This window comes from Spea bombifrons, chromosome 2 (genome assembly GCF_027358695.1).
Source record: "Spea bombifrons isolate aSpeBom1 chromosome 2, aSpeBom1.2.pri, whole genome shotgun sequence".
Classification (NCBI taxonomy): Eukaryota; Metazoa; Chordata; class Amphibia; order Anura; family Pelobatidae; genus Spea; species Spea bombifrons.
The window spans coordinates 108,359,137-108,431,225 of NC_071088.1; positions in this window are offsets into that span (position 1 = coordinate 108,359,137).

The following is a 72,089-nucleotide window of genomic DNA, read 5'->3' on the forward strand; positions in this document are numbered from 1 at the left end:
AGTGAAAGCAGTGCTTCACCCAAAACTATGGGTGAATCCCTGCAAGTTCCCATGAATGCAGATATACAAGGGGTGATGTATATACTATTTTATTTAATTACAATTGAATGAAAAATTTTTATTTACCTGTGCTGCAGTTTACTTAATGAGACAGCAGCAGCAGGTATGACTGAGGATTGACAAGCCCCCAGGGCACAACTATTACACAGCTGTATAATACACACAATGATAACCTGGTCTGCCTCATTGGCCCTTGTTCTCTGGTAACTCACATATGCACTGGCTCAAACTTACATACGTTAACACACATACACACTCACAGTTACACATACTTAAACTAAAACACATGTATACATACTCACTAATACACACTTACACATGCATACTAACTCACAGTCCCTCTCACACACATATTCATGCTCACACCCATTTACACATGCACATTAATGCTAACACACAAACATTTGTGCCTGCAAGGCACTGTTACATAAAAAGATTAAGCAGCTGCTTAGGGTATCCATTGGTCTAAAAGCCCCCATAAGAGTACGTGGGAGGGGTGAGACACTGATCACTCTAACATGCATATCTCTAGAATGTATCTTGTTCATTAACCTTCTTGTGGTTATAAGTATAATATTCTTTTATGTATAATTACCTATTTTCACCAAATGTATTTAATATAGACTCTTGTAAATCCTCCTAAAACATAGAGCCGCTCTTGATCACAACTAATACTGCATGTTTTGAATTTTTCAGTAACCAGAATTGTCACAGATTGCTGCTTTGATTATTTAATATAACTCATAAACTTTCAAACAATATTTCCACAGCTTAATGTGATTGTGTAGAGCCAGGCCATCACGTCATATACATCCAGCTTGTTGTTATGCTTTGAATGATGTGATGTCCTCTCAAAACTAATCAATAATCCACTAATTAGTTTAATAATTTCCTAATCACATTGTTCTTATTTTTTCAGTTACAAGAATACTTTTAAGAATTATTATTTTTGATATATAATAGGAGCTATATTTATGAAAATGATTCATTTTCATATTTGCCAAAAAGAAGGGAGGTGTGATGGGGAGTAGACAAAAGGGTATTGCCACTACAGCAGGTATATTCACTTTAAGTGTAAGAAGGCGCAGAGAACTACGGTGTGAATACAATACAGAGGGAATACCAAGTGAATACAAGCACAAAGCATCTGCGTGTATGTATAAGCAATATCATAATTGTGAGATATGCCATAAAAACATGTCTGCCAAGACTTTGGAAGGGAGGATAGGAAAAAGGTGGAGGAAAGGGTGGGAGATGGAAGGGGGAAAAAAGGGGGAAGAGAAGAATACAGAGAAGTGGAGGGATGAGTAGACAACTAGAGAGCTATGATCTCTTTCAGAGTGGGAGAGAGTGACAGGATTTATGCTGTACTATTGTCAATGTCTTGTTCAGTGTATAGTGGTGGGAGTTATGCCGTAAAGTAGATCATAACTCCCATCACTATATACTGAGCCGTGCATAACATGATATGAATGTAAATAGTGCCAGCAGATTTCATAGCCCTGTTACAATAAGTCAGTAAAATTAAAAATCACATATCACTCTGACACAAAAAGAAAAGAAGGCCCTGCTCTTGTGAGCTTACAATCTAGTTGACGGTGGTACAACCTAACTCCTATCACTATATACCACCGTCAATGTCTGTCTCAGGGTGATCATATTGGCCATGTTTTCCAGGATATCTATACGTTTTTCATATTGATGACCAGCACATCATCCATACTGCAGGGCAGCACTTTATCTGGTCTGTTCAGTAATAAGTGAAAATTATATGTGTCCTGGAAAACATGGCTGATGTGGTCACCCTATTCTAAATATATAATGATAGTAGTTATCCTGTACTACCGCTACTAGGTACTCTAGGTACGTCCCTGAGTGGAGTACAATCCAATTTGAGTACCAAAGCCCCAAGAGGCGGTCAATTGGATTCAAGGCAACTAGGTTCACCAGTTCCTCTACTGCCCTTGTCTCCTTCACCCGGTCAACCCACTACCTAGTAGATTGGACTTGTTCAGTCTTCCAATGTAGTGGGATCATGCATTTTGCTGCATTAAGGAGATCTATTGTAAGAGAGCACTTATAGGTAGACACCCCCGCATGGGTGTAGTGGAAAAGCATCGCACAAAGAGCCAGCGGAGTTGAAAAAAGTCCCCTCTCCATATCTACCAGGAAGTCTGGATTCTAGGCCAAAGACAGCATCGGCGCAGGGTATGTTGAAAGATTCCCCCCAACCCCTCTCAGCCACCAGATGAGAGGAGTGGCCCAGATAAAGGGGTGCGGGGAAACCACCTCCTCAACTGCAATAGGGACCTCCAGTGCTGAGGCCGGCTCCTGGCTAGTAGTCCTGCGCACATGAGTCTCCAAGTAATACATGCAACAGACGCCTGTGATCTCTGCCAGTTTGTGGGTAATCTTCCCCGTTGTCGTTTCCATTTTATGTATAGGTGTTGTTGTTGCTTCTTGTGTGCATTTGTCGCCATGTGAGTAAAAGAAACCTTTAGTGAGTATAAAAGAACGCTGGATGCTTCCAAACATCAAATGGGAAAGAAGGCTATCTGTTGGGATACTGTAACAATTTCTGCAGAGGGAGATCGTTCTCATGGAAATAATGATCCAAGGTCTGTCTCACTTCCATGACCACTAGAGAATCCGACAGGAGCACCACACTGAGCCTTCAAGTTGTTCGAAAAGGCCTGATGATGGGTGCACTCAGAACCAGGGAAACTAGGGAATGATTGGAACACTCTGCTGATGCGATGGCTGCACTGACAATGAGATCCAGGTGGTAGTGCTTCATAAAATTAGGAGCCTATCTGTGACTAAATCCCATGCAGTGGGGAATAGAACATGTAGCCCCTCTCCTCCTAACAGTCCACCAATCGTTTGCTACGCAGCGTGGAGCAAAATTTACGGAATGTGCGTGACCCCACTCAAAGTGTCAACCCTAGGGTCCAATGAGATGTTCAAGTCACCTCCAACACTAGCACTCCTTCATTAAACCCTGTCAAGGAACCCATGATGAAGGCAAAAGCCTTGTGTTTTTGCCTATTTGGCAGATAGACATTAGCAAATGTGTATGAGAAACCCGCTATGGATCCATCGAGAAAAATCTACCCTCTGAGTTAGAAAGCCAGTCCACCAGCAGAAAAGGAGTGTGTTTGGAGAGGAGAATTGCCACAACCTTGAATTTGCTTGAGGTATTGTTGCTATAGAATGCTAACGAGAAAAGGTGATTGCATAAATGAGGGGCGTCATTGCCCCTGAAATGCTTTTCCTGTACAAGCACAACTGAGGCTTTCCTACATTTGAAATCTCGTAAAGCTCTGGACCTTTTTTGGGTTGGTTTAAGCCTCTAGCATTGATTGAGGTTAGTACTAGATTAACCTGAGTATAACGGACATGAGAAAGGGCTCGACCCCCTGTTCGTAAACCCATTCCACCCACAACAGAACCGAATAAAGGAGGAACCATTGGAAATGATTAACACCAATCAATTTTAAAAAATGGAAGCCAGATACATAAGCGGAGGCCACCAAATGATATAAGAGAAATGCCCCGAGTGGCTCAGAAGCCCCATAACTGCACACTAAAACTAAAAAAAAACACATTAGGTACAGGCAGTCTTGCTTTTAAGCTTACAATCTAGAATACTACTGAACAAAGATAACATTAAGAAATAATCAATGTATTAAAATATAACTGAAAGTCTTACTTCTTTCCTCACACCAGACGCTGTCATATATGTATACTTTGACCATTAGATACAGAAGAAATTCAATGTCACTAGCATTTAGTTACACAGATACTTCTTGTTGGTGCATGGTAGAACAACATGCCAAGATAAGACCTTCATGTTTATATTGAAAAACATAGGGAAAAATGTTTGTTCAATGTTGTTGAAATGTTTGTTTAATAAAAATTATTGCTGGAAATCAAGTGGCAGTCATCTGTAAGTCACAAATGTACTATGGTAATAACTACTTTAATATCTAGGAGGTGAATGCTAGTTTTATTTTTATAGTTCAATAGTTTTTAAGTTTAGTGTCAGCTCAAATGAAACCAGAGGTATGCTCGAGGAAGACGATGCTAGAGATGCGGAAGACTTAGAGGCAGCAAATATTTTTGGATGAATGGAACTCCCAGTTTAAATTGTAGGGTTTACAAAGTAAAACAATTAGAGGGTAACTGTGATAGACAGGAGTAGGATTGACGATAGGGTAAGCCTCAGTTAAGGCTGTGTTAATCTTTCCCAAAAGAATGACGCACGCTGAGTCATCATGACAAAATATTTTTGAACATTTCATATGTATTAATAGTTAGAAAATAACTAAATGGATCACGTACTACAGAAAGTTTAAAGGTAAAACTTGCACCCACCCAAAACACCAATTAGAATGGCAGTCGGACCCACATTTTTTACATTTCAGTTAATAGAAAGGAAAATTGAATTTGCTTCAATGACCACTGTCAAATCCAAGCGGCATTAGTCAGTCAGTGGTAGTGGGTATCTGTTCATGTATAGCTGGGGGAGCTTGCAGTAGCTCAACCCCAACACTGCATAGGCCAGCAAGAGTGTAGGTATATGAGTCGGAGCAGACCCAAGGCAAAGCCACCAAGCTGGCTCAAATTCCTCCTCAGGTTTTGGTCATTGCATGTACTGTCAGAAAACTTTCCTAACACGTTGGGCAAGTCCAGCTCCACTTACACACATTGTGGTCCTGGCTTAAGTATGGCATGGAGGTTTGGGTCTGCCCAGGCTTGTTGAGTTGTGCGCCCAGTGCCTTTCAAAATAGATATAGTTATATTAGCCCAAGAGACTTAACTTTTAGTAGGTGAACATAGAAAAAGATGTAAAGTCACATTTATTTCAGATCCTCTGAGGTCTCCTTTTCAGATGGAATTCATCCCACACACACATCACATCCACATTATTTTATGGAACTTAAAAGGGTAGGGTAGATATTGATGAGATAGAGCATATTACTAACATCAGTAGTCACAAGATGATTTCCCAGTCCATGTATCTTGGGCTTGCCATGGGCCATTTGCACTATGGAGGGCTTTGGCTAACGGACACATTCCTCTATGGCATACTGCTCATACTTAATAGACAGAGAACCAGGATACATAATATCCCAAAGCTCAGCAGTAAGGATGGCAGATTCAGAAGAGAAGAGATAAGTCTGCCTAGACTAAATAAAGGTATGTTATGAATATTACAGTAGACAGAGCAGACACCACAAATCAGCTCAACTTTACGTGACTCAATCATATTGGTCTGAATACATCAGGTAGTTTTTTTTGTACTACTTCCTTATTTTTGTGGCATACCTAATAACCAAGCAGTAAACATGAAATGTATTATGTAGAGCTGAAGTTATACTTGACAGTGGTTCATTATTCATGCTGGAGGCTCATTTCCATATACCCATTTGCTCTGAGCACACTCCTGGCAAATTTGTATTCTCATCCACACCGGAGACAGCACTGAAAACATCTACTTATTGCAATGCAAATTTTCATCCAAACATACTAAGCAAACATTACCACGGGACTTTAAAAACACTACATTAATAAATTGGTATTTCAGGGGAAAAGTAATAACTGGGACACAAAAGATGGGTATTACGAACTGACAACTGAAGTTGTTGCTTCACAAGTTTTCAAAGCATTATAGGTCATCATTCAAGACATACCTGGGATGTATACAAAAATCAAAACTTATCATTATAATTCAAAAGAAAAAACCCTAGAGGCTTGAGTTTTATGGCCATTAATCACATACTACAAAACTGGACAGGTGAGGATCATAAAAGGAGCTTCCAAAACGCGAGATGTGCTGGATTTATGAATTTAAGACTCTTATACCAATTTGAATGCTGAATTCAAATCGTACAATTTCATGTAATAATCTAAACACTTGTGGGGGGAGGGCAGGCCCGGACTGGCCATCGGCCGGGCCGCTGCAGAGCCGGATTGACTTAGGGGCTGATGGAGCTGCAGCTCCAGGCCCCTACCTTAAAATAGGCCCAGTCAGGACGCATTAACGCAAGGCCCCTTAAGCACGCCGCAACTGCGACCGGGTCCGCCACTCTAAGTCCGGTCCTGACTGGGCCTATTTTAAGGTAGGGGCCTGGAGCTGCAGCTCCATCAGCCCCTAAGTCAATCCGGCCCTGCTGCGGGCCAGGTCGCAGTTGCTGGTAAGTAGGGTGAGGGAGGGGGGTGCAGTGAGAAGGGGCAGAGGGGGGTTAGATAGTGAGAAAGGGGGAGAGGGGATAGATAGTGAGAGGGGGTACATATTGAGAAGTGGGGAAGGGGGTACATAGTGAAAAGGGGGAACATAGTGAGAAGGGGCAGATAAGATGGGGAGAGGGGGTAGTGTGAATGCATTTGAGAATGAATGAATAAATGTGTGGATGAATTGTGTGAATGCATATGACAATTAATGAATTCATGTATGGGTGAATTGCTTGAATGATTTGTGAGACTGCATTAATGAATGTGTAAATAAATAAATAAAAACGGCGGGCTTAATGGGCTGCTCAGGCTTAAATGCCCGGGCCTATTTTTTGTCCCAGTCCGGGCCTGAGGGAGGGTGTCAATTTGATTTGCATGCAACAGTTGTGAAGTCTTTAGTAAATTATGTTTTTATGTAAACATATTTTTAATGTGAATAATGAGGTCATCTGAGAAACAGAGACCAAGTTATACTAAATGGGTATGTACATAACACATTAAATAGTTTAAGGATTTAATGAACCATTTTTTCTCCTTTATATCATAAGGACAGTAATAAGAGCAATACTATCTCAATTTATATAATATCTATCTATCTATCTATCTATCTATCTATCTATCTATCTATCTATCTATTATCTATCTATCTATCTATCTATCTATCTATCTATCTATCTATCTATCTATCTATCTATCATACCCCTCTCATAAGGATGGTTTAATTCCTCTTTAAATAAAGATTTAACAGGGTTATATTAACACTTGCATTTACAACATTTTAGGCTAGAAATTAAATTAGATTTGGAAGCGTTCCTCACGTTGGATACTTGATGTGTAGGTCTGTAGGAGCAGAGTCTCATCGCCTGGCTGTAAGAGTAAAGCCTCAACAGCTCATTTTCCATGTCAGGAGGCGCGTTGCTATGGCAACGTGTCTCTATCACATTGAAATCATGGAACCTCAATGTGGGGTTATCCACTTCATTAGTGTGCAGCTGCAAGTCGTGCAGTTTTTAAAACTGCGGGCTGACAGTGTCCACTAAGCCGAGAATCAGAGTATAGCACTGCTGATATATACAGGAATTATTCTTAAATAAGACATCCAGCTTGATACATTAGAAGTGTAACAATTCATGATTTTAATACATGGGAGTCATTTTTAAATTCATTTTTTTTACGCCTGTTAAAGTAATAATCACACGGTTTATTGGGTTCTTCATTTATGCTGACCAATTATGTCGTTTTATGTAAAAGTATTTAACAGGGATACTTAAGATACAATGTGTGCCTTATGAATAGTATTTGCAGATTATATGATGCTTAAAGAAAGGTTTTGAATTTATTTTAGTTAATTACACAAGTATACAGCAACAGTGGAGGTTTTAAACAGTTTTATGTATAATATATATTTTTAAAATACTATATATTTGGTCATTGTTTCATGTTGGAAATGTATTCAATTTCTTTTCATTTGGCAGGACTTGATTTTAATTTACTTATCTATGAGGAAGCCTCTTTTTTGGGGCAAAATGCATTTATAATATTTTCATTTTTTGGTGATGATTACTTGCTCCACATTTTTTCTAGTAACCTTGTTCTTATTAGAAGAGGAATTGCATAAATCATGGATTTCATTTAATAACAAGAAGATTTAAGACGTGGTGGTTGATGACTTGCTTTTTTCTTGGCTGCTGTTCTGGACATTGATATTATCCACCACAGCAAAACAGTACAAAACTCTTGTTTACTTCATTTCAATCAACTAGGAGACATTATGCATTCTTTTTTGGTTCCTGTCTTTCCCAATGAAAAACACAAATGTGTTTATAGGATGAATAATTGTGTTTGCATTTAATGGGCTACCTCTTGCCGCTTACAGTAAGGAACATTTTGTGACTCATTGGGTGGTAATGAGTTCAGTTTATGTTGTTAAGTGGGGTGTTTTTCTATTTTATCAGCTGAAGTGGTTTTTAGTAGCCAGTGAACAGTTGAGAAGATTTTGTTGTCCTCCCTTCACTCCCACAAATCTTCCTTAGAATTGTTTAAAGGATCATTAATCATCCTTTGCGCAACAAAGTGTTAAATGCAAGCTCATCTTTGTATTAGTTTTTTTCCAGAGAACAATGTAAAATAATTGACTTACATCCCCACATTATCCAATCACCAGCTCATTGTACTCATTGGATAGCATTCAATATGAGAGTTATCATGTGTCAGAGCCAACATTTGTTTTTGCACTAATATTAGATGAAAACCTTCTTAAAATTGTAGTTGTAAAAGCTTGTCATTTTAGTAGAAGATGTCTAGCATATTTACATATATGTATCAAGTTAAGTTATATTATTAAATATTTACCAAAACATTAATATGAAATATAAACCCTGAAATTATTGGAAGAGTAACTGTCCCCTGTTCAGTGTTGCCATGTTGTTTCCAACTACCCCAATCCCCATGGGGCGATGATGTGCTTTATGGGCATTGGCTCCCGGTTAACTCGATCATGTTTTGGTACACTTCAGCCTACAATATAGCAAAGGATCACCGGAGCTGCTTATAAATATGAACTCCACTCTGTAAGTAGCAACAATAAATATAAAAAAGCTCTCAATGAGAGAGACAGGGGAAACAGAGGAGTAGGTACTCACTGGGTACAAATGTATCACCCTCAATAATGAATTTGAAGAAAAGCAGAAGACCTTGATAAGGGCGTTTGTTCACGCCGAAACCAGTCGGTGTTTCCATTAATAAAGAGGAGAACTGTTTTTGACCATTATCCTGGCTGAGTCTTCTGCTTTTCTTCATATTTCTTATTGAGGGTGATACATTTGTATCCAGTGAGTACCTACTCCTCTGTTTCCCCTGTCTCTCTCATTGAGAGCTTTTTCAATTGGTACACTTCACCCAACATGGCTTATGATATTTCCCTGGCGTAAGACAATGGGTTACTGGTTATTAGAGCCCATTTGGGTATTTCATTTAAATATACTAATTGTTTTGACAAATTTTATTGTTCTGTTAGTGAGCCAGGAGGATATATGGAGAAGGTGGAGAGTAGACATAGAGGAAAAAACTAAAGCAAATTAAATTGATGGCAGAGAAGAACCAGTCAGCTCATCTAGTGTGGTCTGTATTGCTGTACACACCCAATCAGTCTTTGTTCTTGTCTTAACTTCAGGGTTGCCATATCTCATTCATGTTCATAATCCCTACTTTTATTAACTTCTACCACTTCTGCTGAGAGGTTGAAGTGTAATCCTCTCTGTAACATCAAACCTTTTTACATCTATGCCTTTGACCTTCTCGTTTTAGACTTTGACCTGTTATTCTATTATTTCTCCACTTTAAAAATAAACGTCCCTCTAAAAGGCTAGGGTAGGTATCCAACAAGTGAAACTAGTGGGTCTTTACAGCAGCTAAATTGCAATGTCTCTTTTATGATATTTTCGACTCTTTAGGACAGCTAAATGCCTACTAGACTTGTGCAATCAGATTTGTATGGATTGCTACTTTACCAGATGTTGGCATGAAAGCTAGGGCAGACCCGCAACAAAGTGGAAGAAAATGTTTCATCCAGAATTCTTGGGCTCTTTCACTCATACGCTCATTCTCGATCACTCTCTTTCTCACGCTCTCTACCTTCTCTGTTGACCACTTCCACTTTTGCATCTTCTTGTTCTTCATCTTCTATCTTTTATCTTCTATCTTCATCCACATCTCCATGAACATAACCTGGAGCAAACTTGAGCCAAAAAACAATGGGCCAAAAGCAAACCAAAAAAGTGTAGAAAAGTTGGCCGCCCAAAAGAAAATCAAAAAGGAAAGAGCACAACTGATATATATGCTCTAAAAATAGTTTTATTGACAGCAAATAGATTAAACATTGCAAAAGGTAAAGTGACTTACATCCAATATACTGTAGATGGCATATGTGTGTGGCAGAAGAGCGGAAACAGCCTAAGAAACCCTCGTTTCAACTAAAAAGTCTTCCTCAATATACTCTACCCGTAAATGTATTCGAGACATTTATAAAGTTTAAAAACCAAACCTGGAACACCTACGCGTAACATGTTGTCATGACTTCCGCATAACGTGATGTCATGACTTCACACTTCAGTGCTGTGGTACTAAACTCTATCTTGTACACATGCGCCTCATTATACCAAGATAACAAGGATATGCACACACTGTATCAAAGAGACATAAGCAACGCATGATTCATTTGCATGAATTGTAATGTAACAGCATATAAATAAATATAGTAACATCGCAAGACCATGTATAAAACACAAAAAGATCAAACAAATCGTTTTGGCCCTGTTTGCATATGTCTAATATTATATGCATCTGATGGAGCAAAAGGGTTAGATACAGCTTATGTTTTGGACTGAAAAAAACAGTTAGATTGCCTGTAGCTGAGGAAGGTGGCAGAAAATCCACACAATTGTGTTTTTAAAGAGGCACATAGCCTAAACCTCTCAGTCTAAAGATAGCCGGTATCCAGACTGGTTGTTCACTGAAGCTTGTCTGAAGTATAGTAACTATAGTTAATATATAAGTGTATGTTTAATTCAGACAAGATGTTTTTTTGTTTTGGTTCCAGAGCTGGTAATTATCTCTAACAACAATCACTTACGCACATTTAAAATAACAAAACCCTTTCTATGCTGATGTCTCTCAACTGTTCTACAGTCTTATCTGGACAACATCTGTCTCAATAACCCTAGAGTAGCTACTCCCCTATTTTTATTTTCCTGGTTTCATTTTAACATTTTTTTTCTTGCTTGTTTTTTTACTTTCAGAATACAGATAAAATCATAGTTCTAGTTCACCACTAGGCATTTGTAATTCTACATTACTTTCTTGTAGACAGTTGGTAAACTCTCTGATGTTGCTATGGCTAGATGTGTATTAATTAGCAGGACATTAAAAGAGACTTTGTAAGAATGCACTGTAAAAAAGTCACCATTTGCATCTACTACAATAAATCTAAACTACCTCTTTAATTTTGTGTGTTCCTTTCTATGGAATAATAGTGTGGATTACGGGCTACTTTAGTGTAATCTTGGAAACCAATACATACCGGTGTACAAAAGTCTCCACAACTTCAAAAGCCTGGCATCGAATTGAAAAGCTTGATCAGATTCTTAGGCATAGTGCCAAATTCAGGCATAAAAAGAAGTTTGGTCAATAAACTCTGTATCTTTCTACAGATCATTTAAAGTCTTTGTAGTCTTATTTAATAGCCGGTGATAATCCCAGCTCTGTTTTACAAGGTCTAAGCAAATATCAGCATGAACAGCAACCTTGTCAATGATTTTCTTTAATTACATATACTGTAGATATATATATATATATCTATATATATATATATATAGATATATATATATATTCATGTTTGATTATTTTTAACAATGTCACATAATCTGATTGTTACATTTTAAGTGGATTCGCGTGTTCTCACATCTCATACTAAACTAAGCTCATTATAGTTGTGAATGCTATACGTGCCCACTTGCATGCTATATATGGCCACTTTTATGCCTACACATGCTTTTTAAATTATATAGCAAGTGCTTGGAAAATGGGAACAAGTGTGTAGGCAGGAAGTGATTGGCAGCAGTTGACAGATTCTGCATCACTGTGCCACAACGCATGCAAGACTCATTGTATTAACACAGTGAGATCTGGTTCCAGCTACAAAACAGAACTGGTTGATAATAAACATATATTTCTAGAAAATAATTAGGTGTGTATGTGCAAAATGAAGTTGAATGTCTATTATTATTATTATTATTATTATTATTACTCCGTGATAGCTATGTGTTGCATTTGGTTGCTCAGAACTTTGTATTGCTAAATTGGCTGAAATTGTCACCTTCCAATCCAGATCCATAGTATCTGAGAATGTGGTTTGAGATCAGTGAAGATGGACACTAATTTGACGTGATCCCTGGACCTTCACAGTTTTTGAGATATTTGAAACAAACTATTTCAACATATTTGTTGAAAAAATGTAAATTGGCATTTCAGCCTATATCCTATTTTAAATACCTTTAAAGAGAAGTCAAAACACCTCTAGACCTGACTAAACTCTCATGCCCCCTAATCTTAATTTGCCCCACCCCTTCCTCATTTGGTCTCACCCCTCCTCTTTAGGCTCGACCCATTCCTCTCTGTATGTTAAGCGTGGATACAGAGTAGTTGCTTGTATACAGTATATTGTTCATAAAGGGCTGGTCCCTCCCTGTGTGCCAGTGTGGCGCCCCCCCGATGAGAGGCATCTGGGGTGGAAAAAAACCCTGGGAACCATGTAACAGCCTGTTCTGGGTAAGGGCAGCTTTGTATGCCACCCCTTATAAAGTGCCGCCCTAGGCCAAGATACCGCCCTCTGATATATTAACATATAAACGTGGATTTATAGGGATTAACTGCACTGTGTAATGCAAATTCATCACAGAAGAGACATGTACAAATTATTACCTGAAATCTTCATGGGATGCCTTAATAAAAATGCGATAAGTTATTTTAGAGTATACAAACCTCACTACGATGCAGTCAAGATTAGTATACAGGTTTTTACTGTAAAAAGTATATAGTATAGTATGTATATAGGGCAAGGAGAGCAATGACATCACTGGTCCTAGACTAAATGGCATGCCAGGCAAGAATAATCCTTGGCGCTCATCCTATTTTTTTCTGTTTTAGATAGAATCATGACTTAAACCCATCTTTGCCTCTGCGTCTTGCCTTGCTGTTTTATCTCAACATTGTAGAACACTATAGTACACTCATAGGCATCTAACATTCTGAACTTTTAGAAAGGAGGCATGTCAGAGGAGGAAAGAGGGACTCGATTTGGAAGAATAAAGAACTGCCCAGTGCCTCCATGCTTCAGGTAACCCGTGCAGTTGCCTGGGATGCCTGTTGCCAATACTGGCCCTGAACAGTGACACTAAGTCGAATGGGCACAAATCAGAAATATGAAGACTGGAGAGAACTGGCAAGATACACTCACACTCTCTCTCTCTTAAAATTGTGTTGGGAATTATTCATATTAAAGGTGCTGTTCCACATAGACGTTCTTTGCCCAACTTTCCTAGATTATTATATTGTTATGCACTATTATGGTATGCATCTTAAAAAAAACATATTCCTTTTTCAATATTGTCATGGAAACCTCTGTGCCATACAGGCTATGGCCCCTGGCCTTGGGAGGGGTGCTGTTTAATGTTTAGTACTTTTGTGCTCAATAAATGTTTCTGCTTTATTTGGCATATGTAGTTTCTATGTTTCCTTATAGTGTTTGGGTGCACCTCTATATCACTCTACTCTTATCCACAGAAAACATGGGGTCCTAGAAAAGGGGGCATCAAACTCGAACTACAGACATTCATCCTTCTCATACAACTCCATAGGATATCATATGAATTTTAGTTTAACTGGATATTAATGTTTACTCTAAGTGACAATACACAAACCTGATTCTATTGTCTTTAATAACAGCAGAAAATCCAAGTATATTTATTTATGATCTGTAGATGTAGGTCTGTAGGTCGCTATTTGGTTGGCCACAAACATTACATGGAAGTTTATGTTTTTCAAAAACAGTCAGTACAACCAGAATTCAAAAGAAAAATCCAGAGACCATTAAAAAGTCTATATTTAGTAGCTGAACAGACAGTCTTTACACTCGTCTGTTTAGGTCAAACTGCTATAGACTTGTTCTGTTTATATTGCTGAATCATTTGTAGCAAGAACAGGAGACATCACGTACAGGATTTCCTTGTAATAACCTTTAGAGACTTTTCTGAGGTCTTAGTAAACAGTATCTACATAACATGGACACATTATTCCATTTGGGAGCGGCAAAATATAAGTAGAATATTACAAAGGGGAACAATAACGTCTGCTGTTTCTGCGTAACTTGTGTTTGTAACAAAAGGAAAATGTGAGTCATGCATTATGAGATTCCCACAGTCTTCCCTAACTTTTGTATTTGAAAAGGTTCCAAGGGACACATCCCTTGTTGATGTTAATCTTGGGGTTATTCAGTAAAAGCTGAGTTTTCCCAAGAATAACTATAAGTAAGGGTGGCCTTAGAGGGGAAATTTTGACCACATGTTCTGTAAAATGCATTTAAAGCTGATCACCTCGTGGAACGAAAATACAAAAATGTCTATACAGGACTGATAACAAACAATCCATCATGGGTTAACACTGATCACGCTACCGCACTGATCACACCTGAAATCACAGGGAGAAGGATGTCTGATGGCTGCCTAATCTCTACTCCGTCCCAAGAGCCATTGCTGGCACTTATAATGGTACTTGATACATGCACCAGTTACATTTCAAGCATCTGAATGCCAGAACAGAAGTTTGAACATTCCCTTCCTGCGGTATCAGTGCTGATGTAGCATGTAGCATTAGACAGCATCGGACAGTGTATGATCAGGAAAGAAGAGGTGTGATCTACAGGGAGCTTGATCCGAATAATGAGAGATGCAACAAAGTTTCTGTCTCGGGAAAAAGGATTTCTTTTTCAAAATCTAAAAAATCATAAAAACAAAATTGAAAAATAAACAAATATAGGGACCCCTGGGGGTATCTAGTTACAAGACAAATCCTTATGTTCTGCAAAAATCCCAAGGGAACTCTTGTTATGTTGCTCTCCTCTCTGATAAGGGTTGAAAAAGTAAATATGGTACATAGATAAAAAATGTTTTTAAAAGTGTCAAAATGGACAGTTGGAAGGTATGTGGACATTTATTTGTTTTCTATTTAGTTTAATGCTATACTTAATTATCATGAATATTTCATGAGGATGAAGAAAGAAGAAGCTGGAAGCCGGCAAAATATATAGCTAGAAGCAAATTATCATTAGTTTCTTATTTCAGTACTGCTGAAATCCTTTGGAGGCATCACTAAGTCTACATCATTTGATTCAGTGGAGGAAGCTGCTCATACAGAAACATTTCATTCATTTGCTTTGATGTCTGTTGCTTGTTGCATCACGAGGTGCATGAACATAGATGCACAAGCATTGGTGTCAGATCCATCGTGCATAATGGCACACCAAGCTGCTATGTGCCATGAAGACAAAGGGGAAAAAAAAACTCTACCAAGTCTTGACTGCAGAACATGGAGTGCTGATGGAGTTCATAAAAAAAAGTAGTCATGTGACTTTTTTATTTTTTTTGCATGACTGTTCCATTTAACCTTCCCCTTACGTTTTATAAGTTCACTTTAGGCCTTTGGCAACATGTTTATAGAGTCAGCATCTTCAATGAGTTTACAGACACACACTGTCTGTCGACATTGTGCCAGCTATCGTCTCAGCCAGCGTTTTAATGATGCTGACTGGTTCAGGAAAATACTTTGTGACTAGTGCTGTATAATTAATTCTAAATTGGGAAAAATGTGATTTAGGAGCAGGGTACCAGTTTAAAGTGGATAATCCCACCCGAAAAATGTGCAAATCATTATATGATGGAAGGTTGCCATTGCCCCTCATATGCTTAGATTCATTGCACATTACTGAAAATCTTTTCCCATAATGCTTAGCTTGGGTTAAACCTCACCAGCATGTTGTCCTTGACTTTATCACTTATACTTTAATAAGTTCACTTATGGGAGTTTTAAACCATTAAATGCATCGCTACAGACATTTACAAGAAAAAGATCATTGCCTTTATTGAACAAGTGTACGACCCATAGCATTCTCTTAAACTGCACCCAACTGACCTTCTCTCACCACATTCTATCTGTAGAAGAATATGAGACTTTGTTAAGTAAAGCACTTAATAACAGAATACAATTCTTAACATTAAAATGTCCTCAACAGGTTCATCTAAATTTAAGTATGAGAAACAACCATAATCACAGTGTGCAAATTCTTACCATAACCATAGCAGCATTGATGATGATATTATATTTATTGATATAATTTGCAAAAACGGATCAGGAGCATTTCCAAAAGTTATTTATTTATTTGTTTTTATTTTATATAATGTCCATCCTAATTCATACTAGCTTTTTATAATGTTTTTCCCATTAAATAACCACAAATGTTCCTGTACTCCGTGTGTGGGTGAAACACATATTGAAAAGGCTTGCCACAGGAAAGATATTATGCAAACTGTCTCACCTGTTTACCTTAGCAACGGTTTCAGTTTACATGTGTGTGAGTGGGAAATAGAAACTGGTAGTTCGTATATCCTACCTAGAGAATCGCACACTCCCTAGAGAGGTTTCTGTTTGCGAAGATTTCTAATTGCATAGGCAAAGTCTTATGACATCACTCTTTAGAACAAATTTACAAATACTAATGATTTTTAAACACGTAAAAGGAATGCAGCATTTAGGGTGTGTTCTGAAACCTATTTTTATTTGTTGTATCATAATATGTCATGATTTTTCTTATTCTTAAAAAAAAAAACATGTTACCTATAAAAAAATGTAATCTATTGCTAACTGTTAAAAGTAGTAAAATGAACATTACAACCAGTTTCTGCTGGTCAGTGGCGTAAACCCTTTGTCCCTGTCTCCTTGTATGGATTAAAAATTGTTTAGAAAGGCTTCTTGCGACTGGAACGCACCAGTCCAGGTCGGAAGGGCCCTTTCTAAACTATTTTGAACAGGAGACAAACTACGCATTTGAGGGCTGAAGGGCTGAAAATATGCAAACCATCTGCATCTGACAGAATTTAGAAAACCAAATATAAGTGCTAAAGGAAGGTTACAATCCATAGTATTGCGTTTTTCTTTGTTTCGGTAGTCTGAGGTATCTTATGACTCCCCTCATCATGGATGTGATCCAAAATAACAGGGCTACAGTGGAACCCCAATATTCCTCTTGTGGGAAAGTGTGCCCCCTTAATTGTCCCTTTGGTCGAACCCTTAGGGAGAAAAAGGACACAGGGGCTGACTGGCCTGGAGGGAAAATTTAAATAAAAAACTTGGGACAGGGGGATAAATATTTATACCAGCGTGGTGCATAGATAGAGTCTGTGGAAACATTTTTGGATTTTTTTTTTTGCATCTACAATTAAACACGCATTAGCTAGAGATGGAGTTACATCCCAAGATTTAGAGTGAAAACTCTATGTGACTCATTATATAGACCACTTCTTCCTTACTCTTCCAATATATCCTGTACCTCAGATGTCATTTTAGGTGCTGACTGGCCACGGGAAGGGAAATGAAGATACTCTACGACCAATGTTTCTGGACCTCCAGAAACAAAATATTTGCTGAGGTAGAGTCACTAGACCCTGTGAAACTTGGGGTCATTAATGGTTGCATCCCTTGTAGTTGTCAATGGAAATTTCCTTCAAACAAAAGTCTTTGTTTTTAAATACCCCAGAGACAGGGACCAATTTATCACAGGTAATAAAATATTCTAGCCCGTATTCCGTGTGTCTAAAGCTAGTTCAGTAGCCCCACTGGGTATGTGTACAGTACTGAATATTCCAGGTCTGTTTTTTTTCACAAAGCAAATAACTAAATATGCTTTCCTTCTTTCCTCATTGCTTGCTTCTGCTGTGTAAAATAAATAAGGATGTGGAAGGAAAGCTAATAAAAAAAACGAATTACACATCAAGTAAAGGAAAATATAGTCCTGCATGTTTGCTAAAAAGTTTTTGTCTGACAGGAATATGGAAACATACTCATCCTGCTTAATTACAGACTTATAAATCCTCTCTAAGCTCATGTCGGATAAAGAGTTTTAGTGACAGTAGAGCATGTTTTTTTCCTTTGGTCTTTAAATATTCAGTAATGACAACAAGAAAAAGATTTGCAGCACACATGTTCGTACATACATTCAACTTTGTTATGTCTAGATTGGACTGAGAAAAGAAGACAACAACAACAACAGCAAGTTATTGTAATATGATGTCCTTGTCTTTCTTTACCCATTTCACACCTTGCTTGAATACTTTCTTGAGGTTGACGGCAAAATTGCTTAAATTAGACAACATGGTCCAATTCTCAACTCATAACCCCTTGCAAGCACTCATATTCACTTGAGTGAGTGGTCTCAACTTAACTCAAGTCATGTCAGCTGAGTTAATACCTTAAATCAACTGGTGAATGGACCAGGCTGAGAATAATAATCTACACCAAGCCATAAACTTGAACTTGAAGAGTATATCTCTACGGAAACAGAAGCGTCTGCAACAACCAGTAGTAATGGACCCAAAAATATAAGTGCTTTTAAGAAAACTTTTTAAGTTGAATTGTAACCATTATGTTGTCCTTGGTCAGTAGTGTAGTTCATTGTGGTCCTTCTAGACCAACAGAAGCTAATTGTTCCAGACATTTAACTGAATAGAAGGTATTCAACTTTTGTCAATGTTTTACATGTATTGTAAAATTATGAGTTAATATTTTTATTGATACAGATTGGTACTTACACTTTCCTCATGTATTTATAGCTATTGTACCCCACTCAAAATGTCTGTAGACCACTGTACTCATTATATGACTGACCTTTATGTACCTTCCTTTTATTATACTGTAACTGTAAAGCTCCAAGCACGAAATCAGGGTCTGCATTTGGGGCAACTAGAATTATCTGATCACTTTTTTGTTTCGAACGTCCCTCATTTCTCATCACTGACCTTAAAAGGACTGCTTGAACCAATTAGCTAATTTAAGTTAATAACGGGGAGGGATAATCATAAAGCTCAAAAGAAAGAGAAGTTAAAATAACTGCTCCCATGGTATGCACTAATGGTGGGGTTTGAATTATAGAACGCTTCAGGTTGTTGGAAAAAGTCAGAAAAAATTGCATACTTATTTTTTATTAAAAATAAAAAAACTAATAATAATAGATTTTCAGGATGGAACACAAAAATGAGGAGATGTCTTCACTTAAAGCAACAATCAAACATTTTTGCTTCTTTCAGCAGGAGACTGGTAAGTCCAACAAAAATCCAATATAAAAGCAATACTTTTTACATAGAAAAAGCCAAACAAGTTACAATTTATTTCATGTCAGATTAAATTTAGTTTTGTTGTTCTGAAAGCCTTTTCTAAATAGTAAATTGTTTTGAAGGGATGACAGTGTAAATGCGGCTTTGAAACCCATGCCACCTAAATACCTCCACTCAGAAGGCTACGCCATGGCTTTTAAATCTTTCGTGTCATGTTGTTTTTCTTGTTGACTTTTAAAGCACATATGTTTGCATATTTAAATTATTTGGGTAATGTGAAGTAGGATATACAGTGAGAAAGCACTGTGTGTTCCTCCGATTTACCTAATATGCCCCTTCCAGACACACAGAGCGTTACAGTGAGCAGGCTGTCTGCCTTTGGCTCTTAGCTGTATTTTGGCTTAAAAGGCCATTAACCTCAGACTTCAACTTGGCTTTCCTTAATTTGGTCCAGCAGGACTGCCAAGGCTACGAGACACAAATAACCACTGCTATTATTTTAATAATTTGCTGACAGGAAATAATGTGTAAATTGCAAAACTCTGTTATAAATGGTCATTCACCTAAAGAGGAACTTTGTTTCCTTCACATCCTTTGCACTTGAAGGTAAATTGTCACCGTTTTAACTTGTAACTAAATTCATTTATTTCAAATAAATCTGCAACTCCTACTTTTTATTTATTTCATTCCATGTAACTGGTTCGGGAATACGCAGATTACAATGGATAATGTGTGGCAAAAAGGGGCACAATTAGCATAAGTAATCATGGCCCTTTTCTGAAGCTACTTCTCGACTCATCACCCTTAGGTCATAGCTCATGAGTGCTAAGAGCGCATGTACATCTGGGAATTCTGGCCTCTGATCTCAAAGTGTTAGATTTAGGACTGGAAGATATGACCACAAGTAACCACCCTTTTTTCTCCCATTCTCCCTTGCTCATGAATGGCCTCCATCTCCCAATGAGGTTGGTGCCCCCTCTCCAAACACCCCCATGCCCCTCAGCTAGACTGACCACATTTGGAGGACCCATACATTCTACATGTTGCTGACCAGCAGTGTTTGGAATGCATAAACTAACAGAAGAGGAACTTATGCCCTATTATGTATTCCATACTGCAGGGTAGCAAAAAGGTCGCCCTAGACACAGACACCATGAGTGACCAACACGTTGCACTTCTGAGTTCTTTTCCTATTGAAATCAATAAAATATGAATTTGCAGAGTGAGTGAGAGACGAATGTTAAATTCCCTAGTGTATAGTTTTTGCTAACCTTAGGATCAACAATAACGTCTGAAGAGGGATGGGTCTACCAAATCTCTAATGTGTTTTTTCAAAAGGGCTTTACTTAGACTGTTAAATCAAAAATGATCTTTTTTAGCGTCACTGCAAATGCACAAAGGATAAAATACAAATTATATATTTTGCTTTGACTGTCACGCCATAAAGCTGATTTGAAAAACCCAGTAAGCTTATAATTACAGTATTATTTCATGTTGACAATTGAAATGAATGTAATGCATAACATGTATATGTAGGACACATCTGATTTATAGTTATTTCATTTGGAACTATGGAATCATTCCAGAGTTGAAATTTAATGCTATAATAAATAGATTTAAATTATTGAATATTTCTTTAATACATTTGCCAGCATAAAGTGTAATTTTTGTAGATGTCATGTACTTTTGTACTGTTGTTTAGGATTTTGGTACTTTAGAACAATTCATTGGACATCAAAAAAATGAAATTGCCCTATTTTTCTTTAACATCAAATGCATTCTTTCAAATACATGTAACTTATCTTTAACTTTGTAGCTACTTCATGTGATGTCATTTTATTGTATAAAGAATACATGTTTGGTAATGTTTTTTTAATGCTTATTACCCACCGGGTATGATCCTTAACCTGCCAAACAGGGCTGGGTGAAATGTTCCCATATCTGAAATACGGCGGCATGTAGTATTTTCTTTCCTGTGAAAATTCATACATAAAAAATATTCTTCTGTTGTTACTTACATCATGAGCATTGTAACGTTTATGTCATATGACCACATGCGACATCACAACGCACACAACACTTCATAGAGTGTTTTATGATGTCAGCAGGTATTTACTCCCATGAGAGTTACTGCAATAGTGGACGAAAACATGCCGTTTTTGCTTCAGTCCCTGCAAGAAAATGTTTCCGTTCTTCACTTGTCTTGTAGCCCATGTAGACCTTGGTCACAGAATAATCCCTTCACCTCCATAGATATTCCTTTATTGTAGTGTCAGTTGTGCATGTAAGTATAGTACTTTATTGGAAATAGTAAAATAACCCAAAAACCCCATGCACTTCAGTCTAATTTCCCAGCACTCTGAGTGCCTGGCAACTTACTGGGGTTGGTTTTGGCCAGGCTACATATGAGACTCTGTAGGAAACATAATTTAAAACTTTAATTGGAAAACATTCGGGAGACTTGTCTCTGTTGGTTGACAGAGGCTAGAAAGCAGGTCATGTGGGCGCTACTTAAAATGATAAGGTCTACCAAACTCATACAAAGATTTCATGTGGTGAACTGGTTATCATTGTGTATTTGAAGTTACTTATTGAGAAACTTTCCTTGTGGTTCAGTAGTTTCAGTTGCTGCAGCCGTGACTGGTATTGGCTCCCAGGAGACATAGGGTTGGCTTGCATTCACTGTGACTCCTGCCCCAGAATCTAGCTTGATAATTTGCTCTGTTGTGGGGGGTACTTAGACTTTGAATGGCAATGCCAACACATGACATCATGTTTTCTGGCAGCAGCACATACTGAGCAGCCCATTAGACAACATTCAACAGACTATGAAATAATATATTGGGTGCCATCAATGATACACAGAGAAGCCTGTGAATGGAAAGGGAGCCGGTATCTGTGTCAACACCAGCAATGCTTGGCCATTTATACAAAGGTTGCATATATTCCAGGCTGAGTGCATGTTGCTCAGCATCCTAGCCCCTGATGCAAGTACAAAAAAGGTCTTATCATTCCATGCATGTGTCCACCCATATTACATGGATGGAGATGTCAAAAACAGATTCCTCCTACATTAGTTAACAGGCAGCATTATGTAATAGAACTTTCCGCAAATGGCCAGAAACTGAGCAACCAGTCAAATGCTTACCATCACTGATGCTTGTGAGGCAGATCTGGTCCTTTAGTGTATGTCCTGCAACCGAACTGCAGGAATCAGGAGTATAAGAGCATGAGGCTGCATGTATCTAACAGGCAGATGCATACAGTCTATGGAATTTATCTGCTGCTGGCCTTAAAGTGCCAGGGTAGATTTCAATCCCCAGTCCATCCCTGGTTGTTGGGACTGCTTTCTAGAAACGTCTATACCTACTTTGTAAACACTGTTCTGTTTAACGTTCATTTCAATTATTTCCTATAGAAATGTAGATATATCAGCAAATATTGTACTGGTGAGATTTTTCAGTTTGACTTTTGCTTTAGGGTAATAAAAGTTTTGATCAGCTTCTATTTATAGAAATATATATATTTGCCATGGGTTTTATAGTTCTTGGAAAAAATGTCTGCCAAACCATAACTTTTTTTTTCTATATATAGCAATATAGACAAAAAGTCATACTGAATGCTGCAAAGCTGAAAGCAAAAACAGATGTAGGGAAATAGAGAACATATTGAATTGTGAGCATGCACTTTAATTTTGCCAATATACTGTGTGTATATATATATATATATATATATATATATATATATTACAATTGCGTTTTTAATGCTTATAAAAGCAAAATGCAGCTATACGTTTTACTTTACCTGTTTTAACTACATTTCTTTATATTTTACTCTTTAAAAGCCTGCACAGTGAGAAACGGACTGACAATGTATATGTCTTTCTCGCCAGCCTGGCATTTAAAGGGTTTACATTTACGAACAAGAAATACTGAATCTCTTCCCTTCAAATGTTTCAGATGCTGGATTTCATATCCCTATAAACATCACAGCTTCTTTAGAAACAGGAAAGAGACTGACTGTTTGAATTCCACATTATATCACTAAATGTGGATGTGAATTTTAAGTAGTTTCTGAGATGCAGAGTAAATAGCCTGCCAAATAAAGGCAGAACACGATATCATCACAAAAGTGAAAACAGCACTTGAAGGTCTCAAGTTTTATCATTGATGCGTATTACACTGAGCACTCATTACAAAAACCACACTTGGTTTCTCATTATTTGTATGCAACCTTTAGAAATAAAAATGCACCTGTTGTTGCTAAGTATGCCATTCTTTTTACATAAGTAATTGAATATATTTACAAAAGTCAGTGTTGGCAGTAACCACACAACAAGGGCTATGAATAAAAAGTGATTTTGGTAAAAAGTGGTCATAACACTGTGGAAAACACAATGATGGCCAAATTGGCATATCTGAGAACGTCCCTGGATACCCAGAGCTCTTTCTCTTCTTAGGGAGTGCCTAGATATATATACAGGGTTTGGGCTAGCCACAATCAGCCTTTAGTGAGTAAGAAGAAGGAGGGAAGTGGGCAAGGAGTTGGTATATCTAAGTGACACTCCCCAGCATGGAGAAAGAAGAAACTGCACTGGAGACCCAGCGCATATTGACTCACCATAGACTCCGGTCAAACCTGGAGAGTTCCCTTGTGTGCCCCTCCGCTATTACGGTAACAAGACCACCTTTAAAACTTTGCACCATCACCTTTGTAGACATAACCATTAATAATTCTACATAATAAGGTAAATAGAGAATCACTATCCACTTGATACTCTGCATGACATTTTTTATTTTTCTTCATTATATACTGTATATATAAAGCCTCATTATGGCTGCAACTAAAGTAGTCTGCATGATGAAATTATCGGGGTCCAAATCTTTAATTAAGGCAAACTACAGAGTGATGCGTTTTATCAAAACATGATTAAAGGGTAATCTTCAAGTTATTCCCATAACCCTGTACACTCAACCCAATGATTTGTTACCCTGCCCTAGGGTCTTTCTAATATTTCCCCATATTTGGAGAAATTGGATTTTATTTTTGTTTTGATACTTTTAAAATTCTGTTTGTGCATATTTTTTTCCGTATGCATACTTTTCTTGAAGGAATATGTCATTTCCCAAAAGGTGTTAACATGTCTGCTCTTTATGGTAAATATTGAGGTCTCTTTGAAGTTCTATGGTCTGCAGAGTGTTGCATGGATCTTTTCTATTTGATTGCATGGATGGGTCCTGGCAAGCTTCAAACCTAAGGTTAATTTGAACATAACCCTCAATGCGCACAACACATCTGAAAGACCTGCCTGCCCGATAACAGTCCACAAACACCAGGAGAGAAAAGAGATTTGTAGGTGGAACACTACTAAATTCATTGAGAGACGTTATGCAGCAAACATCACCTGCCCTGGAAATGTCTCTTTAACCTCAGCGATCCAAGGTTAACAAGTCCGCCAAAGCAGTTGAGAACGTATTCCCATGCAAAAGTAAAACTACAGTATTTGCAAGGTAAAATGAATTGAGTATGTATGGTTTCAGCAAATTATAATTTCTGCATGTTGTTAAAGAAATCACAGATGGTTCCATTTCCCTCCCAGAAATTACAGAACAGTATAAAAGAACTGATTACAGTTTATTTTTGCCTGCAACAGAAAATGCAGCTGTAAGATTTCTATGATATGGACTCAGCAGAAGAATATCAGTGCTAAGGAAGAAATAATTCATTAGTGGTCATGAACTTTGCAAACAAAGGCAACTTATTTTCCAGGAAAAAGTAATTCTAAAAGACTGTTTTAGACAGACGTAAAAACCCATATTTGTTTATATGTTGAAACATATCACGTCCTGTCTTACACCATATCATATCTAAATATATGTGTCTGTATATATCTATGTATTTGCTGTGTTAGTCCGTATGGTACAATGAGATTTTCAAGGTTATTCATTATATGAGCAAAACAAATGTCAGGAAAAACCACAAAGGCAAAACAGTAACACAGAATATCTGATGGAGACAAAGTGCTTAGAAATGGTTTGCTTTTGAACCACCGGGTTTTTTTGGCTATGCTACACCTTCGATTTTGGGAAATCATTTAAACTTTAATGATGGTGTCAATGAGGCCAAAAGTTACAGGTATATTGGAATAGAGGTAATCCATGTTAGGACTTATCCCCCTGCCGGCAAGAAGTAGCCTCCCAATCGACCATGCCGGCCAACCACGCTCTCTCCCATCTGGGAATGCGCGGTCACATGACATTCTCACCTTGGGCCAATCTGCGAGGGGGGGCACAGCCGCCTGGTCAGCAGCTGCAGCCTGCGGGACTAATGGGAGATCACAATCCCCCTCTAGTCGGCTCAACATTAGGGAGTGCGAGGTCTGACACTTTAGACCTCGCTTTACTGTTCCCTAATCACTATGCGCCGGCAAATTATACCGAGCACAGGGATATGACATCATTATAATCGAGGTCTGAAGTGACAGACCTTGCGCTCCCACCACAGGATGGTGTAAGGGCAGTGTATATGTGTATGTTTGTAAACTTGTGTGTGTGTATGGGCAGGTGTGTGTAAGAGCAGTGTGGGTATTTATAAGTTGGTGTGTAAGGGCAGTGTATGTGTATATGTGTGTGTAAAGGCAGGTGTGTGTAAGGGCAGTGTACGTGTATATGTGTGTGTAAGGGCAGTGTACGTGTATATGTGTGTGTAAGGGTAGTGTACGTGTATATGTATGTGTAAAGGCAGTGTATGTGTATATGTGTGTTTGGGTGTGTGTAAAGGCAGTCGTGTGTAAGGGCAGTGTATGTATACATGTGTGGTCATGGGCAGGTATGTGTAAAGCCAGTTTGTATGGACAGGCATGTGTAAGGGCAGTGTATGTGTATATGTGTGTTTATGGGCAGGAATGTGTAAGGGTCCTGGGAGGGAGAAATCTCTGCTGCTGTGGACTGCTCTTCCAATGATACTCAGCCAGCATTATGGTGGACACCTGGCTGAGAATCATGGGAATTGTAGTTCACAGCTAGTATCTGCAGCTTTACTGTTGCCTGCACTTCCCATGATACTCAGCCAGCATCCTGGAAGCAGTATGTCTGGCTGAGCCTCATGTGAACTGTAGTTAACAGCAGATGATGTGACAGGTGTTAGTTGTGGATTACAACTCCTGTGATGCCTAGTCATCGTGGACACCTGGCTGGCTGAGCATCATGGGAATTGTAGTTCACAGCCAACATCTGCAGCTTTATCTACTGTTAGATCTACTGTCAACCAGCATCATGGAGGCAGTATGTATGGCTTAGCCTCATGGGAATTCAGTTCAATGTGTTGGTTATTTTTAATATGCATGACTGTACTAACAAAAATGGAGCGTGTCTTAAGTGGTGATGCAAGTGCAACATTATAAAGTGCAATTGCTTGTATTGGTGAGTTCCGTGAGAGCGATTTAAAAAAAAGTGTATTGCCCTTGGAATATGCGCTGGAATATGACATCATATCTGGTGCTCAGCAGTGAAGCAGCTCCCACCGCGGCATAGGCAGAGACCTCGCGCTCCCACCGCAAGACTTCTGTAAGGTAAGTGAACTACAAAATAGGGAGAGGGTATATAGTGAAAAAAAGGGGAGAGGGGGTAGATAATGGGGAGAGGGGGTAGATAGTGAGAAAAGGGGTAGATAGTGAGAAAGGAGGGTAGTAAGAATATTTAAATAAATAAAGAGTGAGAATGAGTATGGATTAATGTGTGTATGAATTGTGTGAATGAGTGAGTGTATGCATTAACATGTGGATGAATTGTCTGAATGAGTGAGAGTATAAATAAATGTGTGGAGGAATCTTCTGAATGAGTGAGATAATCAATGAATTTGTGAGAATGCATTAAAGAATATGTGTAAATGATTTGTGTGAAAGAGTGAGAGAATACATTATTGTGTTAATGAATTATGTGAATGAAAGTGTGAATTAGTGAGTGATTAGAGTGATTAGAAGTGTTTGTGTGTATCAAAGATGGCACAAGCAGGGTGTTTAAGCCTTGGGGACCAAGATGGCACAGGCAGGGTGTTTATGGGACAAAGACGTCGTACTCTGGGCTGTTTGGGGAGACAGTTTGGGGACTCATGCCGGGCTGTGTGGAGACAAAGATGGCATGTCCTATGTGTATAATTTGGGTGCTGGTCAGGTTCTATGTGGGCAGTGTGGATGCCAGGGCTGGCCTTTGGGGTGCTGTTTGGGCAGTGCTGTTTCCATGTGTTATTTATTTAATCTATTCCTTCAGTGCTGAGTTTACATGTGATTTCCAGTTCATCTATACCTGCAGTGCTGGGTTTGTGTGTTCTGTTGATCTATACCTGTTATGCTATGTTTCCATACATTATTATTGTATACCTGCAAATACAGGGTTTTTATTTCTTATTCAGTTGATCTATACATGCACATGCTGTTTACATGTGTTGTTTATTTGATCTATACTTGAACTAAAGGGAGTAAGTAAATATTGTGATATATTGAAATATAAAGCTTTTTTCTGCTAGCATCCCGTGACAGAACTATTGAATTATATGGTTATGGGGCGATCTAGTGCATACTGGAAACAACTGGATCACACCTGCCTCTTTTGTTGATTTCTTTGTACTAACAGGAGTTGACAGGTATTGATATGCAATCATGATGGAGAGACATAATTTTCATGACATTGTTTACACACTGATTCATGCTTTGCTCTCATTGCTATTACAGGTAAAAATGTAATGAGGCATGCAGCAAGCGGCAGGTGACTTGTGCAGTACGCTGTGTTACCAAGAAAATAACAGCTCAGGTTACCACACTTAATACTTATCAAAGAGGGTTTGAGTTGGCGCTGCATAATTCATTACTATGGGCATGGGCGTAGGAACCCCTAAAAATCTGGGGGGGATAGCATTTTTACTGGTAGGGTATACCTGACCATTTCACCAACAGGGACTTTTATGACATTGCATTATAAATACATAGAGATTAATATGACGTTGGTCCCCCTTTGCAGCAATAACGGCTTCCGCTCTTCTGGGAACGATTTCCACAAGATTTTGGAGAGTTTCTGTGGGGAATTTTTACAACCATGCCTTTATGGACCTTGTTTTGTACACTGGGGCACAGTCATGATGGAATAGAAAAGGACCCTCCCCAAAACTGTTCCCACAAAGTTAGAAGCATAGTGTTGTCCAAAATATCTTGGTTTATCACCTTCAGCTCATAAAACGTTCTACTAGATGAATGGGAGAAAATTCCCACAGAAACTCACAAAAAAAGAAAAATCTTACAACCACAGATGGACCCCGCTGGACACGGACACAGACACTACTGTGATGTACTGAAGGAACCATCTAAGACTCCTAACACGTCATGCACACAGGAACATATCCACACGCTTAAACACTTGAATAACATACACACGCATGCACACACACACACACACACAATGGGTTAAACATGTGTTACAGGGAATCATTATCTTCCCTTTAAGTACGACATGCCTGCTCATACACACACATATGCACTGCTCTTACGGATGCCTGCCCACAAAAACACACATATACGCTGCAATTGCCTGCAGATACACACTTGCCAGTACTCACACATATGCACTACCCTTATACACGCCTGCCCAAACATACATAAACTGCTCACACACACACGCCTCCCCATAAATATACACTGCCCTTGCGCATACTTACACAGACGTATACGCTATAAGACAAATACACTCCTTATATACACACGTATACAATGCCCATACAGACGTACACGTATACACTGCCCATACAGACGTACACGTATACACTGCCCATACAGACGTACACGTATACACTGCCCATACACACATACACATATACACTGCTCATACACACATACACATATACACTGCCCATACAGACGTACACATATACACTGCCCATACACACATACACATATACACTGCTCATACACACATACACATATACACTGCCCATACAGACGTACACATATACACTGCCCATACAGACGTACACGTATACACTGCCCATACAGACGTACACGTATACACTGCTCATACACACATACACATATACACTGCCCATAAAGACGTACACATATGCACTGCCCATACAGACGTACACATATGCACTGCCCATACAGACGTACACATATGCACTGCCCATACAGACGTACACATATACACTGCCCATACAGACGTACACATATGCACTGCCCATACAGATGTACACATATACACACGTATGCACATACATGCACATATACACAGCTGCCCTATACACAAACACATATGCCTGCCCAAGTACCCATACACATGCCTCACCATATATGCACACACAAATCTACCATCAGACCCCCCACCTTCGTTCTCCACATCAGACCCCCCCAAACCTTTGTTCTCCACATCAGACCCCCCCTCCACAACCTTTGTTCTCCACATCAGACCCCCCTCCACAACCTTTGTTCTCCACATCAGACCCCCCCAAAACCTTTGTTCTCCACATCAGACCCCCCTCCACATCAAACCCCCTCCACAACCTTTGTTCTCCACATCAGACCCCCCCACCTTCGTTTTCCACATCAGACCCCCCACCCACCCACCTTCGTTTTCCACATCATATCCACCCACCCACCTTCGTTTTCCACATCATACCCACCTACCTACCTACCTTCGTTTTCCACATCATACCCACCTACCTACCTACCTTCGTTTTCCACATCATACCCACCCACCTTCGTTTTCCACATCTCTTACCTTTCTCTTCCTCCTTTCTGCTTTCTCTTCCTCCTTTCTGCTTTCTCTTCCTCCTTTCTGCTTTCTCTTCCAACTTTCCTTTTTGCCGCTCACAGTCTGTGCAGTGCGGCTGCGCACAGCTGTTTATGCTGAGCGCCGGGGCTGGATATAAACGTCATATCCCGTCGCCCCGGCGCTCAGTTACAGACAGCACGCTGGTGAGTGTGACCTTAATGAAGTTGCAGTCTGCAGGACTGGTTGGGGAGATCACGGATTTCCCTAACCAGTCCTGCAGGCTGCAGCTGCTGATCGGGCAGCTGTGAGCACCCTCACAGCTGCACCCGAGTGCACTCGCCTCACGTACAGCCCTGGGGGGGATTTCTATATTATCGGTCCCCCCCTTATGATTTCCTGGGGGGGATCTGTCCCCCCCGTCCCCCCCGGTTCCTACGCCCGTGACTATGGGGAGATTATTTTTATCTCCCTGAATAAGCCTCCATATGGGCTAGTATGAGGCCTTAGGTCTCAGCTAAAGAGTAATCACAGGTATCTGACTCTTGTTATCGCCTCCTGCAATGTTTACTATATTAAACAGCTATTGAGGTGAAACACCTTATTTCAGGGCAAAAACAACAAGTAATATTTTCACTTGACAAACTTGTCAGTACTATTGAAATCTTTCTATTACTATAATTTACTGATATCTGCTGCAGTCCACGTTGTGGAAAATATACATGTTTGCCAGAGGTTACAATATGGAGCTCAGGCATTATTTTCATTGGTGGCTCAGGGTTTATTTAATACTTTGTTACTTATGGTGTCCGAAAGAACAGGGTTGAGCATGTACATCTGTCTTCATCCATTTGTTCACATGCTGTACACAGTGTATTATGGGATGCTCAACATAAGCAATTACATAAACATGTACTCAACAATCCCCTCCGTGTCCTCAAAAAAAAAGAAGACTTAAAGGGAACTTCTTATAGTGCTATTTTTCCCATATAAAAAACCTACTGAGGACTTCCAGACAGGTATGTAAATGTTATGGAATTTACGTGATCTACCTTTTTGGTTGTTGGAATAAGTCCTGCAGGTAAGAGACATCAGGGACTATAAATAAAAAATATCTTACAGTAAGACATTATCCTGAAATGTTCTGCCCTAACAATGCTCACATCTCAACAAATTATTGTCACCCCTGATTGCTATAAATAAAGCGAAAACAAAAAAGCCTGTATATGTATATTAATTTGACATGCTCTAAACGTGATCTTTCACGTAAACTAAAGAGAAGCTGAGGCATTATTGTCTTTAAAGGTAAACCATTGCAACTTGACTCACCATGACTTGGATCACCATTTCATACAACTAAAGACAAAATTAATCTAGTTGCTGGAGATAAAGTTAATGAAAAGAATGGTTCTAAAACAATGAGATTGTTTTGAATGGACGAGTTATTGATGGACAAGGCTTGAGCTGTGTCATGTGACTTTTAAGAAATCCAGTGTAATTATTAATTTGAATGTCCTCAGTTCACCTTTTTCTGAATCTCTCTTGAGATCATGCCTTTGGAAACATCTCTGTCCTGTCGCTTATTCAGTAACTTTCTTCCATGGAAGATAGGTGGAATGATACACTAAGGGTCAACTCTCACAGAAGAAAACTGTGTGTGTTAGAAAAGTCGAGAATGGGGAGAGGAAGCAGTGGTTTGTGTGCCAAAGTCAGGACTGGAAGCACATGTGTTGGAATGATAGCGCATCCAGATACAGAGGAAAACTCAAAAAGATTTCAGAAGAATTGTAATAATGAAATGTGCCATGTGTCCTATGACCATAGCTTAACATACTTTCAGATCATGTTGTCCTGGTTTCTGAATTCCATCTCTTTATATAGCATGTAAAGAATTTGATCCTAGAAATATTCTCCAAATTTGATTGGTTAAATCAATGCACATGTTCGATGAGGTCATTCTTCAAAAACAAATGTGAGGAACATGCAAAGTCTATTATTTGGAGTTTGTAAACAAATAATATTTTAAGTAACACATTTATAGATGCAACTTACACATTTATTAAAAAATACTATTACATGTTTACACATATAATTGGGAAATCTTAGGCGTTCCTAAAATTATGTGTATATTAAAATCCTTCTACTAACATAAAAAGCCAGCCATAATACTGCTCACCCATACATTTCTGCCCCCATAACAAAAAATCTTCTTTTAGCCTTAAGCTTTCCTCTTCACTTATTGCCCTTTTCCTCTTACAAGACTTCACTTGTGCTGCCCGGTACCTCTGGAACTCACTTCCACCGAACCTTCAGCTGCCCCCCACTTCTTCAGAGATGTGTGCTATCTTTGTAGCTAGGACTGCTAATACAACCTCACACTACCTCTCCCCTTTCTCCATACTTTGTTTCGTCTCACCCTGTTACCTCTAGATTGTAAGCTTGCAAGCAGGCCCTCCTTCCCTAATGTATCATGTTTTTCTTAGTCTGTCAATTCTAGTTTTGTCATATCCCTTGAATACATGCATTGTAGGAACTGCACTATATAAATAATAATAATATATAATTCCATGCAATGATTGCTAGATACTACCATATATACTAGTTATTCCTCATAAATAATTGCTTGCCCACATGAAAAACAAATGTGAAACTATTCCATTCTATTAAGAAAATGAACAGTGAGTGCTTACAATAGATTTGATTACCTTGCTTCAACCTCTCCTCCTATCTACTCTAGCCTGTTAACAGCTTTCTGTTTCTATGGTAACAGAACAAATTCCGTCCAAATCTATAAAATCCACCTTCAGGGCATAACAGACAGGAGTAAGTCTGCCAAACATGAGATCAATTATATAAAAAAGAATAACATTCTGTGAAATTGTGAGGCCATTGATTTTACCAATTTACTATGCTGGACTTGTTCTGAGGATTAATAGAAATCAGTGAGGATGGTTTAATAGTTACAGCAATGATATCACATCAAATAAAAAATGTCACCATTTATTCCATTATCTCTATCCCCAAGGGGGATTGACATAAAACACTGGAATCATTTTTTATTAGCTAATTGGTACTTTCACAATTGCCTTTTGGTGCTAACATTCAATAATATTACTAGCTAATGACAGTATTTTAATTACATTGATGAATCCAGGCGTTCATTAAATAGACAATAAAACTCTTCTTGCAGATAATGCCTGATACATTAAATTGTTCATAGTTATTGTTAAAAGAGGAAGAATAATGAATTACAGCTAGAACCATTAGCTAGGTCACACTACCTGTCAGCTTTAATTTATAGACATAAGAGCGCTGAAACTTTTACCTTAATAATGCTTTGCTCACCCAAAGAAAGGTTGTGTCGTTGCACGTCTGCAGAGGTAATGCCGCAGTTCAAGGCAAAGCCACAAACGTATTTAGAAGAATTTAAAGAAATTTAATATGTGCCTTGTCACCCACACTCCCATATATATGAGTATTTAAGGATACCGTTAAGGATATAAAACTGAATTAATGGCTTGTACATATATTTCTGTTGTTACCTCCACTTATATGTGACACACTATTTCTTGTTGGGCCACATTTTTTTGTTTGTTTGTTATAGTGGATAATTAAAAAAAACTTGAATCAATTTATTCAGTCATAGTTTTGCACTCTATCCCCATTTTTATACCTGTGACACTTTCTCTGTGAAAAAAAATCCCCAAATGAGGACATCTCATTCAAGATCCCATTCACATATCGGGGTTTTCTGCGATCAGTTTTGACCATTTTATGTGGACCTTTTCACCCAAATAAGCATTTCTGTTTGGGTAGAAATACCAATTGCTGATTGTCCTCTTCATTCCGGTAAAAGATACCAAGCCACCTGTTATTTGTAGGATACATGTTTTACTCAATAGAAAACAATCTGAATTAGTTATTTCATGATGATGTACACAGATAAAAAGAAGTAAAAGTGAGAAGTCACCTATGAATATGACAAAATGAAAAAATCGCCATCCAGCATTACTTCTGCTAAATTCTATTTAGGAGGCAACAGGTTACTCTTAAGGTGTCAGCTTTCCTCCGTATTGCACTTTTGCTATGGAGATCTCTAGCGCCAAGAATTCCTGCGTGCTTCTCGCTAATCCTCATTATAAATACAAAGAAAATTAAAAGAAAAATGTGAAAAAAAATATTTTTTTTTTTTTTTTTGAGGTAAAGATTACAAAGCTAAATAATTACCCTTATCCAAGTGTTAGAAGTGTTAAAGAAAACAAAGGACAGGTGCGCGATTAAAATGACCATTCATAATTTTATCCGAATAACATCCTTGGTAATTATAGAGCAGGCACGATCTGTGATGCAGAGACCCAGATGTTCCTATTACATGAACCAAATACAAAGAGATAGCAAGATGGGCGATTAAGTACCACAAAATCAAGCTTATGCCTCGCTGAAGCCCTTTTTTAATGAAATACATAGAAATACCACATGTTCACAGTACTAGTGACTGCTTCCCACCTCCTAGCAGACCCAACTACAGGTTGGTAATGATCCAAAAGTCTTCTGAACATGCTAAGGTACTGTCAGAGTATTTATGTAGGGCTCTGCCCAGCTGCCTCCTTGAACCTAGTAGTGTTTCATTTTGCTCATAAAGATGTCAAATATTGGTGCTTTGCATTAGATGGTTGCATAGTGCAGGCGAATACATATCAGATACCTGTGGTTGCTGTGTAATGTGGATACAATGGATATAATCCCCAACTAGTCCATTGAACAGCTGTCCCCTGGGGGAAAAGGCAATCTGCCCTGTGCCAGCTGGTTTGGTATAGTTTATGGTTATTAAGTGGTTGTTTTAACAACTAACACTTTATAGTTATATTTCAGGGCTTGCACGTTTTTCATGTGTTTAATAAAGTAATAAAGTTATTTTATATCTGTTTCAAGGTGTGGAATGCAAAAAGCGTACCGTGGCATAGTAATCCATAGTCGGCTTTATAATTAAGCATTGTTAAAATTACTATGGTGTTTTTTTCTTTATTTGGGGGGAAAAAAGAGGGCGCCACATGACGCTACCTCAGTCATGTAACGAACACATATTTATATACCTATGAATATACAAACATTCTTATTTAGGCTGGCAGTTAGGGGCAGTAAACTGTCACTTTAAGTCTAACTCTGAGCACCATCACATTTCCTTGTGCTACTTGAAGGTTACTAGGGGAAGTTTTGGATGAAGCATGTAGTTCTAAAGTCTTTGCTTTTTAAATCAACTTAAACTTCAGAACTTTAATTCCACAAGTCGGCTCCTAGATCTACTGGCTGGTATAATTTCTTTCCCAACTGATGTACTCATCACACTCATGACACAACTTCTATTGTTTCTCTTGCTGTGTTGGCAGCTGCTAGTAAGCTAAGAAACCATGTTATTTACAAACACTAATTGCGGAATGACATGTAATGTAAAAGATGGGGTTATAAAAAGCTAAGTTTAGCCATTGTCCTATCATTGTTTGCACTTTTCCTTCCAGTTTCTTATAAAGGTTTATGACATAACCACATAAATAAAAGAACTTACACATGAAAAAAAAGAAAATGTGTAAAACTTACACATTTATTAATCTTGCTATTGGGGGAGGTAGTGTGTACCCAATATTGTGTTTATTTAAAATCTTTTTTTCGTGAATAACATTGAATACTACCAGTTTAAAGCTCACATGGCATGTATTTTTACAATCCTGTACTGAAGAGATCTAAGAAGATTATCTCCAGGTGGAAGGCTCATCTCGCGCAATTCTGATCCTGTGCAATATAGTTTAATGTCTAAGAAGTGAGTAACTCATTGCATGTAAAAGGCTAAAGTGTACACCGCTGAGTTGGCATTTGTGTGACTATAATTATAGAAGCATTTGTTATGCTTATTTTCTATACACGGGACTGAGTAGGCTGGTTGTCTTCTATTTACAGGAAATTCTGGTTTAGGGATTCAGAGATGCACAATTTATACAAATATCGTAACATGCAATTATCTGCTGCTGTTGGGTAACTTATATAGGTCAGGATTCCAAATGCAGTGTAATTGTTGATTTAATAGTGTCACTTATGCACGAACCTGTGTTTAGACTGCCTTCATGTACCGATAAACATGTGAAAGATGATTCAGTCAGGCACATTATAGTAAACAAACATTGTTACAGAAAAAGGCTAAATGATGTAAGATTTGAACTTCAATATGATCTTTCCCTATTTAATGACACTGGAAAAGCAAGTTTGAATCACCGATATACACATTTACAAATTTGCATGACATATAAAACTATGTTCCTAGGTAGGTTAAAGGTCCACTTCTGATTCATTTTCAGAAAGGGCATCTTTTTAAAATGAGCTTTCCCTGGTCAAACATATATACTGGTAAAATGAATTCGGTACAAGATTTAATACATGTTTGTTCTGGTTTATACCTATCACTAAAGTTCTTATTAGTAAACACTGGTCTTCGTATTCCATGAATTCACCCGTTCTTTTCGGGCAAATATTTGTGTACGTTCTTCATGCTAGTTTTTTTCTTTGTTTTTTTGCCGTTTTTTAATTTGCAGGGGTTAATACGGGGTTAACGCGGTAACAATACACAGCAGCTTTGGCACCAGGATTTTAAAATTCCGTAAGAGCGACTCCATTGGTCGCCGGCAGGGGCTCCTTTGCCATCAACCAATGAAGGGCAGCTGGGAAGGCTTCAGGAGTTGAAAGTTCGTATGAGCGACTCTATTGGTCGCCGACAGGGGACTCCTCTGGCATCAATCAATGAAGGGCAGCTGCCCTTCATTGGTTGATGCCAGACGAGCTCAGTGCCAACGACCAATAGAGGAGCTCATGCGGACCTTTTACTGATGCTGAAATATGGACTGTGGGGTTCCAGGAATTAAAGGTCTGCATGAGCGACTCTATTGGTTACTGGCAGGGTCCTCCTATGGCATCAACCAATTGGGCAGCTGCCCTTCATTGGTTGATGCCAGAGGAGCTCAGTGCCAACGACCAATAGAGTCGCTCATGCGGACCTTTTACTGATGCTGAAATATGGACTGTGGGGGTTCCAGGAATTAAAGGTCTGCATGAGCGACTCTATTGGTTACTGGCAGGGTCCTCCTATGGCATCAACCAATTGGGCAGCTGCCCTTCATTGGTTGATGCCAGAGGAGCTCAGTGCCAACGACCAATAGAGTCGCTCATGCGGACCTTTTACTGATGCTGAAATATGGACTGTGGGGGTTCCAGGAATTAAAGGTCTGCATGAGCGACTCTATTGGTTACTGGCAGGGTCCTCCTCTGGCATCAACCAATTGGTTGATGTTAGAGGAGGCCCCTGCCGGCAACCAATAACCCCTGCGATGCTGTGTAGATAACGGGAGCAGAAATCCGTAGGTTCACTGTCAGGAGGTAAATTGGTTGATGCCAGAGGAGGCCCCTGCAGGCGACCAAGAGAGTCACTCGCAGGGCCCTTTAACTCCTGACAGCGGAACTTGGCCTGGGGAGACCAAGAGTTAAAGGTCCATACGAGCCACTCTATTGGCAGAAGAGAGAAGATAAAGAACAAGAAGAAACAGAACTGGTTGGCAGAAGCGGAAGTGGTCAGCAGAGAAGGTAGGGAAACATTTAGAGTGAGAGTGAGCGTGAACAAGAATGGGTGTGAGTGAAAGTGAATGTGGTCACTGAGCAACGAATTTAGTTCCGGAATTAAAAATGTCCCCCCAGGTTTCATCCAAAACGAATGGGTAGGAAATGACATATAAACGTATGGGCCAAAAAAAATGAATTAATTAAATTGTCTGATTTGTTTTTGGTCGTATTGCACATGTCTAATAGCCATGTAATATTCGATAGTTATACTTTGGGTGGTTAGACACAGTGGGGGCTAAGCAATATATGGCTATATAGTGTGATGGAACCCCCAATATTTATACCTTTAACAGGTGGTTTTTGAATATCATTTGTTGGGTTAACATTAAATTCTTACTTTGTTTTGTTTTAAATTAGCCTGAAGAAAGAAACAAAATAAAAAATACTTATAAAACAGTTCCCATTTCCAGCAACTCAATAGATTTTGTACTTTTCAGCTATTTTTTACAGTGAGATCACTAGCCATGTTTTGACAGCTGTGCAACTAGTGAATGCTTGCCAAATATAAATCTTTAAATTGCCATATTTGCAGAATTCTCATTTTGCTCACATAGTGAAGAAAAGTTATTATTTCTTTTTAAGTGTATATTAGTGCCAATTGATACTTTTTGATACTTTTAATTATTTTGCTTCCCAATGAAATGTACCAGTGGAAACAGAGCTTTGCCTGATAAAATACATGGTCTTTAACTGCTAAGACTTTGCTCATTTATACTTTATTGCAGTTTAAGAATTCCCATTTTAAGTAAATTTAATGCAATGTGCTTCTGAAACTTTCAGACTTCCATAGAGTCCTTCTGATAACAACAATATTTTTAAGCATGGACTGTGTAGAGGTGCAACATACATTCCGTCACCCTGCTTTACTTTTCTGGGACAGTGGACCCAAAGGCAAGCATGTAACAATTGATTTTAACTGTGCCTTAACAGCTACAAAGCCACCTCGCCAGCTGTTTGGCTTTCAGAAATGGCTAGATCTATGCTACAATACCCCATATGTCCTGATTTAAGACCCAAAACATTTGCAAGGGTGCAAAAGAGCGCAAAAAGGATAGGTCAGGATAAATATATTCATTTAGAAATGGTTAGACATTGTTTTATTTCCATCTTCCTCCAGCATATACGCCCTGGCACTGGTCACATGACCAGAAAGTAAATGATGACGTTATTCATTAAACAGACAACAAACACAAATAACATTGCTGTTAACACAACATACTATAAACATGATCACATTTCCCAATTCAAGCATTTAATGTTAGTCAAAGTCCTACAAAATAATTGGTTTTATTTTCTGACCATATCTGGAATAGGGGGCATTTGAGTCAGCAGGGTCAAATGTCCACTCCACCTGGAGCTTCAACACCACTACACGAGGAAGTACTGGAATTGTCAAGGTTTCGATCTTTCCTGTGCCCTCCTGTGGACTCAGAGCTTAGGAGATATCTATTGCCCCTGCCCATGCTGACATATCACATATAACCTTGGAAAGTCACATTGCCATTTGTTTCTAGTGAGTTACAGCATGTCCAAGACTGATGGGCTTTAGAGACTTACCCGTTCTGTCATAATATAGCTTTTGCTTCCTTATATTTATGTCTCTTTGTGCCACCACTCATTATTGTGCAATGGTTGGCTGCTGTAGCTTTTCTACGGCAATAGGCTGGTGGGGATTACCCTTTTTGTTGGTGTAGTACTACACCTTTTTGTTGGTGTAGATAAGTAAACCCAGGTAGGCATCTTGGCTTTTTTTTTATTTAATGGACTTTGTTAATCCAAGATAGAAACATAGAAACATAGATATTGGCTCACTGGTTGAGTGTGATACCCACAGTCATGTAGCAGGTGTCAGAGTACAGCACTCGAAAACTGTGGTCTAGATCTTTGCTTAGCCCATGTCTGGTGTGTGTCCACAGGTTGTACAATCTTTGGCAAGCAACTGCAGCTTTGTTACTCACTCATCCACTGATTCAGTGTCCCCTTGGCCCCTTTCATAAAACACCTTTGTATGCACTATGATATTTTTGCTTCTGGAGTTGTGTCACCACCAGTACTCAGTGCACTCCACACATCATAAGCTCTCTCTCCATTGTGTCCACTTCTCTGATATGTTTCCTGTCTCCAGCTCCAAGGGTAGAATATTATTTGTTGTTATTTGCCAGTATTGTCTGGACCCTACTTCTGGTACTATGTGTTTTATTCACTTACAAATTATGGGACATTTCCAGAGCTTGAATATTTGCTAATTTAACTTTCGCCAATGTACTCTTCATAGCTCTGGTGACATATCCTGGACATAAACAAACAGAACAAGTAAACTACTATAGATTAAAGAGACACAAGTAACATTAATGTCAACACAACATACCATAAACATCACATCCATTTAAATTGCAGAGAAACATCATTTTATGTGGGTTTACAATATAAATGTTTACATAATTCTTGAGAGATAAGTAATAGGGAAAAATAACAGACTAAATTGTAATCCACTGTATCGCCCTGACTGTATGCCAGACTTTTTCCCCTACATGTAATTGCTAATCTGAGGTATAGCCAATAATTGGGATGCAGAGAAGAAGTAAGAGACACAAGGAGTCCCTATACTGCACATAAACTAGCTGTGCGACACTACCGGAACTAAATGAGAATGCTCACCAAAACAATTACCAGTATCAGATAAAGAAAAAAGTTTTGAAATGTATTATGCTATTTTTTAAGCATTTCTTGTTTTTTGCATAATATAATGCAGTCAGGCATCTGCATATTAGTCGTTTATGTGTTTTAGCTATGTTATTATGGCCCATGATACAAGACAAACACTAACTCCTTATTATACTGCCTTGTATTGTATATAATAGAACAGCTGAGTCTTAATCACACATAATAACACTCTGACTAATGAAACCCAATGGAGAAAGGATCTCATTGGGCAAGAAGGATTTCATTAGCATTGCCATGAAGAATCAGCTCAATGTGGTAATTGCGTCATCCAAAATATCACATGACTGACAAAAATGGCGGCCTCCAGGTCTGCAGATACAGGATGTTTATTGCATTAAAATGAAGTTTTTTCAATGCTTACCACTTTATCATGCCACATTTTTATATACAGTACTGTATTATGCTCAAGGTGAAAAATATTTCTTTCCCATGGTGCTTCCCTTTTAATGAGATAGGGGACTGATTTCTTTTAAAATGGCATTTGATCTTCTTTCTCGTTATTTCTCAGTCAAGCCTACTACACTTCACCTCTTTCTTGTTCAAATGCGTAACATGATAGCTGTTGGATAATTTACAGTAAGATTAGATTGAGGAAATATATATCCATTAATAATACCTTTCATGAGATAGCCACATAACAATGGTTTGTTATATAACAAGAAAAGATGTGCAAAAGGTTGAAATACAACAATACAAATAAAGAGGAATAGATATTTCCGTTTGTGAGCAACAAAGCATGGAAAACAATATTACAGCGTATGAGAGAAAAAAAATAAACTTCATGCCATGGGAAACACATAAACTGTTGAGATAGCTAGTCTGTGACTATATGCTTGGCATTAGGGACCAGCAGAGCTGTAGAAGCACCTATCTATGATAGCAGACTAGTACCTACACTATATGGACAAAAAGTATTGGGATACCTGACCATTACACCAACAAGGACTTATATGCATTATAAATACATAGACATACATTAATATGTAGTTGGTCCCCCTTTGCAGCTATGACAGCTTCCACTCTTCTGGGAAGGCTTTCCACAGGATTTTGAAATAGTTCTGTAGGGATTTTTGCCCATTCATCCAGTAGAGTATTTGTGAGGTCAGGCACTGATGTTGGCTCACAATCTCTATTCCAGTTCATCCCAAAGGTGTTTGGTGGGGTTGAGGTCAGGGCTCTGTGTGGGCCAGTCAAGTTATTCCACTCCAAGCTCATCAAAACATGTCTTTATGGACTTTGTTTTGTGCAGTGGGGCACAATCATGTGGGAATAGAAAAGGGCCTTCCCCACTGTTCCCACAAAGTTAGAAGAATAGCATTGTCCAAAATGTCTTGGTATGCTGAAAAACAGCCCCATACCATTATCCCTCCTCCACCAAACATTACAGTTGACACAATGTAGTCAAGCAGGTAAGGTTCTCCTTGCAAACCCTGACTGCAGAAAAGAGTGATTCGTCACTCCACAGAACACGTTTCCACTGCTCCAGAGTCCAGTGGGTGGTGTGCTTTACACCACTCGACCCGATGCTTGGCATCATACTTGGTGAAGTGGTATAAGTTTAATAGGTATTCGGTTTGAACAACAAAAACTCAACATTCGTGTTCGTTTTTATGTTCTCCCAAATACGAATGCTCATGTCTAGTTACGACAATCCCCTCATGCAAATTTCTGTCACCTACACACAATACTATGGCTGTAGCTCTGTGTGAGGATGAATGCCTGGCTCACATAGTATCTCATTTTGCTTACAATGCAAATTTTGGCTTGACTTTAGTAATTCCAGCTGCTCACTTTACTTTCATTTGAGCATAAAATAGTTTTCAAGAATATCATGATCTGTATCTACATTGTGAACTGTATTGCTTTCTTTGTTCCTGTTCCAGTGGTTTTGTTTCATAATCCTCTTAGACTTTGCCACTTTGTTTAGACTGCATTCAGCTTTGGCTTTCATCTCTTTATTACTATAGTGTTATGTTTATGTGTTCTCAACCCTGTTTTACAGAAATTCTTTTGTATGTTACATTTCATGTATGGTATTCTATTAAACCATTTTAAAAGTGCGTTTCTTGGTAGTCTGCTGAAGTTAAGATATTTTTAATAAATGCAGTATAAGAAATATATAAGTATAAGATTTCTTTATCATTTAAAATGTAGTTCTTTGTCACAGAAACTTAAGAAGCTTCTCAAAAATTATATTCTTTAGAGATAAAAAATAAAAGAGTTCAAGTCAAGAGTGGCTGAACACACCGGTGATTAGTAAGCCACCTGAAAAGTACCAGTGCTGGATTAAGGAATTTGGGGGTCTGAAGCTGAAAATTCTGATGACGTTTTTTAGAAAAAGGGGCAGCCATGTACTAAGCAGTGTGTAGGAAGGTTATTAAAACCCAACCCAAAGTCATTGAGTAAAAATGATTACATATTTAGCAATCCTTCCTATTACATATATTGTAATGATTCCTTACACACTATACTTTTAAAAAAAATTGGATTAGTGGGAGTGACAAGTGTTCTTTTATTTTATATATCTACTGAGAGGGGTGCTTGTGGGTTTTTGGATTTTTTGCTTATTTATCTTCTACCTTTTTACCAGAAAGCAGTGTGACACGAATAGTGATTTCACTGGGGTCCTTGTACGCATCAAGTGCTGGAATTATGTATGTAGCCCATATTGAAAAATAGGAAATATCTAAAAATACACTGTGTTTATGTGAATTGTTTCCAGATATATAATAATGAGTGCAAATAAGCAAAATGCCCCACAATGCTTATTAACAAAGTTACAATAAGCAAAGCTTCCTCAAACAGGCATACTTATAAATAGCTTAAAGTGTTATGGTTGCAGAATCTTTAAATACAATGCTGTTCTGTCTGTCTTTTATTACACTTCATGTACATTATAGCGTATACTTTAAAGACATGGTTCTACATGGAATGGCTATAGCCCTGGTGTTATAGTCTTGTACTTTCTACTGCTATCAATTTCTGTAAAAGTGAGCATCATACCATCAATTACACGTAGAAGATTGTTACACATGATTCTCATGTAACCTATACTATTCATATAGTTCATATATTTTCTGCAAACTAGTAGGCATTTAGTGATAGCTCACAATTTCATACTCTATGTTATGCATAATGAAATGTTTATCTTTTATATGTTTCACTGGAATGCTAGGATCAAGTCTTCCAGTTAAATGATAAAATGTTTGTTGGAGAAACAATATCTTACAGTAATTTTCTGGATCATGAATTGCACTTATGGAGTGTACTCTAGAAAGACAATTTTTCTTTCCTTCATGTCAATGGTTGTTTTAACATTTCTGTTTTGTTTGTGTTTAGCTGTAATTTTCTTCTCTCTCATTTACTGCGCTCATACAAATTATATATTGTTTTCTTCAGGACAAGAATGACTTCTTTAGATACCATTATTTAGAGCATATCATCAAATTTAATAGTTAACAAAACCCTCACTTTTTCTGACCTTATTTTGGGACATCTCAGGGTATTTAAAATGGCTGTATTTTTGAAATTTTAACACTTTCTGTGTTTTCTTTTACACAGATTTTACTTTTGGAATAAATGTATATGTTTTACTTAAGCAATTCTTAAAAATTGTGTGTCCACTTTGACTTCAAACTTCAAACGTAAAAAATTTTTTGAGGGTCTTTGATGACTCTTCCCAGTTTTCTGTCTCTTATTACTAAATCCTACTTTTCAATGCGAAACATAAAATCTCATTTCTGCAACTGACCGAGGTCCAGTGCAGTCAAGGGTAAAGTTGTAAAACAAATACGATAACCCATCAGATTATCTTTTTGTCAATGGAATGGTGAATACATAATACAAGAGGTTACCCTGAAACCTTCAATAGAACTCACCAACATGACAATACCAATCCCTCAAATAATGCCAATCCCTCATGGGATCCCTCTTAGACAATATTGCTAGGGTGAAAATAATACACACATTTTACGTATTGCAGACAAACCCTGTAAATTGCTGCCTCATAGATGAAAACAATTACAGAACAATGATAATATAGTTTTATTGTTGAGTACTGTCTACTCAAGTGTCAGGTTGGGATAGCAGCTATTTAAGTCTATTGGACTCCTAATCCTCCTAATCCTCACCCACCCCTTGGGCCTGATGGCGCACTAGAGTATATATATATATATATATATATATATATATATATACATTCCATATATACATAAATACATACATTCTTCTGTAGAAAAATAGGCCAATCTGCTGCTATATGGCACATTTGTTTTTGGAGTGACCCTTGTCCTTGGGCCAGAAATAAGTGACAATAGCTTCATGGATCAAATCTGGATAAACCCTGAACAGGTAAGCAAGGATGTTTTCCCCACAGGTTTTGCATATTTGAATGCTAATGAGATAGACAGTGATTTTCACTGCTTGCCCTCCTGGTACCCAAAGGTGACAGAATGGACCTTATTCCTCTTACCTGAGGAAAACTGTTTTTTTTTTTTTTTTTTACAGTTTCTTAAATGTACCTGAATAGGATCCAGTCTATCTTAAGGGGTCTTGATCATCGGTAACGGGAGTTGTCCCTGGGGATTGGAAAGTAGCGAATGTTGTGCCCATTCACAAAAAAGGCAGTAGGGAGGAGTCGGGCAACTACAGGCCAGTTAGTCTTACATCTGTAGTGGGGAAATTAATGGAAACAATGTTAAAGGAAAGGATTGTTAAACATCTGAAGTCACATGGGTTTCAAGATCAAAAACAACATGGGTTTTCCTCAGGAAGATCTTGCCAAACAAATCTTATTGATTTCTTTGATTGGGTGACTAAAGTAATTGATCAAGGTGGTGCAGTGGGCATTGTGTATCTGGATTTCAGTAAGGCCTTTGACACTGTCCCACATAGAAGACTTATAAATAAACTGCAATCTCTGGGTTTAGATCCCAATGTTGTTGAATGGATTAAGGAGTGGCTGAGTGACAGAAAACAGAGGGTTGTAGTCAATGGCGTATATTCAGAACAAGGTCTTGTTACCAGTGGGATACCTCAAGGATCTGTACTTGGACCCATTCTCTTTAATATTTTCATTAGTGATATTGCAGATGGTGTTGATGGAAAGGTATGTTTATTTGCTGACAACACAAAAATTTGCAACAGGGTTGATGTTCCTGGAGGAAGAAGCCAAATGGCAAACGATCTAGGTAAGCTGGAAAAATGGTCAGAGCTGTGGCAATTGGCATTTAACGTGGATAAATGCAAAGTAATGCACCTGGGGCATAAAAACCCAAGGGCAGAGTATAGACTATTTGGTACTGTCCTAACCTCAGCGTGTGAGGAAAGGGATTTAGGGGTAATTATTTCTGAGGATTTAAAGGTAGGCAGACAATGCAGTAGAGCAGCAGGTAATGCTAGCAGAATACTTGGTTGTATAGCGAGAGGTATTAGCAGTAGGAAGAGGGAAGTGCTCATGCCGCTGTACAGATCACTGGTGAGACCTCACTTGGAGTATTGTGTTCAGTACTGGAGACCATATCTCCAGAAGGATATAGATATGTTGGAGAAAGTGCAGAGAAGGGCTACTAAAATGGTTTATGGATTACAAGATAAACCTTACCAGGACAGGTTAAAGGATCTTAACCTATATAGCCTGGAAAAAAGACGGGACGGGGGATATGATAGAAACATTTAAATACTTAAAGGGAATCAACAAGGTAAAGGAAGAGAGTTTATTTAAAAGGAGAAATACTACCACAACAAGAGGACACAACCATAAACTAGAGGGGCAAAGGTTTAATGGTAACATCAGAAAATATTACTTTACGGAAAGGGTAGTGGACGCATGGAATAGCCTCCCAGCAGAAGTGGTTGAAGTGGTTGAAGAAGTACTCAGAGGTTGAGCAGACTGGATGGGCCTACTGGTTCTTATCTGCCGTCACTTTCTATGTTTCTATGTTTTTTATGGAAAGGGGTTAATGTATGTTTAGCTAAAATGTGTAGGTGTCAGTTTAGAACATGCCAGTTTTCATTCATCTTGCACACCCTCTCCTAAAACACATACAATTTAAAGTTGTAGGCAGTTGCAATCAACTTATCTATTAATAAATGTTCGAATTGTTTTGAGTGACACCATGAAATTGTATAATATAATGTTTCCCACCTAAAGAGGAAAATAAGAAAGAACATTAAGTGATGTATTGGAGGAGGGTAACTTCCAATATATGGTGTATAACCATTTAAATAACCCTGAAATAATACATCATAGTTGCAAATCCCAACTTTGATAGCTAATAATGTATGTCAACAGCAGGTATGATTAGTTAATTAATGTATGCCTACAACATTGTTTAGATATATGCCTTGCGATATTGTATATTGTATAAATTGGACCTCTCGGACATCTGTAATTTCCCTAGGCAGATATGAACATATATATTAAAGCATCATGTCTGTCTTCTGTTAAGAACAAATGTAATTGCTTGTTCCATTAACAATATTGGCACTGCAATAATTGCAAGCTAATGAAAATATCCCCCGTGCTATTATAAATTGCTGAATAAACAAAAGCAACTCGAAATCACAATGGTTTATTCTTGGGATACAAGAATTTTGCTACACTTAACATTCTCAAATGATATGATAGGATCTGTCTCGTGTTTATTGTACAGCATAAACCAAGACAACATTCAACCTGTTGGTAAATGACAACACTCGATTTACTGCTCTCTGCTCTACCTCACCCTTGAATTTCCTCTAATCATATATCGGTTATTTACTGTAATATAATGTATTATTTTATGATACCTCCTAAAGTTTCAAACAACCAAAGAACTTGTTTTAGGGGATGTGGTTTGAGGCATGGCTAGGGTGTGGGGCTTTAACAAGACTTTTATGTGACACGCTTTTTCATGTTTTTGTAAAAATATACCCTCTTAAAAGTAATTTCCACTGCTATTGTAATATGAAATATGCAAAGTGAATTCATGTAGCAATAAAATTACAATCTGCCATAGGGTCTAAGTGTCACCATATTTAGCATAACTAAATGTATTATTATGTTGTTTAGCTTTTAAATTGTAATTAATATATAATATTTAGTTCATAAACAAGGTTTATTTCAAGAATGGAACATCAAGATGTTGTGATGACATGGTATGGGTCGAAATATTTTAAAACCAAATGTATTAAAAACAGCAGAAGATGGAGAAAGGGAAAGTTTGTAGAGCATTTTGGTTCATTTTTTTCTTGTGCACAGTTGAGCCTGCTGCTTGCTTTTGCCTAATTTGTGTGAATTCCATGTATCCTGTTTAAAGGCCCACCCTAATTTTCACATATGGACTTGTGGCCACAGTCTCAGTTGGGACACCTGACCATTATACCAAGAGGGGCTTTTATGACATAGCATAGTATTGTCCAAAATGTCTTGGTAAAACAGCCCCATACCATTATCCCTCGTCCACCAAATGTTACACAATGCAGTTAGGCAGGTACAGTTCTCCTGGCATCCGCCAAACTCAGAATGCCACACAAAACATGTTTCAACCGCTCCAGAGTCCAGTGGCGGTGTGCTTTACACCACTTGATTCGACGCTTGGCATTGCATTAGCGATGTGAGGCTTGAATGCAGCTGCTTGATCATGGAAGCCCATACCTGAAACTCCCAGCACACAGTTTTTGTGCTGATATTAATGCCAGAGGAAGTTATACACGCCATGCCCCTTAGCACTCAGTGACCCTGCACTGTGACATTATGTGGTCTTCCGCTTCATGGCTGAGTTTCTGCTGTTCCTAAACGTTTCCACTTCCCAATAATACCTCTTACAGTTGACTTATTGTAAAGGTGGCATCCTATCACGGTGCCAAGTTTGAATTCACTGAGCTCTTCAGAACGACCCATTTTTTCACTAATGTTTGTAAATGCAGACTTCGTGGCTAGTTGCTTGATGTTATACACCTGTGGAAATGGGTCTGGTTGAAACACCCGAATTCAATAATTAAGAGCTGTGTCCCAATACTTGTGTTCATATCATGTATTTATAGCTTGCAATTCAGAAAGTGCATTAATTACACTAAAAACAACAAAAACATTTACATTAATAATTTATGCACATCGTAACCCAGAAGGGACACTGTCTCAGAGCATAGGGTACTTAAAAAAGGCACTAAATAATGGGTTTTAGAGATCTTTGGAGGAAAAGGAGAAGGCAATCATCACTAGATTAGACAGGTATTATGCTGTATTGTTAATGTAAGATATTATTGTTATTATTATTTTCTTTTATTTATATAGCGCCAACAATTTACACAGCGCTTAATACAATGCATATACTCAAGGGGTCTGACAAGACGAGAATTAATCAGATCCTATGCTATACAGTTAAATTAGAACATAACTGTGCTTCTGAAGAGAAATTAGCACATGATCTCATACCTGTGACCGGGGAACAGACATTGAAGTTAAATCATATTCCTGGTCAAGAGAATCTGGCAGTGAAAGTGTTAGAGCAAATGTATATTGGAATTTATCAATTTACGCTCTAAGAAAAATCCGGGAATGTTCTAACCTGTCATCAGACTAATTATTTTTAGCAACTATCCTTAACCAAGATTTAAGACCAAGGTATCAGCTTCCCTTCCATAATAAGCATAACAAAATACAAAGAGCGTTTTGATCTGAGCATTATGAGTAAGGACAGACTGATTTCTGGTTCCAATTGGTGAATATCTTACTTCAAAAACGCTCTAGATATTATGACACTAGGTAAATTTGAAAAACCATGTTTGTACCTACATCAAATTTAGCTTCAATATGTATATAAGAAATAGTTGAATAATTTGTAAACATTAATTTATGTTAGCGGTGGTTTAAAAGACATGGTTACATAATTATGCATTTGCTCCTTCCACCTCCCAGCTGTTTTTCAATGTACGAGACTAACTTAATTGCATTCTACAAAGAGGTAAGTAGACGTGAGATCAAGGTCCTCCAGTGGATGTAATCTACTTGGATTTTGCCAAGGTGTTTGACACAGTTCCATACAATAAATTAGTATTCAAACTGAAAGAAATTGGTCTAAATTAAAATGCATGTTCTTGGGTTGAACATTGGCTTAGTGATACAGAGAGTACAGAGAGTTGTTGGTAAATCTTCAAGCTGGTCAAAAGTGGTAAGTGGTGTCCCTCAGGGTTCTGTTCTGGGACCAATTTTATTCAACATATTTATAAATGACCTGGCAATAGGCGTTGAAAGTCATGTTTCTGTGTTTGCAGATGACACTAAACTAGGTAAAGTTATACAGGACGAGCAGGATATTACTGTGCTGCAGAGGGATCTAGATAGACCGGGGGACTGGGGACACAAATGGCAGATGGAATTTAATGTAGATAAATGCAAAGTTATGCACTTCGGGGTAGCGAATGCACAAGCAACGGTAGTGAATTAGGGATAACAACAAATGAGATTTTGGAATTGTTATGGACAACAAACTATGCAACAATGTGCAATGTCAGTCAGCGGTTGCTAAGGCCAGTAAGGTATTGTCATGTATAAAAAGGGGCATCAAGTCGCGGAATAAAGATATAATTTTGCCTCTTTATAAATCAATGGTAAGGCCACACCTTGAATATGCTGTGCAATTTTGGGCACCTATTCTATTATACCACTGGAAAAGGTGCAGAGGCGGGCTACAAAATTAATAAAAGAAATGGAACACTTTAGTTATGAAGAAAGGTTAATTAATTTAAATCTGTTTAGTTTAGAAAAACGGCGCCTCAGAGGGGATATGATAGCATTTTATAAATATATTCGGGGCCGATACAAACCATTGTGTGGAAATCTGTTCATAAACAGGACTATGCATAGGACAGGTGGCCACGCATTTAGACTGGAAGAAAGGAGATTTAGTCTAAAGCAGAGGAAAGGGTTTTTTACAGCAAGCATGTGGAATTCTCTGCCTGCAGAGGTAGTTTTATCAGAGTCTGTACAGACATTTAAACAACAATTGGATAAATACTTGCAAAAATATAATATTCAGGGATATCATTTTTTAATTATGGGGAAACAGCTTCTTGATCGAAGGAGAGATCTGACTGCCATTCTGGGCTCAAGAAGGAATGTTTTCCCTAGTTTGTTGCAAAATTGGAAAGAGCCACAAACTGGGTTTTTTTTTTTGCCTTCTTTCAGATCAACCAGATGTACTTCCCGTCATCTTCTGATCAGGCCCTTGTGCGTATGCACTGATTTCAATGGGAGTGCTTTCCTGGCACTGATTGGTTGGTTCAAGCAGCCAACTGCTAGCAAGAATAATCAAACCACTGAGGAAGAAGGTAGATGTGGAGCTGCAGTTGCTAATTGACACAGAGTACTCGAATATGCATTCTTTTTTGTGTGATTTCTTAACACTCACAAATTGTTGTGGCTGTTCTGCTGCTGCAATACCATAACATAATAAACTACTAAAATAAATTAAACCCAGACCTCCACTACAGAAATCTGCATATCTGTATATGACAGTGTTGTAAAAATTATCAAGTAATGCTAATAATATAATAACACTTAAAATAATAACTTATTTAGTTATTGGATTAATGTAATTGAAATGTTTTTTTTGGGTTATAGTAAGACTTAACTTCTCTTCAACATGAACTTGTTTCATTAAGAATTTTGGCTTTTTTAATCCATACAAGATATATCTTGGTTTACACCAATTTAAAAACATGAAACCAAATAATTTCTGAATATCGGCTGTCCAATTGATAGCACTAGACACCACTATTTGCTTTGTGGATTATACTTAAACTATTTAATGCCCCCTTTGCTCGCTTATTCAGTGATCCTGCTTTGCACGTTTATGTTTAATTTATGGTTAATTTGCACATATTGTGTTTAAAGAATATGTATTTAATATCTACAATGTTACCCCTTACATAATATTGTATGACTGTACTTTTATGTTTGTAAAATTAGAAATATTCATTATGAATTTCAAGAGCATGTCTTTTTACTTTTCATTTGCTGCTTTTATTCAAGGTAAAGGGGATTTTTAATTGGTTTTGGTCCTTTTAACTTATCTCTAAAGATTTTAAATCTAGTACATTTCCCAGCATTTTATAGCATTTAACGTTTGGTGAGTTTTTGTATTTACTGTGTATAAAAGAGATTACAAAAAAATGCTATTGGGGTTATACTTAATTATCCATACACCAAGATGAAGCAAGGTAAGCTCGTATCAAGATGACATCCAAAGCTTTTGCCTAAGGTCAGGATTCGCTGATAAAAACAGATACTGTAAGAAAATCAAAGGCCCCATTACATAGCTGTGCTTCAAAGCTTGCCATATTCACTAAGCATGCACTTCTAGGATAAAGATGACATCTGTAAACCAACACTTGTAAAGGTAACACTAAGTCTCATCATGATTTCCTTTAAAACTTTCATAAAAAGTAGGATACAGAAGAAATGTCAATATCTAAGGTTTACTACCTGAATTTTCGTTCTCTGTCTACCAAGCTAAAACTTCATGCAGTTTGGGTGCACGCAGACTGAACTAGGTTAAAAAGACTCTGCAGTGTCACTAATACATGAGGGTCAGAGTTTTCATCAGTTCCAACATCTGGAGATTGGCCAACCAATACATTTTCAATTGAATTTGGGTACCTCCGATATGTTGAGGGTACTCGGACAGATGACTACACCCAAAACATTGACAGTGTGTGCTCAAACTGGCCATAAACTCATCACAACACACTTCACATGTGACCCCTAGCTATGATTTCCTAGCAGTTGGGGCCCTGGCACATTAATATTAACTGCATTGTTTAATGCAAAACTATAAATTATTCAATATATCTCAGTGGCGGTTGCAAATTTGTTAGTTTGAGCATTTCCTTAATCTTTTTCGTGCTCTGTGACTTTAGAATACGGTGTTAATGGCCCAATTTGAAAATTCAGTTTCATTACTTTCATTGCCATTAATTTCTATTACTACATAAGGAAGCTCATTACAACCAATGTCATGCGACCAAGAAGTGTGTTGGTTTCATGATGCTTGTCTTAATACGTTAACCCTGTGCCAAATTAAAATATTACTTTTGCAGCTAGTAATGTATGAACCAATATTATTAAGATTGTGAATATGGTGTGGTAATAAATAAGTCTGTGTAACTCTTAAGTCAGTAAGATTTTATTTAGTGTATGTGTAGTGTAGTGGCTTCATTTTTATACTACATTCTAGAGGACTGCATTGGGAGGAGGGTCCCGTGGGCGGTCTTGCTGGGGCTGCAGGCGGGAGCGGGCGGTCAGGCACTGTACCTGCGGGTCCCGATAATCCTGCGCAGTCCCGCAAGGCTGCCTTCTCGCCGCTCCCTTACAGTATCTCCTCTCTTGATCCGCCCAGGAACCAAACGGAGTCACATGATGTGACGTCACTTCCCATGACTCTGCCTCGTTCCTGGGCGGAGCAAGAGAAGAGACGCTGTGAGGGAGCAACTCGAGGGCAGCCTTGCGGGACTGCGCGGGAAATCTGCAGTTCAGGTAAGGAGGTGGGTGTGATTGAGCGGGCGGGATTGGGCAAAAAATCAGGGGGAGAGGGCATGTTGGCATCAAAAGCATTGTTACTGCTATACTTTTTTGATTTATCCATTTAAGACGCACTCCATTGAATATTATAATAGTTGTTTTCTATCGGTTACAGTGTAGCATTGTTTTGGAGGTCACAATGTAGAATCCACAACTTTGGGCGTTGTCAAGGTTTTAAATCATAAACCTTTTATTTTTAACTACCCCTAACACCATTATGACTTACGTAGACCATTGACTTGAGTCCATAATGACTAAATGATAACTTACCCACTTTCAAATTATTAGTGTGGTACACAAGATCTAACAACTAGTTCAGCTTGTTAGGAAGTTTTATATTTATTAGATACTCAATGAATTTGTGGGGTTTTTTTATCCGTTTGTCAATGTTTTGACCAAATAGACTCTGTGAGTAAAGAGAAAAATAATAAGAAAAAAAAGTCCACGGATATTCTTGGGATTTTGTACCACATCTGAATTCTTACTTCAATGGTTTCTGCATTACTTAGAAGCTTTTAAGTTGCCAGAAGTATTAATTAACTTGGTAAAATAATTGCATGTTTAATTCCCATGGAAGGGAGACCAATAGGACTCCCTTCTATGAAGAACTAAAATGCAAAGCCCATGGGCTTACATCTCCACTTGTTGGCTGACTGTTAATTGGACACCGAGAAATTAATTCACTCAAGATGTTTAGTGAATAAATTATGTCAATTCACTTTAATTAACCATGAGAAATCCAGTTAAAAACAGCTGTTTATGATACCATGGGTAATATATGCTTTTTTGAAGGTAACTGTGTCTGGGTGTTTGAGCCACATACATTGAGTATATTATCACAGGTAAATGGAATTGGCATAGAGACAGGTTAGGATTTAATAAAGATGTAATTAATTGTGCATGCATTATGTATCAGTATGTGAATGCCTATGCAGGTATACAAAATATAACATTTCCTCAGTGTGGCCACTGGCTGGAGACATGTAGCTGCAGACGGCAACAGTGTGACAGTATAGCCACTGGCTTGGTATGCATGACTAAATGTAGATTTGGTGCCAAGGCTGCTTTTCATCTTCAGCCCGGCCCAACAATGAGTTACCATTGACTGCTGTTCCACTTAGTACGTATGGTTTAGTATGGAACGTGACCCAGAAGTAACATCAGCAAGTCACATTGTCATAAGGTTATGATGGTACTGTTAACTAATTATTAACTCTTGGCATATAAGACAATACAACTAAGACAGCATTTTTCATTTACGTCATATATTTTAAAATTCTTCTTCCACTGTAGTTTTTGGTACACATGCAGCATGAGTAACCAGTAAGCTGTGCAGTTGATTTTTATTTATTTAAACATTTAAAAAAAAATGAAAGATGTTGCCTAGTTGGTATTTGTACCACCATACATTATATGATTAATGATGCTTTTGAATAATTCTTTAAACAGAATACTGAAAAGATGTGCCTGACCGAGAAGTCAAGAAGAAGAGGCGATACATCAAACTTAAACAAAGGTCATGCAGGAACATATTACACAGATTAATCATGTCAATCAGCTGCATAAAGAGCTTAAAGTTAATTGTAACAAGATCCAAAATCTTTAAAACACTTTAGCAAATAGCAGACTCCAAAGACTCTTCGGTGACCACTCATCAGCCCCAGATCATGTGTTTAAACACAGAGGAGAAGACATACAGGGACCTACAACTCATCGCTGTGCCCTGTCCCATTGGATTTCCCAAAAGCTTAAGAAAGAATAAACCTTATTTAGTCCCAAATGCAGTTTGCTGAAAATCACTTAGAATGGGACTGGTTGGCAAAACAGTAGACATTTTATCAAATTAATCTAATGGCATCTAAAAGTGAAAAACTGTCATGAACATTTAAATTATTTCTGTCCCCAAACACATATTTAAAAATTAATTTTGAGGTACTTTCTATAGAGAGAAAAAGTACTAAAATACAGAAAAGGGGTATAGCTTCTGTGATACATGTAAAACAAAAGTGTTATGTGAGCTTGGTAACTAACTGGAGGATAGGAAAGCCATGTCTGAAGAAAGGACCATGGTGTCCTCTAAGGTTGCATTTTTTTATCCTCAAAGTTAACTGTTAAAGCCATTTTTACATCTGTGCTGTGATTTATTATCATTAAACATACAAGTGAAGTCAACCATGGACCAGTCAAATATATGTTTACAAATCTGTCCAGAACCCAATATCATTGGGTCTCCGAAGACAATGTTCGTAGGGAAAAGCTTTGCAGCTGCCTGGGATGGTGGTTATGATACATAAGGCAGCATTTAATATGAAAGACCCGCACAATAATGAAATTTTACAAAAATGCTGAGCTAACGTGTAGGATGTGGTAGAATCAAAGACAGATTTGTATAAAAAACAATAAGGGATCAAATTAACATGGAAAGAGTGTAGAAGTATATGTGGGATGTAATTTTTGGTTCATAAGGCAACTTCATTGCCTATAAGTAAATGCTGTGTTTGTACAAATATATGTTTTATCATATCGAGTTTAATCCAATATAATATATAATTTTTTTGGGGAAAAAGGATAATCCAAATGTTATATATAGAGCTCTTCAATAATATTGGCACCCATGGTAAATATGAGAAAAAAAAAGTCTTTATTTAACCTTTTGATATTTTCTTCAAAAAATACACAAAAAAACTAAGCTCTCCTGGATATCAAACAATTGCAAACAGGTTTATCCAACAAAAAAGGAAACATTCTAAATAAATATGCGGCAGAATTATTGGAACTCAATTGATTTAATTGAGAAAATTATATTTAAAGTATATTCCCATTGATATTTTACATTTTTCAAGTATACCTGGGTGACTAGGAACCAGGGGAGGGCTGGCAGCCTAAGGCCTGGGGGGCAAGTCTAGTCAAGTGGCCTGTTGCGCCACCGAATCAGCCCATCATCCATGCCCATCGTTTCCTGATTTTCTACCGCATATTGATGTAATGTGATGGGATGGGATAGGGAGTACATCAGTACTCTCAAAACAAAAAAAAGTCATCATACATAGGATGCCCGAAGCCACAATTTAGTGCCACTAATCCTCAATAAAATATGCAGATTGGAATAGAGTAAAAAATCAAAACCTTTACTTTTCCTTTCACTGATTTCTGGACCTTAAAAGTTTTGTCCTCTGAAGTGACTACGAATTAAGGGCGTTTTATCTCTGGATAAGTAAAAAGTAAAAGTACCAGGAAACAGATGACCAAATACACAAACCAGGACAGGCTGTGCCACACCAACACCCAAACACACACACCAGGACAGGCTCTACCACACTGAAACCCAAACACACACACCAGTACGGGCTCTGCCACACTGACCAAATATACACACCAGGGTTGGCTCTGCAACACTGACACACCAAACACACACCAGGACAGGCTCTGCCACACTGACACCCCAACACACACACCAGGACAGGCTCTGCCAGGCTGACAGCCAAACACACACACCAGGGTAGGCTCTGCCACACCTACACACCACACACACACTAGTACAAGGTCTGCAACACCGACACACCAAACACACACCAGGACAGGCTCTGCCACACCAACACTCCAACACACACACCAGGTCAGTCTCTGCAACACCGACACCCAAACACACACACACCAGGACAGGCTTTGCCACACTGACACTCGCATCAGTACAGGTTAATCTACACAAAACATAAAAATGCTTTCCACACTGTTTTTTTTTCTGTATTTCCCCCCTTGTGCCACACCAGCACCCAGAGTGGCATATCAGGGGGTATAAGGCATATCTAGGGGGCAGAGTGGCATATAGTGGGCTATAAGGCATATGTGGGGGGGGCAGAGTGGCATATCTGGGGGGGCAGAGTGGCAAATGAAAGGAAAAAAAACAAGAAATGCATTTTTCTCAATAATAGCTTTTCTTAAATATGAAAAAATAGTTTACATGTCAATTCATATTTACTAGTAAAACTTTTTTCCTATAGAGTAGTCTTATATTTAGGCTTTTTCTTTTTTTCCTAAATTAATATTAAAATTTGGGGGGTCGACTTATAATCGAGCAAATGCGATATATGAGTTATCGTTGACCTATTCTCTAAGCATGCCCACTTAGTAGCGCTGACATCAGGCTCTAACAAATGTATTCATAAAAGAATTACATGGTTGCATGAGATACCCAACATATCTCTTATCGAGGTTCCCAATTCATATCTCTGTCCTGAAAAGCCCTATGCAAACTCTATGGGTATGGAATTGCATGTTTCCTCCGCTTATCATGCACAACCAAATGGAAAGAACACTTAAAATAAACTGTAAAGCAGACCAAGCCAATCGTTCTTAAACCCACTTGTTTATTCAATGTATACACTTGCAGGTTTACATTTAAGCAAAAGAAGATTACTCTTGTATGTTAATAATTCCAAAAATGTATTTTCCTTTATATTGCGAGGGGCAAGAAAATGAATTCCACAATCGTATCAAAGAGAGCAAAATTAAAACTATTGTTTATCGTCTGACACATGTTTAATTTAGACCAATAATTAGGAAAGGAATACGCTGAAAGAAAGTGTGCTAACAATAAAAATATGCAGAAAAATGAACAGTTCCTAGAGTATTCCTCAAACTCTGCTGCAATTTGTAACACACCCACATACTGCCGCAGCAAGTTTATCAGCATGTTCGAAAAGCAGTTTAGGACTCAAATTATTCCTTAGACTTGTCACTATTAAGGACAGAACTTTCACCAATGAATAACATGGCTGACAAGAAAAATGATGGCTTCATTTCTGTCAAACCAGATAAATGACACAAAAGTTACTATAGATAATTGGATTTAACTGTATAAATTTAAAATGTATATATTTTACTGCAGTACACTGAGTTTAGCAGTTCAGTTTAACAATTACTAGACATCCCAGGAGGACCAGAGCACATGCACAGATTTTTTGATGGATGTCCTTTTTGGGATGTCTGTTGCGGTTTGCGGGCGTCGGGGAGCCTCCTTGAAAATGAGGGAGACGCCTGGAACTTCCCAGAGAGTTGGGATGTCTGAATTACTATCTTGGAAAAAAAGCTCACATTTTGTCCAGCTCTAGCAGTAATCTTGAGACCCTAAACACTGTACATTCATGGCGGTGGCAGTCCACAATTATGTATTAGAAACATAGAAAGTGATGGCAGATAAGAACCATTTGGCCCATCCAGTCTGCCCAACCTCTGAGTACTTTCCTTAGTACCCTACATTATCACATTTAATCTGTGTGTATGTTCATTTTCTTATTTAGTATAAATTTACTGTTGGATTTATTGGAGATGCCACCCAACCCCTGGGTATGTTTTATTCCTGATGATGAGAAGGAGAAATTCTGTTTATTCCTCAACAAAAACACTGTACTACTCTGCATGTGGTTTGTCAAGTGACAAAAAAAGAATTCAAAACCAATAATATATAAATCATGAACTGGCTTAAAAATATAGCACAATCCGCTTTATTTTAATTCTTTCTAATGGGGCTGATCCTTCTTGAATCTGTTACTCCTAGTTTGCCGACTAAACTGTCATCTCATATAGGATTATGGCAATAAGATTCAACACTTCGACAGTAATCTTAACAGTAATACAATTGAGTCTAATAAAGATTACTTTTTATTTTTAGACTCTTGTTCATTTAACAATTGTGACTTGTCTTCTTATATTGCATATTAAATGTTTGTCATTTGTTCTGATTTGGGAAACTTAAACAAAACAGCGGAAAGCATTTCCTATGAGACCGGGATACACGTAAAGGAAAATAACCCAGCTTTGAAAAGTGGAAAACAATACCATTATTTCACATTTTGCCTGCAAGAAGAATAAGAATAAGTATTGGCATGAATGTAACCATCACTTCACCCCCATTTGTATTAATGAATAAAACGGTTTGATTTAAAATTGTAACTTTTACTGTTTTTTTGTTTTGTTTCTTTTTAATTTCAAACTTTAAGAGATTGTCTTATCATTGGTGGTATTAGGACAACACGGTACTAGTGATGATATGTTGAGCTAGGAGAATATGTTTAAATAAGATTTAACTCATTTAAATTGATCTGGGAAGTAGAGTAACACAAAGCCTGGAACAGTTATCTTCAGTGGCACTTCTGTACTCAGGCAAGAAATGTAATAATACTTTGATTTATCTAGTCACTGTGGTTATATCACAAGGGAGATATAGCAAAGTAGTACAGCTCTCAAATGTGGTTTTCCTACAATGTTTCCCTTTTTCCTTAAGCCTTTTTTCAAGCATTGTTCTCAGGCTACCTCCAAGTAAGATGACTAACCTCCCATTATATGGTTTATGAGTACTCACATTAGAAACATAATTAACAGTTTTGGTGTATGATTTTATGGTTGACCTCTCTAAAACTACATATTTCAGCTGTATAACTTGTCACGTTGTATAAAAGGTATAAGATTCCAAAGGGTCGCCGCTGTTCTGCCATCTACAAATTCACCCTTAAAAACTCCTTCAAATCCTTTCACTTATTTCTCATCCAAGCTATGCCTGTATTTAATGTGTTCTGAATGTTCAAAGATTTCCATCAACTTTCCATTATTTATTATTTATTATTACAGAAGTTAATTAGTCATTTGTGACATTTGCCTCCTGTTCCAAATTTGTCGCTACTGTTTGTCACAATAGCAGTGAGCTCTACACAAAATAGCTTGATTATTACACCCTTACATGATTTCACACATATATATGGATTTTGTTACAAAAAGTCACTTGAACTTGGGTTTAGTTCTGGAACAAAATAGATACTGAGGAGTCATGTCACATTGTGAGGTTCCACAAGCAGTAATTCCAATGATAATTGCATCTTCTGATCCATGACAAGCCCTTATGACGTAACCACAGCTAGCGCTCAAGTACCTAACATGTTTAAGAGATCAGTAGCCATATGTGCACACTTTGCATTAGACTAATCTTCCAGGCTTCCTGCATAGGTAATCCTATAGCACGTGAGACAGACAGTAGACTGTGGTACTAAAATTGGCTGCCAAAGAGATCACAGAACATCCTGGATTAATTTGATTCTTCCTGAATTAGTGGGACTTTTACAGTTTCTTACTTTCACTGATATAAACAGGTGAGGAAGCCTGTGTATATATTGCCTTTTAATGTGCATATCTGCAAAAAATGTAGCCCATCAAATAATAATTTACAAAGGCAACTTTTAAGATTCCAGCATCTGTGGACAACAGTTTACACCACGCTCCTCCTGTCTTTGGTTAAGCATGGTGGAATCTCGGCAGTTGATGAAATGCCAGATGGTAATATCCCTGCTGATGTATTTTCATTAAATAAATATAATTTAAACATAATTGCTTGCTTTATAGAGGAAATGTATATTTATTTATATTAATAAAGGATACCATACCTACTTGCGAAAACTTGGTGCATTCAGGATAAGTTAATATTTAAATATGGGAGCGATTATAAATCCAGCTCCTAATTAAGCCCATTAAGTTGGTTATGGAGGAGAAGAGAGTTAAAATTATATAAAGAATATTTTTTAGTCCCTTAGTTAACATGTGATTTACCACAAGATAATGTTGTCTGAGGACAAAGGAGGTTATAGAACAAGAACATAAAAAAGTGGCTAAAGCATGAAAACCATAAATTCGGTCATGAGTTTACAAAATCAAATCATGTGGCAGCAAGTTTATATTGTGAATTGAAATGTGAGGAAATTACTTCTGGAGTGTAGCTGCTCAAGGTGGCTACTTTCACATCATGCTCTCGTTCACATGGAAAAATGAGGGTCATTTCTACTAATCTCAACAATACATAACCTGTGGAATAGGAAAGAGTCAGTCCAGCTGCCCACCTTACTTTCGTAGAATCTACTTATAACAGCCTGACTCCTGAAGTTATTCTAGGTGATTAGTCTGCTGCTTCTCCCTAAGTAAGCTCCCACCTGAAGCTCGATGGTATCCCTCCCTGAATCAGAACTGTGTGGCTACTAAGAACTAGATGCTATGCCCATGGTGGGACTGTGCTTTCCCTCTATCCATATGGCTGTTTAATGGGGAAAGGGAATAACAATGCTGATTCCATTTCCAGCAATCTGAAAGGATGTATCTTCATCTGCCAGAGGGTGGCTTGTGCTAACCTGGCTTTCTTGCAATAATATAGCACCGCAGAAGCCCCCACGCCACCCCTTATGAAGGTACACAAACATTAGACTGATCTGATCTTTAGTATTGCCTAGGAAGTATATTTTTCTGCAGGGAACTAAGTTCACGTTTCCCGTTAAATGGTATAGACCAAAACAAGTGTAAGGATGTTCATTTTGAGGAGGCAAGTCTAATTTGATTTATTTGCATAATAGAAAGTCCTTCATTCCCAATGAAAAGTTTGTAAAGACATACTCCTTTGTTTTGAAGGGGTTAACAAAATACAAGTTGTTTGCAGTAAGGTAGGCCACATGGCAGACTGCAAGTGCTTGTGGTCCTATTCAAGAACTGAAATAGCATGACTAAAGGAAGTGCGATTCTATGTAGACTGCTGGCTATAACACAACCTAAATGTAAGATTACGCACAACACTCCCAGGGGAATAATTCCTTAGTTAGAATTTAATTCCGTTTATTTTGCATTCTCCCAGAGATAGAGAATGTCATCTATGGAGGTTGAGGATGGAAGAGCCTCGCCGGGGACTCCCAACACATTTTACTGTATGCAAATTGTTGCACGCATTCTTTTGTTAGAGATAATACTTTGCCTAATTTTCTTCCTCCTGGTTTCTTCTACTGAAACTACGACGTGTATAGAGGAAGCACACATGCACGTCCTGCCCGTGTAGAACTCCATTGTAATTAATGGCAATAGTGGCAGCCAATCACGTGACCTATCTGAACTGTCCATTAGCCTAGCTAGTTAGCGGAGATGTTGCTTTTTTCATACAATAATCTACCTATAAGAAAAATCTAATTTTCAGAACTCAATTTTGCCTCTAATCCATCCAAATGCATTTAATGTTACACAGAATTATATAACTTTAGCCCATATAGACTCTGTAAATGCTTAGCTACTATAAAACCATCAGGCCTTATTTGGCCCTTGGTCTTGTCTTATATATTTTTACATTTTGACATTGTATTAACCTCTAACACTGGAAGACCATTCCACATAGCTATACCATCTCTTTCTTTCTTTCTTTCTTGTAATTTGTTTTGTAAAGCTTTGATATCACGGTGTTTGTGAAATAGTGGTGGTTCTGGCACACGAGATTATATAAATTCTTATTAATGATTCAAGAGTCAAGTTTTCTACCTGTATCAATGTAAATGGATAGTGGCCCTCTTTTGGGTTTCATGCGGAAGGTTATCAGAGGAAATTGGTTTACCTGTTAATAGTGCTTATTATGCCTACAGGTATAGCCGTGAACCTTTTCTAAATCAACTAAACAAACCACTATAACAAGAATGCAAACCTTTAGAAATGCAAAATTAATGGAAATTACAATTGTTAATGACTCTGTGATCAATGCATACATTCCATACTGTGCTGTTGCTATTTGGATTGCAGACAGAAGTGTTCCATCTAATTTGGTGGAGAAAAGACAATAGTGGGATTTGTGTAAATAGTGGACAAGTCTGAACTAATTCAAAACTAGTTGAAACTCGGTTCAAATCTATGCATGCTAACAAGTTTGTCTCCAGCCATTATGATCATGCAGACATGGGCACAATCCATTTTTTTTAAATGCTGGACGAGCATCGGTGGATCTGGTGGCTACCCCTTTCTGCGAGCATGGAGTACATTGGGTTAGCACAAGAATCTCTGAAAGATACTTCACATTAGATTCTATAAGTTAACAGACAAAAGGCAGTGGGCCATGATGAGATACATCTTTTATTGCAAATATTAAACTTGTGTTTTTAGTCGGCTAGCTTCTAACGTTGGAACAACACCAACAAAGACACTTTACGCACAGGAACAATATGTTACCTAAGACTGACCATTTCGAAGAAGGAGAGTTTATTTAAAGGGGTTGTATTTACATAATATAAGTTTGTTTATAAAAGAAATAGTCATTTAATGAACTTGAAAAATATACACCGATCAGCCATTACATTATGACCACTGACAGGTGAAGTGAATAACACTGATAATGTGGGTGGGATATATGAGGCAGCAAGTAAACATTTCATCCTCAAAGTTGATGTGTTAGCAGGAAAAATGGGCAAGCATAAGGATCTGAGTGACTTTGACAAGGGCCAAATTGTGATGGCTAGATGACTGGGTCAGAGCATGTTTTTGTGGGGTGTTCCCAGCCTGCAGTGGTCGGTACCTGGTGGGCAGGTGTCTGAACACACAGTCCATAGCAATTTTTTGTGTATGGGGCTGCATAGCCCACAGACCAGTCATGGTGCCCATGCTGACCCCTGACCACTCCCAAAAGCGCCTACAATAGACACATGAGCATAAGAACTGGACCAAGGAACAATGGAAGAAGGTGGCCTGGTCTGAAATTTTTGTTTACATCACGTGAATGACCCACACAATATTAGGCAGGTGGTCATGATGTTATGGCTGATTGGTGTATACTGTATATATTTTAAATATTGTCTTAATTCTTGCAGGTTCCCCTTGTTCTGCGGATAAAGAAGAGAGTATTGGTAGGATGCAGCTTATTGTCTGGTATTTCTGTGCAAAAAAAAAAGATTTATTTCACATGTTCAGGGCTACCAATGAAAAGCGAAAAATCTGAATTTTAAGAGTCTTATCACTATAGCAACCCATGGAAATAGGATCTTTCTTTTGGTTGCTATAGTGATAAGATCATCAAATGTTACACTAAAAGCACTTTCATATGTAAACCCTAATGACCCCAAACATCAACCCACAGTGTTTTTCCAATGTTTGTGTTGACTTTCTAGCTGCAAGGAAGCCTTCCTCCGAGACTTCCAAACATAAAGGTAGTTTAGTTAACTAACGGGAGAGTTGTGTGTTTATCTTCCTTGGCTTTACTATACATTACGAAAGCCCAACCCCAGTGGGCTTCTGCTGCAGGAAAAGCGTATGTAATGTATAATTAAATCCACAAGATCTCCTTACAAATTAAATTATACAGGGTCACTTTAGTCCTTCATGCTGGATAAACTTGCTGGTGTTGGCCCTTAATAATGAATTGTGACGTGACGAAGTTAAAACTGAAACTTTCCTCCGTTTAGTGACTAAACTCCAAACTCCAGTTGTTTTAAAGATTTTTAAAGTGTGACCTACCTGACTACAGGCGGTAAAGAAGTCATAAGCTAGCGTGTCTGTAACTGTGTTTATCTATGTTCTGAGTTGTTCAAAAACAAAGTTAAGCAAATGTTTGGTTTATGAGGTCATAATGTATCGCATCCTCTTATTACTAAAAAGCATTGCCCAGTAAATCAGGATTTAACAGTTCTAGTTCACGAGAAATGGTGTTATGCATATAAACAGGGGACTTTGAAGTCAGTTATTTGGTCACTATGATCAGCTGTAGCTAAATACATGTAGCATAACTAATGATTAAAGGTGCAGCATAACCTAAAGATGAAAAGAGTTAATTTCCATTTCAGCATCATGCACTCCAAGGCACCATCTGTAATAAAATAAAAAAATTAAAAAAAAAAAACTCCAAGGAATGGTTATAATGCTTGTTTAGAGCTGAAACTTTACCTATGAGGATTTTTTTTGTCTCAATAAGTTAACATTTAGAAATCCAATATATTCTGTGCTTTTCTTGCATTAAGCTTGAGCTTGGCCTTGTTCTTGAAAAGCAATTATTTGTATACCTGTCCTGAGCGCATATACTTTCCTGTCATTCCTCATGCCGAACCTGATCATTTAGTAGAAATATTTAGAACCAGTGGGAATGAAAAAAAAACACCTCTCAGTTTCCCCAAGATAATTTACCCTCACTCCATAAAAAAATGAATAGACCTGATTTTGGAGATATTCCATGGAATCTTAAATACTGCAAGGTCCCTGTCATAGTTTAATATTTTTTTTTACATTTGGGAAATTTTATATGCTTTACCTTCTGTTAATGACACTCAAAACAAACATTACACTGACTCTATGACCTCAGAAACAGGAATATTACCTCCTGCTGAGAGGGTAAAGTCCAGGCTGCATCGGCAGGTAGATTTTTTCCTTGTACGATTGCATCATAGTGGTCAATACAATCACTTTTTCAAAATGTAATAAGACAAACTTACCACGAATGTTCCTTCATATTTCATAATGTTAAGTTGGTGAGCTCAAGTCACAACTCGCCGAAGTCCCACTTTATCCTTATTCTACTTCAGTTAAAGCTGAAACATTACTATACAGATTATCCCGGAGCCCAATTCTTACATCTATATATACGGTACAATGTGTAAATTGTCTCTTTTTTCACATATGTAAGAATTTTTTTTAAAAAAAAAATTGCTTTATTATTTTTTCTTGCCCTTTATAAGAATTACCATTTTACTGTTGGATCACAAGCTTTAAACAGGTGCTTTGTTCTAAACATATTTGTAGGAGGAATTTAACTGCTGTTTGCTTTCTTCAGTTCCTCGCTGCTCATGCGTGTCTAGTAAGTGTGTTCCAACTTTCGGTTTTGGGCTGATAATAGGATTTCAATGCAATACTCACTTTTGTTGCCGAGGCTTAGACATTAATGGCTGTGTTGAGTTATTTTGAGGGGAGGGCAAATTTACACTTTTATACAGGCTGTACACTCACTACTTTACATTGTAGCCGAGTGTCATTCCTTCAGTGTTGTCACATGAAAAGATATAATTAAATATTTACAAAAATGTGGAGGGGGTGTACTGTGTATATGTGTATGTATGTATGTATGTATGTGTGTGTATATATATATATATATATATATATATGTATGTATGTATGTATGTATGTGTGTGTGTGTGTGTACATATATATATATATATATATATATATATATATATATACATATATATATACGTGTGTTATATCCTGATATCCTTGCCAGAACATTGCAATCCCGTATAGAAGGAAATGCTATAATTTTAAATGAAAATATATGAGATTTTTCTACAATCCCGATAAAACGTTGGTAGCTTATTCTGTAGCTTATTTCCTGGATTCAATTAACAGATAGAACATATCTCAGTTTTTCACACAAAAAACCCATTGCGTTCTGAGAAAGAATTGATATTCAATTTCCTGAGACTGATTTAGATCAGGTTATTGATTCCAGCCCAATAGGTCTCAGAAGGTAGTGTAGATCAGGGCTCGACAAATCCTGGGCGCCATGGCAACTGGAAATCAATTTCTGGCGCCCAGGGTTTTGCAGGGACCCCATTGAGAACCCGAGCCCCACTGCTTGGCTGCAGGGGCACAGTGAAGCAGGTGCCAAGAGGTCATGTAACAAGCATTATGTGATCCAGAGGTTGAAGACAGACAGTGGCAGGTCTCTGTAAGGTGAGAGGGGGAGTAGTGTATGTGTATCTATGTATGTATGGTGCCAGATTCATTACATAGTGTATAATGTTTAAGGGTGTATATTTCATATATGTTTAGTGTTAGCATGTGTGCATGTGTATATGAGTGAGGTGTTAGCGTGTGTTTACATATATTGTTGTCTGTTACCGTATGGCATTAACATAGCATTTAGTGTTAACATATGTGTATATTAGTGTATGGTGTTAGCAGGTGTGTTACTGTAAGTGTATCTTTGTGTATGGTGTACATATGTGAATATATGTTAGCATGTACTGTATATGAAACCTTATGGTGTTGAGTGTATGCTGTCAGCATGTGTTACTGTATGGCATTAGATTGTGTGTGTTAGTATTTGGTGTGAGCATATGTGGGTGTCAGCTTATGGTGCGTAGGGTTAGTGGCACCTGGGAGATGGAAAGGAGGGGCAGGAGACTGTTTGATGGATGCGTGCTGAATGGGGCCAAGCAGCATCACGTGACGCGTGCAAGTACCAAGGATACACGGAACTGAAGTGACAGGCACAGTGAGCTCCATTCCAGGCAGATTCATCAACTTTATTTAATGAACACAGAATTTATTTTTCTCCAGTTGTAATATTTATCAATTATTGACTTGATTTACAAATAATTTTATATATTTATCAGCTTATTACATGGATTTAATGAAATGGATTACCATTAATATACACCGAATAGCCATAAAATTATGACCACCTGCCTAATATTGTGTAAGTCCCCCTTTTGCCACCAAAACAGCCCTGACCTTTCGAGGCATGGACTCCACTAGACCTCTGAAGGTGTGCTGTGGTATCTGCACCAAGACATTAGCAGCAGATCCTTTCATTCCTGTAAGTTGCACAATTCTTGTGCCATGTGTTCCCCAGGTATGGACGGCCATCCACACGATGTAAAAGAAAAGCGATTCATCAGACCAGACCTCCTCCTTCCATTGCTCCGTGGTCCAGTTCTAATGCTCATGTGCCCATTCTAGGTGCTTTCGGCAGTGGGTCAGCATGAGCACCCTGACTGGTCTGAGGCTACGCAGACCCATATACATAAATGCCATGGACTGTGTGTTCAGACGCCTTTCCATCAGAACCAGCATTAACCTTTTCAGCGAGTTGAGCTTCAGAAGCTCCTCTGTTGGATATGACCACATGGGCCAGCCTTCACCCCCCATGTGCATCAGTGAGTCTTGGCCGCCCCATTACCCTGTCGCGGGTTCACTGCTTTTCCTTCCTTTGACCACTTTTGATAGGTACTGACCACTGCAGACTGGGAACACCCCCCAAAAAAAGCTCCCGTTTTGGAGATGCTCTGACCCAGTCATCTAGCCCTCACAATTTGGCCCTTGTTAAAGTTGTTCAGATACTTATGCTTGCCCATTTTTCTTACTTTGAGGATGAAATGATCACTTGCTGCCTATTATATCCCGCTCACTGACAAGTGCCATGATAACAAGATTATCAGTGTTATTCACTTCACCTGTCAGTGGTCATAATGTTACGATTGATCATTTTTTTTATTTTCAAATTGTTTATGTATCGGTCCATAGTTTATGGGGAAAAAACCTTTTCTATTATTTATTAGATATATTTTGTGAGATATCTATCTTTAAAATATCATATTGTTATGATATTTATGTATTTAGTAACCTGGTTTATGATGTTGGAGCATCACCATAAAGGGAGGGGCGATATGACCGAAACTTTAATAACATGACTCCTAGATCCAAACCAAATTTCTATTACAGCAACATGTGTTCTCTATGTCAGCAATCAAACATTGCTGTAGGCGATCTTCCTAGGATTGCTAGTTGGTACCTTCAGGGTCAAACTCTTAAGCCGAGGCAGTAAAAGTCATAATGATTAACCAATGGAGTAATTACAGCCAGTGTAGTACAGTAAATAGTATTCAGAACAGTATGACACTGCCAATAATTACCTTGCACAAACAGTGTAACACACTTACTAAGATGAAAACTATGATTATATTATATATCCAATGTATGAGTCCAAACAATGCACACCTTAGCTATATTAAAAATATACATTAAAAATAAAAACCACCTGCCAGAAATATAGAGGTCATGACAAAGGGCATCAATGAGCTTATGTTTTGTATTTACAACAAAATGTATGGCTGTGTTTTTTTTTTTTTATTTGTTTTACTATTACTCAAGACCTGAGAGTGCTCAATATTTGTGGATTTATTGTATATCAGTTATAGCTATAATGCTAAATAAAAATCAATTGTTATGTTATGATGAGAGGTTTCTGCTTTAGTTGTGCGTTGTCTTACCAATTATAGGTACTTACAATCTGATATGTCCCTACTTTTCAACCTCCATGACAGCCAAATGTTGATTGCTTAAGGGTCCTTCGCTGTTTTGAGGATACTTAGACATTAAATACACTTGTGTATGCCTTCTATCTGCCAATCATGTGGTTGCTAGGCAACACACACAATTATATAGAATATAAAAATATAATGCTATGCACTGTACACATGCACATCAGCAGTTTCACCATAATTATGTGCACTGATACTTTTGGGGGATGCTGCCCCAGGCCCATCTTGTTGCTGCCTTCTACATGCTGAACACTGGGATATGTCATCATATCCACATGTGGTGATTTTTTTGCATCATTTTTAGAATGAAGTAAAACCATTTACAAACATGGGAAATACAGTCAAAATTTTATTTGAAATAAAGTGGTGTACTTGGAGGGGGCAGTCCATCCCAGGTGCCACACAGAAGTCTCAAGTGTCCAGAAATTCCCTCTCTCAATGTCTCCCTACCTTTTCCACCAACCACAGTCCTGGTCTCCTTCCTTGCACCTACACTTGGGATGGAGGGCTGTGAGAGAGGCTGTCCCAATGGCTCTGCTGTTTTGCAGAAGTACAGATTCACAGAGAAAGAGAGGCACACAAACACTTCTCTTATCCCGGGAAACCGTCTTCATTATTCTGTCCTCTGGGAGTACTTCTGCAAAAGGGTGTAGACACAGGGGCAGCCTCTCTCGCATCCCTCCAATCTGAAGGCCCTGCCCCTTCGCAGAAATGCTCCTGGAGGCCCAGTTCACTGAACAGCGGATAAAGAAAAGAAAATATAGGATCCAAATACTCTGGGTACGCCACTGATCGAGTCTGATATTTGACTCATACGCAACATTTGGAGCATGGAATTTGTTGGAGAGTAGTTTCTCACTCACATCTACTTCTCCATTTGCTGAACATCAATACGGGATGAGCTGTGAGACCCATTCAATGTGTCTAAAGATCAACACAAGGCAGTTCTTCCTCTAAATATCTCTGAATTGTGATTATAGAATAAAACCTTGAAAACAATTTCACTTATGCCTGCCTTTACCGTTGCCATAATACAAAGTTGGTGAGTGCAGTCAATTCTGCAAGGTTAAAATTACTTGCTAGTAACGATACCATGCAATGTGCATTAGCAGTCTCTATGTCACCTTCCAAGAGCATTTAATAGGAAGTGTCAAAAGCCGAACGACTGAAACAGTAATAGATCATACCACTGAAAATGGCAAGAATACTTTAGTCTGTTGAGGCTTAATGATGTGAAATACAGAGTCTAAGATGAAAGGTTAGCTGAGATTTCATGACCAGTTTAGTTTACAAAAAGGGATGTCTAGACAAGATTAAAGTCTTGGTAAAGTTTACTGCTGTATGCTATTCTATGTAGTGGGTAAACAGTGTGAAGCAAATAGACCCTCACATCGAGATAGACACCGTAGACCTAGGTTCTGGCCTTCTAACCTCTATCGGTTACAGAAAAAGAAAGTCAGTACCGACACAAAACACCACCACATGCTGTGATTAACAAAATACCATGTTACTTTCACTCCATATGTCAATATAGTACAATTGACAAATGTAAAGAGGTAATGTAATGCTGCTATTGCAGAGATTGTAGCCAATGGCCTGCCTCCACACAGTTTGGTTAATTGTAACCATATTCAATCATGCTACCCCTCCTGCAGCCCATCATTTTTAATCTCCCCGTATCTTGTTGGTTGCTGGTGCTACTAAACAGGTCTAATTATAATAAATGACATAGGATGCTATAAAACATAAGCAGCGGCCTCTTGAGAGGAGAATAATAATGTGCTAATTTCAAGAACGGTCAATCTCATGTATTTCAGCAGGCAGCAGGTAATCCCGATAATCATTCTTGGCTTATATATGTATGCTGGAACATTAACAACACTCTGGAGGGAAAAAATACACATACCAATGATCAAGTGCTTAGAAACATGTTTCTTCGTGGTTTGAGAACAGCAGCTAGTAAAACAATCCTTTGAGGACCAGAACTGTAACCAGTGAATTACTGAATAAACCATTATGTATCTATCAAGCCTTAATTTGCACCACTCCACATATTTAACTGGACCGCACAAGATACTTAATCAAAACAGTGTTCACTGCGCTCTTTTATGTATAAGGTGATAAATGATTCCATCTGAAGAAACATCTGAGGTTCTTAAAGCTCCAGTGACCACATTTTTATATATTTAATATAGTGGCTCAACTAAAAGTATACATGTTCTTATTAACGGGGAGCTGCCATGATACTTGTATATCCTTTAGTGACAGTCTTCTTGGAGATTTGAACACTTCACTTGGTGCAACATAGTCACATCAATTTTTACCCTTATCCAAGCCACATATTGTAGAGAACGCTGGATGTATCGCAGGTAAATAATAGAAAGAATATGATTATTTAAGTTTAAGCTTCCTGCTTGTCTTCAACATACTTAACACACTGAAAAGGTACCCTACTGATAATACAAATATGACATCCACAGAAAACAAAAACACCCACAGAAAACAAAAAACCTGCAGGGATCTAGGCATAAGAAAACAAGTATTTGTTGCGCCAATTACAGACATACAAACGATGCCATTTAGTACGAGACCATCTCACACACAGACACTACAGACTCACACCAGAGGTAACATACTGAGCACCTCGCCGTTAATAGAGTATATCGTACCGTTTAGCTCGTTCCATGCCAAATGACATACTTTGCATGAAAAGGGAAAGCGTAAACATTATACAGGCTTTACAGAGTATATACCATCAACAGAGATATTGTTTTAAGGGTAAACATTTAAATATGCGAAGTACTTCACTGTCTCGATTTCCTAACAATGCCTCTTTCACAGCTCTTTGAAGACTAGGCAGCCTCGACCGCTGGCAGACAATTCGCTCTCCTCCCTTGCACTGCTTGTGGGAGATTAGTTGAATTTGTTTCCTGCCAGAGTTCAAACAATTACTAAAGAGCCGATATCAGCATGACAAGCAGCACACGGAGTTGGTAATGCGGAGTAGCTAGTTATCTGAAAGAACCACAACATCAAATTGTCTTACTTGACATCTCTTCTGACCAAGTCAGGAAGGGTTCACAATGCAGTAGAGTAACCAACAGCGAGACTTCAGACCGCAGTCAGGAAAACAACTCTCTCATCTCTACGTTGAGGGCTTATACTCTTGTTATGTCCTGTTTACAGAGATACTGAATACGATGGCCCTATATATAAATCAATAATTTTAATAAAGTTTTTGTGTTTTGAAACCCAATAGAATAATGGGAACAATTTGAGAAAATAGAAAGCGATATAGCAT